We start from the raw sequence: 72089 nt of genomic DNA on the forward strand, positions 1-72089 counted from the left end.
ACATTGCACCATGCAGGCTGGTCTTAAAAGCAGATTTAATTCACACCAGGGCAGGAGGTTAGCGTGTGTCTTTAGCCATTTGCTATGTCAAGAATTAGATATCACCAATAATATAGGAAAGAAGAGATAGGAGTCTCATGTTAGGAAGGAGAATTCACTGTTTAGGATTTTCTTCTTTAAAAGAACAACTCATTCCAAGGAGATAGCGTAGCTGAATTTCTTTCTTCTTTTCTTTTCTAATGCCTTTTTAAAAGAGCTATTTTTATTTTGGATATTTGACTTCTAAGCCGAGATGACTGAAACTGCCTTCTTTGAGCATCAACCTTTAAGAACGACTTTTTTCCCTTCCTTCAGGGCTATTTGTCTCTCTTGATGGCATTGTCTACATTCTTCACCAAAAGGCAAGCATTTGTCCTTGCACTAAATGCTGAGGTTTTCTGATAAGAGGGAAGCTGAAAAAGACAAGAATTGGAGGTCAATGTGTTTATTTTGCTCTCAAGTGCATTGATGGTGTGTGTGTGTGTGTACTGGGAAAGGGGAGTGGGTTTGGGGGATGGTTAAATGTTTTATGATGTGGTCCACTTAACGATCTTATAAAGTTTAGAGCTGCATCAAGACAAGTATTACCATTAGCTTGAAGAGGAAAGTAGAATCCAATTGCAAAAGCTTCTATCTAGGCATTCAGGGCAGTAAGTAATGATACATATTATTGCATTCACTTCTTCTGCCTCCCTTGTTCAAGCTAATTGGAAATTTTAATCCATTTCAGAACATCAACACAAACGTCAGTCATTTTCTATAGCACAAATCTTGTGGAAGGAAGAAAATGGAATATACTTAGCAACAGAGCTCAAGTAATAGCCAGCATGTCTTTGATTTATATCTGATCACTAGCTGGCTTGCAGCCAATAGGCAGTTCACAGATTTGCTGCACTTTAGGGTCAACTGGGGAACTTTGAAAAATCCCCCGGCCCAGCCCCCCACCCAGCCCTAATAAATCAGAATCTCAGAAGGTGAGACTCAGAGACCAGAGTTGTTTAAATCTCTTCTGATAATTCAAATGAGCAGTAAGGTTAGAGAACCACTTAAACAGGAAAACATTTGTTTCACACACGTGAAGTAGGAAAAACTTATGTGGCCAAAGAATATACAGTCAGCTGTCCATGTCTACATGTGCCCCATCTATGGATTCTAACTATAAATCAAAAATATTCAGAAAAAATATTGCATCTGTATTCAACATGTACAGATTTTCTTTTCCTTTGTCATCATTCCTTAATAATACTACATAATAACTACTTACACAGTACTTATATTGCATTACGCATTGTAAGTAATTTAGAGGTCAAGAATCTACAAGGATGTACATAGGTGATGTGCAAAGGCCATGCAGTTTTATATAAGGGACTTGTGCTTTCATAGCTTTTGGTATCTGCAGAGTCCTGGAACAAATCCCTCTTGGATACTGAGGGAAGGTTGTATATGCATTTCTTTTTCTTCTCTTCATTTTGTTTGTGTTTCAAATAGACTCTGATGTAAATTTTTATAAAAAGTACAACTAAGGATGAAACTTACACATTTCCCCACCAAATAGTTGATGAGAGTAGAATGGATTTAGTAAGGGCTTCCTCTGTTAGTGTCTTCACATTTCAGGGCCCCTGATGAGTGGCTTTAGAGTACCTGGCCACTCGACAGCATCACCTGTTATTTAGATTCTTGGGCCCTGCCCAGACCAATCAGCAACTCTGGTGGGATCCATATCTTGTGTGGCCCAGCAATCTCTGTCTCAGTACCTCCTCCTGTGGATTTTCACTTGCTCTGAAATCTGAGAACCTCTATTCTGATACAGAGACATGCTGTCCTTAGTAGAGTTCACTATCATGGGGAGAGCAGTGTCACAGCCAAAACACAGGTGTGGCTCAACTGAAGCCTGTGCACTGTTGCTGGCAAACACCTTCCTTCACTGTCAACTCTCTGATGGCAGCAGCTGGAGCATCAAAATTGCTTCACATCTCAACACAGGGAGTCCAGTTTTCTTGGTTGCCCAGCTTAAGCGCCAAAGGGCTTCATTCCTGGGAAATCCATTAACCCTGGGTTAGAAAAGCTTGGGGAATATGAAATTTAGGAGAAACATGATCCAGGTTTTGGGCCCATCATGGTGCTAATTAAAAATAAGCAAGTATGGGCAAAATCTAGACATCCTAATTTATTAGAGGGGCAAGGATAGGTCACGCTGAATAGATGAAAGACCTCATTAATAACAGATCTTTGTAGACTATCCTCTGCATTTTCATTTCAAGTCCCAAATGTTTTTTGTGAGTACATAGAAACACAGTTGACTTCTGCGTTGATCATGTGCCCTACAACTTTGATAAATTAACTATTTTCAGGAATGGTTTGTAGACTCCATAGAATCTTCTCTGTTTAAATAATCACATCTACAAATATAATGTCATTTCTAATTATCCAATCTCTATGTCTTTATTTTTAAAATTAATTATTTATTGTGTTGGCCAGAAAGTTTTGTTAATATTCTGAATAAGAATGATAAGAGCAAATGCATTTTATTTTATTTTTTAAAAATAAGATTTATCTATTTTTTTATGGCAAAATGAGAAAGAGAGAGAGAGAGAGGTCTTCAATAGGCTGATTCACTCCTCAAATGGCTATAACAACCAGCTCTGGGTCAGGCTAAAGTCAAGAACCAGAACTTCATCCTGGTCTCCCACATGGGTGACAGGGGCCTAAATACTTGGGCCATCATCTGCTAACTTCTCAGGTGCATAAGCAGGAAGCTGGATTGGCAGTGGAATACTGGAAATTAAAGTGGCACTCTGATACAGGATGCTGTCACAAAACAGTAGCTTAACTCACTGACCATGACATATTTGATATCTGCCATGTTCCTAGAAAACTTACAGGGAAGGAATTAAATCTTTCACAATTAAGTTACTGCTGGCGAAGGTTTCAAGACCAGTCTGAGTTTGAATAAGTTTATCCTCTATTCCTAGTTTGTTGAGAATATTGCCATAGTTGTTTTCAATCATGAATGGGGTTGAACTTTAACAAATGCTTTTTCTGTAATAATTGATACATTCATATGATTTTATCCTTTATTGATATGGTGAATTACATTTTTTGATTTTGTAAATAGCCAACTTTGTATAACTAGAATAAACCTCACTTGGGCATGTTATGTTATTCTTTTCATACATTTTTTCATTTTTTAGGTTTAATTTGCTAATATTTTGTTAAGGTTTTTTCATCTAAAGTCATGAGAAATAATGAGCTGTTTCTTTTTTTTTTTCCTATACTGCCTTTGTCTGATTTTCTATCAAGATAACATTAGTATCATAAAATGAATTAGGAAGTATTCCTTTTGATTCAACTTCTATTAAAAGATTGTAGAAATTTGGTATTTAAATCTTTTATAAAAGTGAAGCCACCTAGGCCTGAGTATTTAAATTAAAATGTCAATTTTCTTTAATTGTAGGGAAGTTCAGATTGTCTATCACATAGGCTGAGTTTTGGCAGTTTGTGATTTAGATGTATTTGCCCATTTCTTCTGTGTTTTAGAATTTATTATATAGACTTGTTCATAATACTTCCTAATTATCCTGCATTGTTGTGGTATTTGCAATTTATGTCTTCTCCCTTTTTATCTTCTTCAGTATTGTTACAGGTTACTCGATTATTGTTTATTTCAAAGAATCACATTTTGTGTCACAGGTTTTTCTCTATTTTTCTGTTTTCAGTTTTGTTTTCAACTTTATTATTTCCTTTCTTCTGCTTGCTTACATTATGTCCCTCTTTGTCCCTGATAATTTCCTTTGCTTTTCACATTATTATATATTAATATAGCTGCTCCTTTTTCATCTAATGTTCACTTACCTTTTTCATCCGTTCACTTTTGAACTACTAATACTAATAAACTAATACTAATAAATTTGGAACAAATTTCTTACAGAGAGTAAATAGTTTGAATCCTGCTTAGTTTTTTAACATATACTCTTATAGTTGCAATCTTTTAATTGGGATAATTAGAACATTTATATGTAATGTAATTATTGAACTATGTTAAAGATTAAGTCTGCCATTTTATATTCTTATCTTCTGTTTGTTCCCTTTCTAATTCTGTTATTTCTCTTTTGGGGTCACATGAATATTTTAAAAATTCCTTTTATTTATAATCTGTTCAGTATATGGTTTTGTACAGTTTCATAGTAGTTGCTCAAAGATATTACAGTATACATATATAATTTATTACAACCTACTTGAATCAGTGTTTTATTACTTCAAGTGAAGTGTCAAAATATTACTTCCATGGAGGTCTCTTGACCTTTTCCACTTTAAATTTATTGAGGTGGGTATTGTGGCATAGCAGGTCAAGCCACCACTTGGAATGACCAAATCTCATATTGGAATGTCTGAGTTAAAGATCTGCCTCTACTTCTGATTCGGGTTCCTGCTAATGTACTTGGGAGACAGTAGATTATAGTCCAAGTAATTTGGTCCTTGCCATTGATGTGGAGACTCAAATGGAGTTTCTAGCTCTTGGCTTCGGCGTGGTCCAGCTCTGGCTATGGTGAGCATTTAGAGAGTGAACCAGTAGATAGAAAAATCTCTCTCTTTTTCTCTCTCTCCCTCTTTCTCTGCTTTAAAATACTTTTAAAAAATCTATGATTTTCTTCAGTATTTTTCTGCAAGCATTTAGATTCACGTCAGGTGCTTGAACACCTGTTTTTACTCATTTCATTGTTCCACTTTCTTTTCTGAAATCTGCATTCTTCTCCCATTATTTTCTTTCTGTTTGCAAAGTATGAATCCCAGGTTGTGCTCTCTGGACTAGCCAGTACAGAATCTGGATTGTTATTGCTGCTAGGTGAAAGGTGGATGTGTTGGACTGCATTGGCAAAAGCTGGTATCAGCAGGTTAGTCCTGGCAGTGCCAACGAGAGTGGGGCAGAATATGGGTCTCCATTCAAATTGTTCTGCTCCACAGTGGATGTAGGGCTGAGATCCACTGCTGCTGTCAGTGCTTTGTATTAGGCCATTATTGTGGTGTGAGACTGGGTGTGGTGTGAGATCCTATTGAAGTGAGCAGCCATAGATGCAAAGGATTGGCCGGAGCCACGGCTCACTAGGCTAATCCTCCACCTGCAGCACCAGCACCCCAGGTTCTAGTCCCAGTTGGGGCGCCGGATTCTGTCCCGGTTGTTCCTCTTCCAGTCCAGCTCTCTGCTGTGGCCCAGGAAGGCAGTGGAGGATGGCCCAAATGCTTGGGCCCTGCATCTGCGTGGAAGACCAGGAAGAAGCACCTGGCTTCTGGCTTGAGATCAGCGCAGCACGCTGGCCGTAATGGCCATTTGGGGGGTGAACCAATGGAAGGAAGTCCTTTCTCTCTGTCTCTCTCTCTCTCACTCTCTAACTCTGCCTGTCCAAAAAAAAAAAAAAAAAAAAAGATACAAAAGGATTGACCTCATTTAGAAATGTTCAGATTAGAATAGATAACCTGACTCATGTAGGACTTCTTTGTTAGCTATTGCTGTCTTACTCATCATCATAATTTAATGACTTAAATCAACATAAATATATTATCTTATAGTTCCTTATGTCAGAAGTTTGACTGTAGATCCAAGTAAGATAAAATAAATATGTTGTATGGGTGTATTCCTTTCTAAAGATATTGAGGGTGAGCCTGTTTCTTGGACTTTTCCAGCTTCTGGGGGACATTTGTAGTCTTTGGTTAAAGGCTCACCTTATTCTTCAGGGCCAGAAATCTCTCTCTCTCTCTCTCTCTCTCTCTCTCTCTCTCCCCCTCTTTCTCTCTCTCTCTGTCTCTCATTCTCTCTCATCACTATATATGGCTATGGCAAAAGTTGTCTGATTTTATGAAATCATGATTATATTTGGTCCATGAGATCATTCAGGATAATCTTTATTCAAGTTCTATAACTTTAATATCTGGAAAGTCCCTTTTCCCATATAAGGTAAAATACTCACATCTTCTGTGGATGTTTTTAGAGACCACTATTCTGCTGCTCTCTATAAGTGGCCTGCAGAAAACCATTGAAATTTTCTAGCTATGTTTCCCTCTTTTATAAAAAGGAAAGTGATTCAGTTTGTGTTATGAAAAGAAAATAGCACAGATGGAAGCAACTAGTATAAAAATAAGATTTCTTCTTTTTCCTTAGGACTTGCATTATTCTTGGAGTTTATTCACTTGAAAGTTACTGTTTTAAAAAAAAAAAAACGAATTAAAAAATGTCAGGGTCCAGGTGCTATGAGGTGTTTGAATGATCTGAGTAGCTGTATTCGTCAGCTTTGTATCACTATAAAGAAATACCTGGCGCAGGCTACATATGCTACTTATGAAGATGAAGAGGTTTATTTAGCTTACAGTTTGGAAGATCAAAATCCAAACAGCACAGCACAGGCTTTTATGGCAAGAGCTGCCTCCTAGCTGTTTCATTTAATGGCATGGATAGTAATGGGAACGTGTGTCAGAGCAAGTGAGTACATCTCGAACCAGGAGCAGAGAGAGGATGGTTGGGGCCAAAATTGCTCCTTTTATAACAAACTTCTCCCAAGAACTCAAGGGGTCCCATGAGAACTACTAAGGGGTGACATAAGCACTCCATTCCAAAAGCATGCCCCCAGTGATTCAAGGGCCTACCAAGAGTTCCCGTCTCCCAGAAGTTCCACTACCTTCCAATAGTGCCACCCTGTGGACCAAGCCTTCAAACACAGTGGGCCCCTAAAGGACACTCAATCCACGCTCAAATGGTAACAGTGGCAATTTGACAATCAGGGGTGTTAAGCATTTTATTTCTCCCTACATGGTTTTTATCTTCTCCTCCAGTTTTGCCTGTGAGCTCTTTATAGAGATGTTTACTTCTGTAATGAACTAATCTCCATGAAAGGCATTTTCCTCACTGGTAAATATACTTTAAATATCTCCAGAACTTGATGTCTAATCTCCCAAACAAGAATACCAGTCCTCTAAAGGCAAGGAAGACTATCCTTATTTTATGAACCCTTGTTTGGTTCAAACTAGTAGCTTCAGAGTTGTTTTACTACTTAAACCTTGTTCAATTTAATTTCTCTCAAATCTCTATTATGGGCCTAGAATTAAATACAGTTGTGTTCTTCAGCCCTGGTTGCATATTCTAATTGTCTGGAGAGCTTTCAAAAATTACTGAAGCCCAACTCCTATTTCTTATGGATATTTGGAAAGGGACCTGGGAATGAGAAGCGCCAGTTTGTGGTTTCTGGAGTCAAATCATGGTCTACACTGAGCTACGTCACTTGAGAGATCTTTTCTGAAAAAGAAGTTGTCTGCCATGGTAGCCACTGCTCTTCTTTTGACAATATGCTTGATTTGTGTTTATTTCTATGGAAGCAACAGTGTGACGCCCCTGAATTGCGTCCTTATGAGGCAGAACTAGAGTGACTCTAAACAGATACCTTCTGATGCCCAGCACCTTTCTCCTGCCCTCTATGTGGTACTTACATGATTGGGTGGATTTTCATTGACCACGCCATTCTGCTTCCAACCCTAGCAATTCACATCTCCCATTGAAGAAAATAGATCCTCCATGGGGTAAATCGGTGGTATAGGTCAGTTGCTGACTTATCATATGGCAGGTGGAGCAGATATAAGGGATATTCTATTTTTAGCATATTTCCCAGCTGGTTCTAGAGAGAATACAGGTACAGATGGAATATGAACTAAATGAACTTGAATCTCAAACTAATTAGTGACTTTCTTTGTTTCTTTGTAGTTCCTCATCCTAAGAGATAAACTATAAATATAGTGTTCAAGAAATCACAAATGCTCCATGTAGCATGGTAGAAGGCTGAATTTTATTATACTTCCATTGGCTGTTTGAATTATTCAGTTTGGATTAGAAGGAATGGTTTGTGTTTTGTCTCTTTCCAAAAGATATGTGCGATTTTTTTTCAGAACCGTTATTTCATTCTATTGAAAGGATGATGTAGGATTTCATAATTGGAAAAAGTGAGACAGGCTTGAGTTCACTGAGATCACACTAATGACAACTAGAGTAACTGAAATTAAAACACAAGCTTCCAGATTTTCATGTCCCATGCTCATTTGGGTAGGTCTGCTGTTCTCTTGGGCCAAGCAGTAATCATTTTTGACCTTTACCTCTCCAGGCTATTGTGCAGTCATTTTGGGCTTTGTTAGTCTTCTTATGGGTTTGTGCTAAATTGTGTCCATAAAGCAGGCTGAATTCCTCGGGGAAGTTTGATAGCTGTATTACTGCATTAGTACTTTAAAATGTGTTGGTTACTTTTTTCTCCTATTTTGTCCAGCTCTGTTCTGAATTTAAAGAATATATTATCCCAAATGAAAGGTGTGCATCTGGTGGAAAACACTAATTTGAGGGAAGAAAATGTCTGATGATTGCTTCCGTCAACCCTTAAAACACACTGAGCTTCATTAGTAAATTGACCACCTTCAGATCTTTCCCTGGGAGCAGATCGCATAATCGGCCTTTGTGTTGATTTCTCATTTTGTTCTTCAGAGACAGAACAAATTAGAATAATTGGTTGGTACAGAAAAAGCACAAAGAACTTTCTTACAATTTTGTGATGCATCTCTTAATAGGGGTTGGAAATGAGATCAGAGGCATGAATGTGAAACCCTGAAGGGCAACGGGGCAAGGATGTTGTTTCTTTAAAAATATCCTTTCGTCGTTGGCCCAGAGAAAGGGACTGTAAAAATATGAAACTGAGGAGAATAGAAAATAATAAGATTTTTGTGTTAACGAAGTGAGTGTGAAATTAGTAAGAATCAGAAGCAATCCTTTGCTACCAGGATTCCAAAGCAAATGAAGCAATCAATACTCCCTGCTCTTGGAAACCCTTCTGTACCAGTCATCATAGGAGGGCAAAGGCATTGTGTCAGGGCGTAGGTGTTCAGAGCAAAGGGAAGGAAGGGGAACAAAAGGAGAGAATATTTTTAGAGCTGTCATTCTGAAATTTACCTACTTCTGCTTCAGTGCTGAGTTGCTAGCGTATTGGTCCAGTAGAAACCTCTCAAAGCAGGAGCAGTCATATTTTAAAATAATAGGATTAGAGCAAGCAACTTTAATCAACGTGTCCTTAGTTCAAGTACATGGAGGAGAGTGTGGTAAAAGAGTGAGGCCATAAGATATCGTGCACTTGGCAAGTTTTTCTCAAACCTCACTAACTGAGAGAAATTGACCATTGGATTATGCCCCTTGAAGGAAAGCAAAAATTTTGACAATAGTGTGACAGAGTATGAGGCTTGTTTAGAATACAACCTGTATTATATCGGTCACCTGGTGATGATCATAGCATTGGTGGAAACTTAAGAGTCCTGATGATTTATCATGAAGACATTTCCCTGGGTGACACAGCCAACAAAGACTGGAACTGAATATGTCTGGTTCAGCTTCACACCTTTAGAGCCAAGCACATTATTGGTACAGTAGACTTAAAAGTAGGTGTCTATTGGTCAACTGAACAGATGTGTATGATCCATATCCTATTTGCTAGTCCTATGCCTTGCAGTGAACTCTCAATGTTATGCTGTCAAAGTATTTATGAAGTAGGTTTTCATTTGTATTACTGTGTTTTTTTGTAATTCTTAAACAAAATACCTGAGAAGATTTCTTGGGGAGGAAAATGTTTTCTTTGGCTGACTGCTTGGAGTTTTCTAGTTCATGATCAGGCAGCCTGATTATTCTGCTGTGTGGCACAGGCTTACAGCGGTGGAGCAGGTGTGGAGGAATGATCACATTGTGAATTAGGAAGCAGAGAGAGAAGCTAGGCTGAACGTGGCTGAAATAATCAACCCAGGGCAAGACCCCAGAGACCTAAAGGATTTTTCACCAGAGCCACCTCCTAGCCATCACAATTAGATCAAGTCTTCACCCCAATCCTTCAACCATTAGCATTAACCTATTAACTGTTAATGTAAGATTTTGGAATTTCAACATCTGCATGAATTTGGGTCTCCTAAGTGCTGCTAAGTTGGTAACATTATTGCTCTTTTGTAAATGAAGATTCTAAGTCTTATTATGCTGTATTGAAATCCCAGAGCCTCATGAGAATTTCTTGCCAAACCTCCCCCTGCACACACCAAGGAATATTCTATATAATTTATACTTTATGGGCTGTTTGGTACCCCAGCAGTTTGCCAACTCTTCTGGTGATAACAATGATACCCTAAGATTACTCAGGCATGATCAGGTTGGCTTATAGATTTTGAGCCAAACTACTCTTCAGTATTTGTTCAGCTTTAAAATGAGCCATTGAAAATATAATAGCTTTGGATTCAATAGGACATTTCATGATTCAGCATGAAATCTGAGCAATATGGAGGTTATTTGAAGACTACAGTGATAAATTTCCTTGTGCTATTGAGGTGATTATTTTTAAACAAAAGCTTCTATATCAGTAACACTATTTTTTGCATGATGTTCAGGTTAATTTCCTGTTCTTTCTGAAATAGCAATGAGGTAGTAGATATGAGAGACAGTGTGGTTCCCAAAGGTGAAAGTATGTTTTGTTATAATTTCCTGCTACCGAAGGATGGGAGGGGCCCAGGACATTGTAATCAACATATTATTTAAGGCAGATTATTTGTGGTTTGTTTTTGAATTTTTATAGGCATATTTTCTGTATGAGTTTTTGTGGATAGGTGTATAGTTTTGGAATATTCATATACTACATAATCCATTGTCTTAAAATAGAGATAACCTGGAATATTTCTTGCCACTGTATATACTGTTATGGTAGTAGTCTATGCTTGTTTGCTAATACAACAAAGAAAGGCCTAGTTAAAAATCGTAATGGGTAACAGAATATTACATGATTTACTCTTATAAAATTAACCAATGATAATTATAGAACACTTTAAAAATTCTTAGTTAAAATAAAGATCAACAAAATTTGGGGTGAATTTGATCATGTGAAGTTGCACATAAATATTAATGCTTTAGCATTTTCTAAAACTTCAGTCTTTGCTTTTCTTTTTCACAAAAGATTTATTTATGTATTTATTTGAAAAGAAGAGTCACAGAGAAAGAGAGAGAGAGACACACATACACGGAAGGATCTTCCACTTGTTGATTCATTCCCCAGATGGCCACACAGCTGTGACTGGGAAGGCTGAGGCCAGAGAGCCAGAAACTCCACTTGGATCTCCTAATGGGTGGCAGGAACTCAAGTACTTGAGCCATCACCCACTGCTGCCAGGTCATGAGCAGGGAGCTGGATCAGAAGTGGAGTAACTGTACTTGAACTGGAACCTTGATATGGGATGGTAGCATTGCAAGCTGAGACTTAACCCATTGTGCCACAATGGTTGTCCCTAAACTGTGCTTCTGAAGTCTGTATTCATGATACTTTATATTAATGAAGTGTTCATCATGGGGGCACACACCCTGCCCACATATATTATTTTGTAAAAATAAAAAGATGTACTTATTTTTGGTGGCTCAGACAGCCAATTGGAATAAAAAAATTAGGGAAAAGCTAACAAGCCAAAAATGTTGAGCAGCCTCTCCTTAATTGCTAACATCAACTTTGATGATAATTATATCATTGTGGATGGAGTAATTAGTGGGGAATCTAATTCAAGAAAATGCATGAACTTCAACTTGTCTAGAAACCAAATATTTCCTCCACAAAATGCAGCCTCCATTGCTGCACTTCATTGGAACCTGCCAGGGAGAAGGTTTTGCACACAGCACCAGATCTGACAGGAGGAGGGTGCCTCTCACACTGAGGGTCGTAAGTGACTTCCGAGTTTCTGCTTGTGTATCACAATTCCTTCACAGTACACTTTCCCTAGATGTTAGACTTTAGTTTGTTTTTAGAGCTACAAACTGTCAGATTGCTCTGATAGGATAATTTTTTTTTTCATTTTTTAAGACAATCAAAATAGAATGATCTGGGGCATCATTATAGAGCAGAGAGTAATTGATTCTTTCTTTGGTTCTAGAGTGAAAAGGGAGTTGAAAAGGTCCACACTGGGTGAGTGAGAAGGGAATAGAAAGATATTAGTGAAAACCTATGTTTAAATTCAGATACAAACAAGAGGAAATGATCAACAGTTAGGGTATTAAAAATCATCGAGAATCATATCCATGCTGTGACTTGTTTTGCAATCACTTTAATAGCTCTACCCTTAGAAGCAGTCATTACAACAATCCATGTGGAGTTGTGGGATCACAATTGGTCTGGCTGTGATAATCATTGACTACAAATAGCTTGATGATTCCTTTCCAAGTTCCGTTGTAGCAGTTGTCAGCTCAATGATAGGTTGAAATGCATACTGACCTCCAGAATTAATCATCCACTTAGTAATTTGAAACATGTATTGAAAACTTTCTTTTACCAGATGCTATTCTAGGCACTGGGGACTCATCAACAGACGAGAAAATTCACCAAACAGAGACAGAGATCCTAGAGAATATATCTTAGTGCTAACAGAATGTTGTCTAATAATTACACTGTGTCATCTCTGTAATTCAAGGGTTTCAAGGTAAATTTTGAATACATATGTTTCTCCTTCCTATTCATTTTCACATCTTTCATTTTGTCTTCAAGGGGAGGGAAAAGCAGAGAACAAAAATACCAACTCTAAGCCATTGATTTGTGGAATGATTTTCCAACTCTCAATGGAGACCATGGTTCAGCTGTTAAAGTTTTTGAACATAATAAAGGTATGTTTTGCAAACTGCAGCCAGAATTTCATCCCCAGAAAACAGCTTTGGAAAAAACATGTGATGATGGAAGAGTCAGTTTTCCTTCTCTAAACTTTTCATTGTCTTCGGAGAAGATGCCGAGGAAACAAATTAAGATAATGAAACACGAATGAGCTTTCCCGAGAGGGAACTCTGGCACTTCAATAGAATAGAGATAATTCCTGATATTTCTTAGCATAGAAAGGACCAGTGACCCACTTTTAATGTGGTACTCTGAAACTAAGCAGCATGAATATTTTCTTTTCCTTTTTTTGATTTTGAGAAGTTTTTATTTTTATTGTTTTATTTTTACTTAATTTTATTGAGGTATCATTTACATAAAATAAAATTCATATGCTTTTACTGAATGGTTCAGTGAACTTTAGGCACTGTACACATATTTTCCAAACCCTAGGAATTCTCTTCCTGACTTTTTGGAAAATTTCTCCAACTTCCCATACCAGGGAACTACTAATATATTTTCTATTATTATAGATTTATTTTGCCTATTCTAGAATTTATAAATACAAAATAATCTAGTAGGAGTCCCTTTGTACCCAGATTTACTTATTTAACATATGGTTTCTGAGATTTGTTCCTATTATGATATTTTTAACCAGAATATTAGCCTAAGCAACTGATGTCTGAAATCAGAGCCTCCATCACCCTCAGTGTGCAGGATCTATTCTTGGCTCAGCATGAGCACCTGAAGTGTTTCTGTAGCAGAAGGTTAAAGCAAGGGTGGTTGTTGTCAGTATCAGGGAAGTGAAGTGCATTTTGTCATTTAAGTTTCTCAGCATAAATTCACTTGGTTGGCATCATATTCTTTCTACAAAAACCTTGATGTTACAAAGTTCTAAAGACAGTTGTCCTTGAACTGTTCTGGTTTTCCTTTTTTTGAAAATACTTCTGGGAAATGCAAAGGGTCACAACCTGAAAGGAACTATAACTCACTGAAGGGCTAATTTTCTCACTGCAGTTGTCACCTGACCTTTCAATGCCCTCTGATAGGAAAAGAGAACCTTGCAAAACAATGATTTCTCAGTCTTCTTTGGGCTGCTACAATAAAATACCTTCTCAGTCTTTGGGCTGCTACAATAAAATACCTGAGAAGAGTAACTTATAATGAACAGAAATCTATTGCCCACAGTTCTAGAGGCTGGAAGCCCAAGCTCAGGCCATCTTGGTTCTGTGGTGGAGCTGCACCACCCGGGGAGATGGACTGCTCTGTGCACAGGGAAGAAAGGCTGAAGAGTAAGCCTGAAAGCACCAGACTCTGGGACTCTAACTCTCATGTAAGGACCTTACTCCTGGAAACAAGGAAGCAGCCCTCGTTGCCTAGTCACCTCTTAAAGACCCACCTCTGAATACTTACTGTCACATTGGCAACACCTGAATTTTGGAGGGGGCACATTTCTTTGAAGGGAATGTAAATATGGCAGCTAATCTAAGATGGATGGGTGTATGCAGAAAATTTTTTAAAAAGTTTCTTTGTTGCGTTTACTGTTTTTATTTAAATGTTTGTGCCATGGGCTAACACTTACGGGTAGTCTCAATTAGCAGCGGCTTCACTCTTTACACAAATGTTGGAATAGTCCAGTACTCATGCTCCCTTCGACTGCCTTTTCTCCATCCTCTTCTCTTTTGTTCCCTTCACCATCTCTTTCTCCTTTGCCTTCCTCTCCTTACCATCTTCTCCTTTTCCTTCTCTTTCCATACTCTCTATAACTCACTCTCTTTTTCTTTCAACTTCTTTGAACCCACCACAATTTGTCTTGCTTCTTTGAAGCGGTAGTTAATTAATAATAGGAAGACTGGAACCAGTTTGAAAAGTCGCTAGAAATTTTGCTGTTCAGAACACCTGCTGCCCAGCTTCCATACTGAAGAGAGGTCTGAATTTGCCCATTGTAACCCTTCCTAAATGTCTTTGAATAAAGCCATACAAAGCAAGCCATATTGTTTGTTTATTTATTGAAAGGAAGAGTTACAGAAAGGGGGGAGGGGAGAGAGGAAGGTCTTCCATCTGCTGTTTCACTCCCCAAACGGCTGCAATGGTCAGAGCTGGGCTGATCCAAAGCCAGGAGTTTGGAGCTTCTTCTGGGTATCCCACATGGATACACAGGCCTAAGTCCTTGGGCCATCTTCCACTGCTTTCCCAGGCCATAGCAGAGAGCTGGATCAGAATTGGAGCAGCTGGGACTCGAACCAGCAGCCATATGTGATGCAGACCCTGCAGACGGTGACATTACCTCTGCACCATAGGCCAGCCCAACCCATATTGTTCTGACAGGCATGTAGAATTCATAGTAATAGCCCTCAAAGAGCTTACCTGCCAAAGATGCATATGAGTGCACTTAATTGTTGCTTTATTGGCAACAACCCCATCATGTACAGTATGTTTTGTTTTATAACATGATCATTGCCTACTGTTTACCACTCTATACCTTGCCAGTGTTGTGGTTTATATGGCTTGTTAATTTCATGGCTAACTAATATTGTAATTTATTGCATGTTTTACTGTGGAGGACTAAGACTAAGTCTTAGTAAGTTCTTGTGCATTTCCTCTTATCTGGCATGTTAAATAAAGAGTAGGCAAAGTAATGAATTTATTTCAAAAGCACTTGATAGCTAAGCATCAATTAGGACTAATTGGCAATATTTCTCCTTGCAGCACCAGTGACTGTTTTTAAAGATTAATTCACTGAATGTAGAGTCACCTAACACATGACTCATTGAGGTCACTTAGAAAAATTAAGGCAGACTTGGGATGGCTATATGTGGCTTATCCCAATGTTGACAATCAACTGTACCTTGAGTGATTTGCTGGGATCATTTAGCATCTTATTAACGCTCTTCCCTCATCACACTGATAAGAGTGGATCATTAGAATATTAACAATGCTTTCATCTTCCATCTCTGCAAAGCTAATACTGAGGGTACTCCTTATCTAATGGAACTCACTATCTTAGAGTAATTGGAGTTTTAATTCCTCCAGAATTCAAGCAAACAAAAGGCAATACTACAAGGAGCCACTCATTTGTAGAGTTTTAGAATGAAGTGTTTAGAATTAAGTGCAGACATATCATGTTATAGTAAAACAAGTAAGACTTGAACTAGAAAGATGGCCACCCAAGCTGAGAAAAGGGGTAGAAGATCAGGTTTCAAGTTGAGAGAGTCACAGAGGACTCAATGGAGCCCTTCAGACACTGAAATGTAAGCCACTAGTTTTTTCAGAGAGCTAGCATCTGGACACCAGCTTGAGATTTCATACTGACAGTGAGCACAGTGGGCCCTGAGCTTCTGTAGTGGACAGAAGGGTCACCAGGTCTTCAGACGTTGTGACCCAGTGCACAGGAATCAGCAATTCATCAGTCAGTCTGAGAAAATGGGCTGATGCAACTGTGAATTTAGATTGACCTCAGATGCTTCTCGAGAAAGAGCTTGCATAGGGGTGAAGTATAGGGTATTTCTTTAAATCCATGCTCTGCATTGAGTAGTAGAGGTAGGTCAACCCTCTAAATGATCCAAACATTTAAATTTTACTCTATGTTTAATTCCAATAGTCTTCTGACCATTTGATAAATGAATAATTAGGGTCAATCACAAAGGCTGTGAAGGTCTTTGTAACATTGGATGGGAGAGCAGATTAGTCTGCAATAGGGTGTTGGGATGAAAATGATCTTGGTAAATAAGAGCAGCAATTAGAAAAGGAAAGAATTCAGTAGGGAGAGAACATCTGACACCCTGACACCCTGTTTAGAAGTTGGGTTCTACTGCTGTTTCTTTCTCTTCTCTCCCAGTCCTTACAACTATTATTATAATTTCTTCTTTGTGAATTTGACTACTTTAGATACTTCATATAAATGAAATCAATATTTATCTTCTTATGATTGACTTATTTCACTTAGCAAAATGTCCTCAAGGTTCAAATACAGTGTGGCATATTTTAGAATTTACTACCTTTTAAAGATCGAGTAATATTCCATTGTATACATGACATATTGAAAACCTATTCATCTGTGCATGGGCTCCTGTGTTACTCTGAGGTTTTAGCTATTATGAATAATGCTGCTATGAACATGGACATACAAATATCTATTCAAGACTCTGCTTCCAAATCTTTTGTGTATATGTTCAGAAGTGGAATGTGAATCGTGGGATAATTCTATTTTTAATTTTTTGAGGCTCCACTCCATTGTTTCCCACAGCATCTGTAGCATTTTGTATTTTCACCAACAGTAAACAAGGATTCTTATTTCTCTACATCCTTATCATATTATTCTGTGTGTGTGTGTGTGTGTGTGTTTTATAGTAATCAACCTAATAGGTATGAGGTGATATCTCATAATGGTTTTGGTTTGCATTTCCCTGATAATTAGTGATGTGCAGAATCATTATGTGCTTCTTGGGCATGTGTATATCTTCTTTGGAGAAGTGACTCTTCAAGTGATTTGCTATTTGTTTGTTGTTACCGTGTTTTCAGAAGTTTTTAAAAATATATTTATATATTAATCTCATTAAATATGTGCTCCAAAAATAATCTTTCCCGTTCAATAGAATAGATTTTCACTCTGTGGGTCATGCCTTTTGATATGCTGAATTTTTAAATTTTCATGAAGTATAATTTGTCTATTATTTTTATTATTGTGTGTTCTTTTGATGTCATCCAAGAAGTCATTGCAGAGTCCAATATTGTGAAACTTTTGCCTGGTTTTCTCCTAAGAGTTTCATAGTTCTAGTGTTATTTTCAGGTCTTTTATTCAGCATCAGTAAATTTTAGATTGGTGTTTGTTAAAGAAACAATTTCATCATTTTCCATGTGAATAGCCAATTTTCCCAACATTAATTATTAAAAAGATTGTCCTTTCACTTTTGAATGCTTTTGCACCTTTGTTGAAATTCACTTGCATGTATTTCATTTTATTTTATTTGTCTATGTATCTGGTTTTTATTTTTTATATCAATACCACACTGTCTTGATTACTGTAGCTTTGGAGTAAGTTTTGAGTCAGGAAGTGGGGTTCCTTCAACTTTGTTATTCTTTTTTCAAGACTGCTTTGGTCATTCAGGGATCCCTTGAGATTCCACACGAATTTTAGGAAAGAGTTAGTTCTTTTTTTTTTTTTTCCAAAATATATCATTGGAATTTTGATAGGAATTACATCCAACCTGTGGATTGCTTTGGTAACACTGACATATTATATAAAGTCAGTTTTGTCTGATGTTAGTAGTTACCCTTGCTGTCTTTTGGTTCCTGTTTGCCTTAAATATCTTTTCCATCCTTTCATTTTATTTATTTCTCACATACTTGAATATAAATTGAGTCTATTTTAAACAACACATAGTTGGATTATTCTAGTGCATTCTGCCAATATCTATATTTTTGTTTGGAGGATCACGTGTCCATTTACCTTTAAACTAATTTCTGATAGGAGGAACTTTTTTCATATTGTCATTTGTTCTCTTTATGGCTTACAGCATCTTTGTTCCTTTTTTGTTCCCACATTCTTGCCTTTTTAAATTGATTTTCTTGCAGTGAGATCTTTTTTATTCTCTTCACATTTCCTTTTGTGTATAATCTATAATTTTTGTGATTACCATGAGTATTACATTTAATATTCTAAAGTTATAGTACCCTGATTCACACCAGTTTAACCTCAGTAACCAACAAAAACTCTGTCTCTAACTCTTTTATTTGTTGATATGACAAATGACATTTTATATGTTCAAAAATATAATTCAATAATCATTTGTAATGCATGCCTCTAAACAAAATGCTGTTACAATGAAAATTACAATAACCTCAGATTTTAGAATAACTTTAAAAATCAAGCAGAAAACAAAACATGGAGTTGCAGACCAATAGCACTAGTTTTGGTCAGTATGTCTTCAAATAATGTTTCCCTCTTTTGAGACTCTACAGTGTACTAACTGATTATTGGATGGTGTCCTATGGGTCTTTTAGGTTTATTTTTCTTCAATCAGTTTTATTTTTGTTCCTCAGACTTGATAACTTAAATTGCCCTATCTTTATACTTGCTCAAATATTCTAGTAAATTTTTCATTCCAGCTATTGTACTTTTCAGCTCTAGAATTGGTCCCCCTTTAGGTTTTCTATCTCCTTGTTCACATATCACTTTGTTCACCATTTCCATGTCTTCTTTCAGGGTTTTGAATGTCTTTAAGACAGCTATTTTATTTTTTTTTTCTAGTAAGTCTGGCATCTTCTCTTTCTCAGAGACAATTTCTGTGTGTTCTTTTCCTTTCCTCTTCCCCTGTATTTTTATAATTCTTTGTTCTTATTGAAAACTGGACATTTGAATCTGGTAATGTCGTAACACTGGCAATTTTCCCCCCTTCCTCAGGGTTTTCTTATTTTTATTGCTTATTTGTTTGGGTTTGAGTTTGAAGTTCACTGGGCAGTCTTTGTAGCACAGATCTGTTTGAGGTGTAAACAAGGTCTCCACAGACTCAGAGAGTCCGCACATTTTGCTGGACATGGATGGTGATTTTCTGATTTCTCCCATATCTGCAGTTGATTTTGGATATCATAGTCTTTAATTTCTGGCTCCTTAAAGGGGGGAAAAAAGAAAAGTAAAGGGGGATGAATTGTTGACTCTTTAAATTCTCTGTAGTTGCTTTAACCTAAGTAGGAGGGACTTGCAACAATGGGGTTCAACAGTGGCTGCCCATCTCTGTCTGTACCTCCATGATGAGAAGCGCAGACAACTTCATTCAATAGCTCAAAAAATAGACTTCTGACATTGGGGAGACAGGGATACTAGTGCCCACCCTGGCTCTCACATACAGTATTCAAACTGCTCCAAGGACGTGGGCACAGATTTGCGGCATGGATAAGAAGTGGAGGATGAGTAAGTCCTGCCTCGCCAACAGCTACAATTAATTTCAATTTGCCATTCAAGCCTTTCCCTGGGAGTTTCATGCCTTTGACAAATTCCAGAGTTCCAAAATAGTCACATTAGACAGATTCTGCCAGTACAATTGTTCTCTAGTCGTGCAAACAGATTCCCGGTACTTCCAATTCAACCATTGTCCCAGGATCCTCTTTTCTAATTCTATTTTAGTAGACTGCAGTATGATGAATTATATATTGCTGCAACACTATTTACCTCATGGACATATTGTTAAATTTTTGTGAGAGTGAGCCAGAAATAGAATTTGCTTTGCAAGCTTTAAACTGTTTCTGGAACATTTTGGGGCATAAGAGAAGGAAAGGAAGAAGAAAATGAAGGAGGAAATAGCGACATTGGAGTCTCACATCTGTATTTGTGTTATCTATTTTTGAAACTAAACACAGAAAATCAGAATTTTATACTTAGTGATTACTCTTAATTATGTTTTGACTTTTTCTCTTCCATCAGTTATCCCTGCCAACATCATGTCATCTTTAATTTTAATAAGCATGCCTGTCTTGTTTCCACCTACATTCTTAATACAAGCGTTGATTGAACTGATGACCTCAACTTATCAAAGAAATGTTAAATATGCAGTTTTGGTAGAACTGTTGCCTACAGTAACTTACTTATCTAAGAAGCTTGTAGATCTATAACAGAGATTAAAAGAATAGAATCTTAGCAGCATTATTTGGTTCCTGTTGACAAAGCAGCAAGAGGAGAGATATGCTCAAAAGGGAACTGGGCTTCTTGCATGCAGGCATAAGGAATCTAGAGAGCCTGTGGAAAGCACTGGATTTGCAGTGCTAACAGAAGCAACTGTTTTTCATGCCTATCTCATCGTAGATAAAGTTGAGAACTGTTTGGGGTGACAGAAGCCAAATCAAATTCATCTTTGCTGGGGTGGTTAGCCAATCATCCTGGTTTGCCCATGGATAGTATCTTAAGTTTAGAATGACTTACTAACATTATGGGTAAGAACTTCCTCCTTAAATTTGAAGGTTTTTTTTTTTTTAATTCTCCTAACATCGTACCCCATTCTCTCACAATGCTAGATAAATGAGCAAGTGAATGCATGTCTGTGTGTGCAATGTTCTGCAGGTATGATTGTACTGAGGATAACAATCCAGTTTACTGACCACATCCTGTCTCCAATAAAGCTGTAGTTTCTATTGTAACTCAGTCTGGATCCCATTAGAGTTGAATTTCTGAAACTCCACTTTCATGTATACTGACTTTGAATAATTGATCCAAGCTGACCAGTCCAAATGATTATCTTTACTCCTAATATAATCCCTCAGGTATAATTTCAAAATCCTGGATAAGGAGGTATTTAAAAATAAGTTAAAGATATGCCTGTTATAAATACAACAGTAATCGTTATAGAGATAAGGTTTTACACTACCTATGTTTTTAATTTTTTGGTGCATGAAAAAGATATGCTTTTGATTTGTGACTGATTTTTTAGGATGTTTATGACCATAAGAAAAAGTTACAAATTCTTCTCCTATATTAAAGTTTGATCTGAATTAGCAATGGATCTTGTGATATACATGGAGGCTATGATAGTAATAAAGTTTCTAACTTCAAAGAAAACATAACACATAACAGACACATGTGTAGGTTTCATGTCAACTTCATTTGTCTACAAAATGAAATATTACTGAAATGAATAAAGTAGTATCAAAGTCTCGAACAAGCAAATCAGGTTCAAAAATAGATGCACTTTCTAAAGATTAGTTTTTAAAGGCCAACTCTCATTTTTATATACACACATAGAAAATAACATAGTATAGAAAATACATGAGTTTTACTTTAAGTAATTCTGCATTTTAACATTCTGCATCTTCCTGTAATTAAATTAATTCCAAAAGGAGGTTTCCTTTCATGATTTCTTGAAATGATCCTTGTTCATACACAGTATTTTCCATAATCTTGAAGGTAGCGGTGAGGGCAGGAAACTCCATTAGTGTTACAGTTGCATAAAACAAAGGAAACGTAAAGAATATACTGTTCCAAAGCTGATGAAAGTCTTGCAAAAATAATTTGAAATGAAGCACACCAATCTTTTTTTTTTGTCAAAAGGCAAATGTTTTTAGCTTAATGAATAATAGAACAGAATATCCTTAGAAATCCAGATACATACTTCAAATGTAAGAGACACTAACCACAGGAGGTTATTTATTTAACAGAATTTAAAAGTAAAATTAAAACTTCAGTGCCTCAGTCACAAGAGCCACATTTCAACCATTCATTACTAACATGTGACTAGCGAATATGGTATTCAACCATACAGATAGAGAAAATTTCCATTTATCACAGAGAGTTCTTCTTCTTCTTCTTCTTTTTTTTTTTTTTTTTTTTTTTTTTTGACAGGCAGAGTGGACAGGGAGAGAGAGAGAGACAGAGAAAAGTCTTCCTTTTTCCGTTGGTTCACCCTGCAATGGCCGCTGCGGCCAGCACACCGTGCTGATCCGAAGCCAGGAGCCAGGTGCTTCTCCTGGTCTCCCATGCGGGTTCAGGGCCCAAGGACTTGGGCCATCCTCCACTGCACTCCTGGACCACGGCAGAGAGCTGGCCTGGAAGAGGGGCAACCAGGACAGAATCCGGCGCCCTGACTGGGACTAGAACCCGGTTTGCCAGCGCCCCAGGTGGAGGATTAACCTATTGAGCCGTGGCGCCGGCCCCATTTATCACAGTTCTAACGGGCACCACTAGAGATACACTCAGAGAGAAGGAAACTGAGGCTGGAGGACAAAATGTGGCTTTCCCAAGGGCATCCTGGTAGATTATTCTAGAAACCCAGAATGACACAAAGGGAGTAATAGCAGAGGGATGAAAGAAACACAACAGTTTCTGGAACTGCCAAATAGGGTTTTACAAAACAACAGGACTGAAACTCCAGGGGTTTGGTGTGAACTACCTGATTGAATTTGGGTATTTAACATTTTATACCACCAATTTAGTAGCAGACTACAATTCAAAAAACTGCTTTCAGCTGCATACTTTTAGCCAATGCCATGCCCCTCGTTGTTTATCAAGTTTTTGCACAGGGCATCACTCTGAAATGTGATGGTGCATCCAGCCCCAGAGAAATCAAGCCATCTTGCAGGGGTTATGACTATATATTAAAAGGTTGATTTCCAAATGCATTGTGCAGACTGGCCTGGTTTTTTAAATGCTTCCTGCCCTCACGCAATCAAAATGTGAAATCTTTTCTCACCTTGCAAAAGTCAAAGACAGCCCCTGCATTTTCATTATTTCGTTGAAATCCAAATATTATTTTTCCATTCTCTAACTTGTTTTCATCACAGTGTGATCAACTATTGCCAGAGAGGAAAAGGTTAGATTTATCAATCAAAGTTTGCTATAGGCCTTCTAAATAATTGAACCCTCAGGAGGAACAATTTTCATGTCTTCTTCTGTTGTTTCAATATCTTCATAAAAAGTCATTTTCATATGTCTGGTCCTATAGCAGAAGTTCCATCAGGTGCTTATTGTTCTCACAGTCCAGAAAGCCTGGGAATCGGTGGACAAGGCTGGGTGAGGGGAGAATGAGAAAGGCTCACTGCTGAGGATATTGTAGTGCTCGGAAGCCTCTTGGAGTTTGGGAGGCCACAAATACCCCAGGACCACGCCAAAAAAAGTTTGTGCAATCACGGAGACGAATACCATCAAGTCACGGGATCAACTTCCTTCTGCAAATTAAGAAATTGCACTTTTTAATCTCTTCCTACTAACTCAGAGAAGGGCCAGCGGAATTCAGGACCAGGTGGATTATTGCAGAAATGGAAGCAAAGGTAGCTTGAAGAGACCAGTCTGGAACTGGCAGGAAAAGACAGACTTTTTGCCTAGATCCTCTTAACAAGTCCAGTTCCGGTGGTACTGAACAGCAGGTCAGAGAGCACTCATAGGATCCCTGCAGGCCCTCAAAGAGGAGGGAAGGTGAGGCAGAGAGGAAAGGGTCATGGAAGATGTAATAGCAACACAGCAGGACTTAACGCCTGAAAGATCAGCCCTGGCTTCCATCAGCTGGTTTGCTTCCCGTCCTGCTGGTTCCTAGAGAGCAGCTCTATCAGGTGGGGCCCTGTTTGCAACCATTCTGCCTCCTCTGGGCACTAGAGAAACTCAGGAAACTTGAGGGACTCCAATGGTTCACTATGCAGTCTTGGTAAGGAGACCATGCTGTGAACTATGGATATGCTCACCTTCCCCACCAGGTGCTTGTTCCCAGCCAGCAGTGTGAGGACATTGGAAGCTCACCCTTGGTGACTGCTCCTGTGCTCTCTGCTGGTCTCTGTTAGAAAGCGATCATCAGCCCTCGCCTTCTACAGCTCTTAGGTCTGCGCTTCCTCAGCTTCACCAGGGAAAGAAGCTGCCACTGGGTGGCGCTCTAATTGGATGCTGCTTTACGTTGGCTGTTATCCTCTTGCATTGTAATTCCTGGCTGCTAGCCACCTTGATATATTAGGCATAGAGATGTTTCTCTGCTCTGTCAGAGCCCATTTGGCACAAATATCAAAACCCTTGACTCTCACTAGGAACAGGAATGACAATCAGTGACTCAATGGCAGGGGTCCACCCTTTATCATATAAACATGGACCATGGACGGGGTCCCAGACTGCTTAGAGAATGTCCTAATATTTCTCTGAATTTAATGATGAAGTTTTTGATTGTCATAAGTTTATTTATATAAGTTTGTAATGATTTGTTATATAAATCACAGGGATCAAAATGTTGCATTAGTTATCTTTTGCTGCATCATGCATTGCTTTAAGATTTAGTAGCTTAGAGCCTTATGATTATCTCTCAAAATTTTCTGAGTTGACAGAGCTCAGCAGGTAGCCAATGCAGGTGGTATCTCTGACTTTTGCAGTCCCACGTCCACTGGAGCTGAAGGCATTTGAAAACTCACTGTGGCCAGAGGTCCGAGAAGGCCCCTCCCAGAGCACACAGTTGATGCTGCCCATCTTGTGGAAATTCAGCGAGGGATGTGGACCGGGGTGTCTAGGCATGACTTTCACACTTCACAGAGGCTTCTGACAGCATCACAGTTGAATTCCGAGGGTGAGCGTTCCAGGAAATCAAGGGGGGCCATCAAGGCTCCTTATGGCCTAGCCTCAGAACTCCACTTCGAGAACCTTATATTGGTCAAGGAAGTCTTTGGTCCTAGCTTAGCTGCTGACAGTAGGTGAGAATTTGTGCTCATCTCTTCACGTGAGGGTAGCAGGAGCCTAGATGGGAGGGATGGAACTGCTGCTGGTCTCCTTGGTAGATTCTCTGTGTCAGTTGCCTTCTCCAGGCTTTTCCCTGGACAGATCCATGTTCATCTTAGTTGTGAATTCAGCTTCCCAGTATTATTTTCTCTTCTATTATTATTTTTTTGATGAACTTGTATATAACACACAACATGAACTATGAGAATATTAAAATCCAATCAAAAGACTATATAATTAAGATAAAGACTCCTGCATTAAGATGAAACTTCAGATCTCCTTCTCCAAGGCTATCATAAGCACATACACTTCCCTTTAGCTCTTGGTACCTTACATGCCTATGTTCATATGTACAGAAGCCAGCTTGCAGTGTTATTTTAAAATATTTTATTCCATAACATGGATGTGCCATTATTTAATGGGTGATAAATTTTTATACCAAGTAGAACCCCTTCCAAGTCCCCAAGGTCCCCCATGCATCAGTTCCACTCTTGTTTGTCTTTTGTCAGTACTGAGGTTGTTGTTTAATTTAACTTGATGATGAAAAAAAATAAAATAAAAAAATAAAATAAATAATTTAACTTGATGATTATTATGCCCAAATAGTCCTGGAGTGGGCTCACCTGAGAATGGGACATCACAAAATTCTCAAGTCTGATCTGGTGCAGACTCTGTCTTATGCCATTCCTCCAAATAAACTATTAATGCATTATAGTATACTTACAGAAAAGTGCACAGCTCGTATGTGTATACCGGTTAGTAATTTTTCTTGAAGGGAACAAATCTGGATAAGTACACCTGGATCACAAAACAAAACTTTAATGGATTTGCACAGCTCCTCTGGTCTCTGCAAGTCATTGTCTACACCAGTCCCTACCAAGGTAATCACTAACCCAACCTCTATCACCATCTAATAATCTGGACTGGTTTTGAACTTTATTAATGGAGTCAGTTATGGTTGTGAGGAGTATTCATGTGGTTGTACTTATAGTTTATTTGTTCTTCATGTTGTAAGATTTTCCATTATCTTAATCAACTTTATAAAGTTTATCTGTTCTGCTGTTTAAGGATATTTGGCTTGTTTTTAGATTTTTTCTTAGTATGAAGAGTGTTATTATGAAAAATTTTGTACATAAATTTGGTGAACATATCTAGGCATCTTTATAAGATGAATCCTGAAGAGTAGGTTTGCTGGATCATGTGTAATTATGTATTGCCAAACAGGTTGTGGAGTACAGATCCCAAATACATCCAGCAGCAGTTTGTGAGTCCCAGGTGTTCCACATCTTCACTAATGCTTGGTATCTTATGAATTACTTTAATATTAGACATTTTGAGATTAATTAAGGATCTCTGATTATTTTATATTTTTTATTGCTATTTTAAATTTTCTTTCTTTGACGACCACTGGGACCTTTTTACATTCCTGTAGGCTATTTGGAAATCCCCTGTTGAGGAAGTAACTTTCCAGTTCTTTCATCCATTTTATTGTTTTTATTCCTGATTAATTTGTAGAAATTAATAATATAATTGGTTATACTCAGCATTTATGAGTTATATGTCTTGCAAATAACTTCTTCCACACCGTGCCTTGCTCTGTTACTCTCTTAATGCTTCTTAATTTTATTGTAACACAATTGGGCTACCTTTTCTGTTGAATGCTTTTGTGTCCTACATAAGAAAGTATTGTTCTTATAGAAGCTTTATTAGGCTATCTTTCACATTTAATTTTTTCTTAATTTATTTGAGATGCATGGGAGGAGAGCGTGAGAACGAGAGCAAGCAAGTTCCTATATACTGATTCACTCACTAAATACCTGCAATACTACAGGGGCCAAATCTGAGAGCTGGGAAATGCAATCTAGAACTCCTACATTGGTGTTGGCTACTTGAGACAACACCTGCTGCCTCCCAGACTCTGTACTGGCAAAAAGATGCAATCAAGAGCAAAGTGAGGAATAGAATCCAGGTACTCCGATATGGGACAGAGATGTCCTGGTCAGTGACTAAATCACTTAGCCAAACATCCATCTAACCTTTCATATTTATATCTATAATTCACCTAGATTGATTTTTATGTATTGAGGTAGAAGATCAAGTTTCATTTTTTTTTTGTCTACATGGAATATAATTGTCCAAGCACTTTTGATTGCAAAGATAACCTTTCCCCACTGTACTGGACGTACCCCTTATAAACCAAATAACCATACATTTTTCGGTATGCAGGCAAGCACTCTATTTTGTTCTGTTGATATATTTGTCTATTTTTGTATTCAAAGTTCATTATCTTAATTATAGAAGCATTAATTTTTCTCAATAGTAGGTTGCACTTCTCTTCAATAAGATATTGTGATTTTTTTATTGATTTGTTTATTTGTAGTAGATTACTTGGAATTCTATTATATTATATCCTTACATTTTTATTTCTAATTACTTATTTATTTTACAGAGATCTACACATGATTTTTTTACTATATTTTTATTTTGTAAACTTGCAAACTTATCTTATAAAATCTTAGCTTCTGTATTTTTTTATTTTCTATGTTCAAATTTGGCATCAGTAAATAACATTTTCCCTTAATTGTTATGCTTTTGTTTCTTTTTTAGGTATTGTCCCTATAAGACCCCCAATATAATAGAAGACATGATACTGCTTATAATTTTATTCTTAACAAAGCTTAAATAATTTTAACCATGAAATTTTGCTGTGCGATTTTTTTGCCACAAGAATATGTAGAATTTGTATTAAGAAAGGTCTCTGATTTTTCAGTTTCCTGTGGAATTTGAAAATAATCTTTTGTATTGATTTATGTCCAATACATTTTCTGCATTCTCACAGAAGAAAACATAGGGTAATAGCTCCTTGATATTGGCTGTGGCACTGATTTTTTTATAAAACACCAAAATCTCAGGCAACAAAACCAAAAATAAGCAAGTGGAATTGTTTGAATCTAAAAATCTTCTGTGCTGCAAAGGAAAAAATTAACAAAATGAAAAAGCGATCTATATATTGAGAAAATACTTCTACAGACCACATATCTGATAAGGGGTTAGTAACCGAAATATATAAGACATTCACAAACTCAATATGAAAACTAAAAAGTAATTAAAAATGGGCAAAGACCTGGATAGACATTCCCTCCCCCCCCCCCAAAAAAAAAAAACCCATAAAGTTGACTAACAGGCTATGAAAAATCTAGAACATCACTAATCACCAGTGAAGGGCAAACCAAAACCATGAGATATTTTTGTGGACAGCAAGTTGGACCACAATTTGCATGCTGGCATTCATATTGGGCAAGTATTTGAGTCCTGGTGATACTCTTCTGATTTGGTTTCCTATTAATATACCTGGGGAAGCAAAGGCTGAAGGCCCAGGTACTTGGGACCTTGCCATCCATGTGGGAAACCTGGATGAAGTCCCAGGCTCAAAATTTCAAACTTGCTGTTGCAGCCATTTGGGGGAGTGACTACCAGATAAAAGATCTCTCTCTCTCTCTCTCTCTCTCTCTCTTCCCACTCCCCATCTCTCTCAATCTGCATTTCAAATAAATTTTAAAAACCCAGAAGATATCATCTCACATCTGCTTGGATGGCTATAAGCAAAAGGACAAGAGATAACAATAAGTGTTGGGTAGAATGTGGAGGAAAGGGGATCCTTGTACACTACTGCTGAGATGTAAATTAGTACAGCCATTATAAAAAGAGTATAGGTATACCTAAAAAATTAAAAATAAAAAAACCTTGTGATTCAGAAATTCCTTTGCTGGGTATAGACCCAAAGGAATGAAACCAGCACCTCATAGAGGTAGTTGTGCTTCTGTGTCAACTATATCATTGTTCACAATGGGCGAGATACAGAACCAACCACGAAGTTCATCAGTGGTTGAATAGACACAGGACTGTGGTATAAGCTTTCAAAAAGAAAGAAATCCTGTCTTCTGAGACAATGAGGATGGATCTAGAGAATGTTATACTAAGTTAAATAAGTCTGACACAGGAGGAAAAACACTGTATGCTCTTAATTTTATGTGGAATCTAAAAGATATTGAATTTCTAGAATTCTCAAGAGTAAGACAGGGATTATAACTACATACAGCTGTTATATATGGTAGTAACTACATATATAGGAGTACTTCAAAATATTTTTAGAAAAATGACTGAAAAGATAAATTTATTTTGGTGCAAAAACTTTAGAAATCCATACTTAATTTTTTCAGAATATGTATTTTCCATGAAGACCTTTCATAGGTATGGATTTGAATTATTTTACACTAAAAATATCTTTTCATTCCATTTTCCACAAACTTTTCAAAGTGTCCTCGTACATCAAAGCATCATGTTCTATACCTCTAATATATTCAATGGAAAAGAAAAAAGAAAATCATGTGCAGAACACCAGCATCACTTCACTGACTTTACTTCTCTCCTACTTTTACATTTTTTAGATTTAATGTTTGCTATCAAATGTAACATAATTTACCTACTTTTCCTAATACATTCTTCCAGAGCAAGCTGAAGTCCTTATCCACCATTTTAAAAATTCTGTTTTGTCTTTCTCTGAATTCTGATTACTTTGTCCCATCATTCCTAGACTTTTCCTGCTTAAAAATTCACCATTCCCGGCCGGTGTTGTGGCGCAGTGGGTTAATGCCCTGACCTGAGGCGCCGGCATCCCATTTGGGCGCTGGTTCTAGTCCCAGCTGTGCCTCTTCTGATCCAGCTCTCTGCTATGGCCTAGGAAAACAGTGGAAGATGGCCCAAGTCTTTGGGCCCCTGCACCCACGTGGGAGACCAGGAAGAAGCTCCTGTCTCCTGGCTTTGCATTGGCGCAGCTCTGGCCATTGTGGTCATCTGGGGAGTGAACCAGCGGATGGAAGACCTCTCTCTATGTCTCTACTTCTCTATGTAACTCTGTCTTTCAAATAAATAAAATAAATCTTTTAAAAAATGCACTATTCTCAGATTGATTGCTGTAAGATTCAATATAATAATTGTCAATGTGTTAATTTTAAAAGGATTTAATTTAGCCTTGAACAATAACATAAATTGTTTAATGGAATATGGGAATCTCTAAAAGATCTTTTTTTATTTTCTGAGTAGTACACAACTATATTTGCCAAGAAAAATTTGTCAACCATGGAAAAAGATGACCTATAAAATCATCATCGTTGAGTAACGCTGAGGAATAAGACAACTGCTTCTTTTTCCTATCTATGCCACTGATTCTCAAATGTTCAATAAGAACACAAAGCTATGGGATAAGAAATGGCAAAATGGCCTGTCATAGTGCCTATGCACATTGGCAGAATACATACATAAATAAAAAGCATCTTGCATGACCATATTTGAAATATTTGTGTTAGAAAAACTTCTAGAATTAAAAGTTTAATGTAACACCTACTGTTATGTGATTAACTTATTGAATTTGGCCTCATACATTTTTTTACTATTATGCAATTCTCAGATTCATTCAAAATTGTTGTTGTCTGGACTTCAAAAATCTTATTTTAAAAATTTATTTTAATGTAAAATAACTATACGAAGTGATGATTTGATCCATTTATCTATTACAGAAAGAGTCCATCAGGTTAACTACATATCCATCACCTCACCAATTTATCTTTTCTTGTGGTAAGAATTGAAAATCTATTTTAGCGTTATGATGAACTATAGTCATCATGATCACGGAAGTTTATTCCTCCAGACTAACTGAAACTCTCTGTCCCCTGACCAGCATTTTCTCTTTTCCACTCCTTCATCCCACTCCTGTCTTTGGTAACCAAGTTTCTACTCTCTGTTTCTATCAAGTTTCTGCTTATTTTTTTATCATGTGTCAATGTTCCTACCTTTTTGAAACTCAAGTCAAGGCATGTGACAAAACAGCTGAAGTTGGAACAATCCGTGACAACTTATGGTATATGATTTAAATATCTACAGAAGGCAATATTATATTTCTCTCTGGTTCTGTGGTAAACTTTTTCTTACCTGCCAATTCAATTTGACTAATGTATTGTTTCTACAGTGCATTAATGGAAATTAAATGGTAAATTCAGTCAAATAGTCTTCCATACATCAAAAAGAAAAATCAGTCAACACAACTGTCGGACTGAAATGAATGAAGAAAACAATTCAAGGCAAACAAATGTCCCAGTAGACTTGTATAAATATAGTGGTGGTGTCATGTGCAGAATTAATCTTTCCTTACTCTTAACTGAACAATGCTCTGCCAGCCAATTCAGTCACTCAAATAATCCTGAATTTTAATATTCCAGTTTCATTTACTCTAAGTTAATGGTGACTGCCCTTCCTTCTCCTTCATCTGTCAATCAATGGAGAATGTCAGAGCAGGAGAATAGTAATATTGGTATATTGTAATGTACTGACCTGAATTCTACAGCTTCGAAATTCTCAGACTAACTCAATGATGATCTTAAAGAGTGTGGTGCAGAAAGAATATGTGAACTGAATCACAGACCACAGGCAGTCACTTCCAGAACTAGTATCCTATCTCTCTCACTGTAATATATCTAAAAATATCAGAAAGAATATTTTTTTAAGTTGTCAGCAGAAATATGTTCCTAAATCAGGCACATTCCGAAGGAACATCATCACTGTGACTCACCTTAAAATGGACTTGTCTTTCACTTGTAAACTCTGATTCTTCCTGCTAAACATTACAGACAGTTGGGAAAGTGTGCTTGATTCCTTTGATTTTTTGTTTTTTAAAGTTATTTATTTATTTATTTGAGAGGTAGCATTACAGACAAAGAGTGACAGGAAGAGACACAGAGAGAGATCTTTCATCTGCTGGTTTACTCTCCAAATGGTTGCAAAGGCCAGAGCTGGGCTGGTTCAAAGCCAGGAGCCAGGAGTTTCTTCTGGGTCTCCCAAATGTGTCTAGGTGCCCAAGCAGTTGGGCCATCTTCCACTGCTTTCCCAGGCAGCAAGGAGCTGAATTGGAAGCGGAGCATCCAGGACTGGAACTGGTGCCCATATGAGATGCCAGTGTCAGGCGGTGGCTTTACCCATTGTATCACAGCACTGCCCTCCCTTTGATATTTTTAATGCTTAAAGTTTTTAAAATTGCCTATAAATAATTCAAGGGTTATTAGACTCCTATAAGGCTTATTTGTATGTTTTGAAACATTTACTTGATAGGCAAACACACACACACACGAGATAGACACAGAGAGAGAGAGAGAGAGCACTTCCATCCTGTTTCACTCCCCAAATGTCTGAAACAGCCCGAGCTGAGCTGGACCAAAGCAAGGAACTGAGAATTCAATTCAGGTCTTCCACATTAATAGCAGGAACCCCATACAGGAATCATCACCATTGCCTCTCAAGGTCTGCATTAGGAGGAAGTTGGAATCAGGAATCAGAGCTGGGAATTGAATCCAGAAACTCTGATATGGCACATGAGCTTCTTCACAAAAAAGCAAAAATAGATAGTTTTTCTGTTTTGAAAGAATTTTCCTTTTTTAGGTGAGCAACATAACTCATTCCTCATGAAAATATGTCAGGAAGGCAAGAAAGGTGGTTTCGTTGGTATACTTTGTGATAACAAAGAAAACTCTAAGAATATCTTTGTAAAGAGAATCTAAACCAAAAGTAAAAGTAACTTTAAGAAGGATAAAACCAAGTTTTGGCTGATATATCCTCATACTATAGTAGGATTTTATGGTTATGATCATAAAAAGAGAATATGGCCAAGGAATAACAGTAATATTGACATGTTGCATCAAACACAAGAATTACACGTGGGATGATAAAGCATTGGACAAAGACAAGCAGCTCTTAATTATTCAGCAGAGTTTCATTCAATCTGTAGAGTGATTTTGTTCTGTTGCCTCCTTTTTCCTGCCTTTTGACCATTTCATATTTCCCAGCATATCTAAAAGAAGACAAAGCAAAAAGATGGGTTAATTGTCAAGTGAAATTTTCTATTCTGTACTATCTCTGACAATATGTGTATTGATACAGTGCAGAGAGACATACCTCCAAAATAATTATAAAAAGTAAACTTTATACTATATTTTGTAAATTCAAAAGTATTTTTAAAAAATCTCAATGAATTTTCTGTCTGTAATTTTGTATACATAAACAATTGCTTGAGCTTCCTTTGGGGGATTTAATTTGTCAAGCATGTAAACTATGATGTGTTAAATGTGAAAGTTTATGATTATACAGTTAGAAGCTGCCTTGAAATTATTCTCCATTACTTCCAATGTTGGAAATGTTTTACAAAACCAGCTCACTAAAATAATCATTGTAATTTCTGACCATGATGAGAAAACTTTTAGTGCTGCAAACACAAAGAAAATATATTCCAGCTTTAAAAAGACTAACCCAATTATGTTTGTATAAAAATTATGTCTATCATATGCAGCAGAGAGGTGCTGAGGTCAACAAGACCAAGGTTAAGGAGACCAGTCAATGTGTTAGATAGGCATGTCTAGAGAAACGGAATAGGATGGGTGCACATTGAGACAGATTTAGTGTAAGGAACTGGCTCACATGATTCTGGAAGCAGACAAGCCACCACATTTGCAGGATGAGTCAGCAAGTTGGAGACTCAGGAGACAAGATATTGCTACTTCCATTCTTGGTCCAAGGATCTTAGAACTCAGTTTCAGTGGTGTTCTAGTTGGAAGGCCAGCAGGCTCCTGACCCAGGCAGACCCAATATTTCCATTTGATTCCCAAAGTGAGAAAAAAAAAATGTGATATCTCAGTTTGAAGGCCACTGGTCATAGAATTCCTTCTTTTTCTGAGAAAGGTCAGTTTTACTTTGTACTCAAACTTCAATTGATTCTACAAAGGGATCTGCTTTATTGTCTGCCATTTAAATGCTAGTCATGCAAAACTAGACAAATGGGACTATATCAACTAAGAATCTCCTACACATTAAAGGAAACAATAAACAGACAAAAAGACATCTTACAGAATGGGAAAATATTTACAAGCTATCTATCTGACAAAGGATTAATATCCAGAATATATCAGTAACTCAAAAAGCCAACAAGACTATAACTACTTCAGTATCTGAATAGACAGTTCTCAAAAGAAGAAACATAAGTGGACAACAAGTAAATGAAAAAAATACTATTACCACTCAGGGAAATGCAAATCAAAACCACAATGAGATATCACCTCACCCTTGTCATAATGGCTAGAATGGCTATTTAAGACAGAAAGTAGCAAGTGCTGGCGAGGATGTGGAGAAACAGGAACTCTTATACACTGTTGATGGGATTGTAAATTAGTGCAGCCACTGTGGAAAACGGCATGGAGATTCTTCAAAAACTAGAATGGACTAGCCATGTGATACAGCAACCCCACATGAACACATTGTATCAAAGAGATATTTGCACCATCATGTTTGTAGTAGCAATGTTCACAATAGACAGAATATGGAAGCAATCAAGGTGTCCATCATCACATGAATGGATAAAGATGAAGCTTTATATATATATATATATATATATAAAAGTTAATATATATATAATTTCATATATATGAAAAATATATAATATTTTAAAATATTAAAACATACAAATATATAAATATTTATATAAAAATATAAATAATATATATTTAATATATATAAAATGCTCTATTTTGTGTGTGTCTCTCTCTATATATCTTTTATATAGATAATGGAATATTATTCAACTTTAAAAATGAGATGGCAAACACAGAGAAAGATACAGATATCCATGTACAAGAAGGCCAATCAGATTAAATCCAACCAAGTATACTGAAAGCATGCTTTAACCAAGATCTCCATAGTTAAAGAAAGATTCTCAAAACTATAAGAGAAAAGAAACAACTAACACCTGAAGAGAGCTCAATTCACTTGACTGCAGACTTCCCAGCAAATACCTTCTAGGCAGGAGCTAGTGGAATGAGACTTTTATGAAGGAAAACACTGAAAGAAAATAAAAGTGACAGGCAAATATATTATATCCAGCGAATCTGTCCTTCAGATATAATGGAGAGATTTAGACATTTCAGAAAAACAAAGCCAGGAGAACTTAATACCACAGGACTTGTGTTACAGAAAATACTAGAGGGAATTATTATTTTTTACTTTAAAAATTTATGTAAAGGGAACAAATTTCATCGTATTTCATATATGCAGTTTTAGCATATTGATACTTCCCACTCTATCTTCTCTCTCTCCCTCACTCCCACCCACCTCTTTGTTTTCTTCTTTTTAATTTTCACAATAACATACTTTCAATTTAAAGGGAATTCTTTAAACTGAAAGAAAGAGATGCTAATAAGTAATAAGAATTTTTCCTAAAGTGGAAAAATCACTGATAAGAGTAATTACACAAATTCAGAAAGCTCTAATTTTGTAAATGCTGGGTGTAAACTGTTTATAGCATTATTGTGAAGGCTAAAAAAATCATAATCACCACATTGAAATGCTGAGACAGGTAATATTAAAAGAAGTAAAATGTAACATCAAAATTCAAAATGCAGAGAGAAATTATAGCAATTAGGCAAGAGAAAGAAATAAAGGGCACCTAAATTGGAAAGGAGGAAGTGAAACTGTCAGCCTGAAGATGACTTGCTCTTATTTGTAGAAAACCCCAAACTACACCAAAAGCTTTCAGAACTAAAAACAAATTCAGTAAGTTTGCAGGATACAAAGTCAAGGTACAAAAATCAAAAATCCTTGTTAAATTCCAATAGTGAGTCATCTGGAAAAGATATCAAGAAAGCAATTCCATTTGAAATAGTTACTAAATAAATAAATAAAATACCTTGAATAAATTTAACCAGAGAAGTGAAAGATATCTAAAACAAAAACTATAAATCACTGATGAAGAAATTGAAGATGACACAAAGAAATGGAAAGATAGCCCATGTTCATGAATTGGAAGAATCAACATTATGAAAATGTGCATACTAACCAAAGCTATTTATATATTCAATTCAATCACTATCAAAGTTCCAACGACATTTTTCACCAGCTAGAAAGAAAATACTGCTAAAATTTGTATGGAACCCCAAAAGACCATGAATAAATAAAGTGATCTTGAGCAAAAAGTACAAAGCAAGAAGAATTATATTACCTAACTTTGAAATATAAAGCTATAGTAATTAAAAAAGTATGCTATTGGCATAAAAATAGATGCATAGAAAAAAGAATAGAGACCTAGTATTGAACCTATGCATCTACAACCAAGTGATCATTGATAAAGCTGCTAAGAACTTGCTTTGGAAAAAGGATAGTCTTTAACAAATGATGCTGGGAAAATCAGATATCCATATGCAGAGTAAAGACACTAAATCCCTACCTCTTATCATGCAAAAAAATCAACTCTAATTGGATTAGTAATCTAAAAGTGAGAACTGAAGTTTTGAGGCTATTAAAAGAAAATATAAAGGAAACATTTCAGTACATTGGGGTAAGCAAAGAGTTTCTAGCTCAGACCCCCAAAGTGTAGGAAATAAAAGGAAAAAAAGACAATCATGATTTCATGAAACTAAAGTGTTTAGTTTTAGTGAAAAGATCACTGAATGAAGATACACGTACAGAATGGAAGAAAATATTTGCAAGCTTTACACCTGAAAACAGGTTAATATCCAGAATACATAAGGAATTCAAACTACTCAGTATCAAAAGCTAACCAATGAAACAAACCCTTACAGTCATACAAAACAGAAGCGAAGTGATGCTATAACTAGTACTGAAACAGTATTTTTATACTTTGCGTTTCTGTGTGGGCACAAACTGATGAGGTCTTTACTAATTACATACTGAAGTGATCTTCTGTATATAAAGAGAATTGGAAATGAAAAAAAAAACAACCTGGTGTTAAAATGGAAATGGCATAGAAAATTAATTAATTTGAAAAAAAATTATGTAGGATCTCTGTCTTTAATGTGCTGTACATTGCTATTTAATGCTATAATTAGTAATCCAATGTAGTTTTTTCACTTTATGTTGCTATATGGGCAAAATGTTGAAATCTTTACCTAATATATACTAAACTGATCTTCTGTATACAAAGAGAATTGAAAATGAATCTTTACATGAATGGAAGGGGAAAGGGAGCAGGAAAGGGGAGGGTTGCGGGCGGGAGGGAAGTTATGGGAGGGGGGAAGCCATTGTAACTCATAAGCTATACTTTGGAAATTTATATTCATTAAATAAAAGTTTAATAAAAAAAAAGAATCCAGTTACAAAATAGACAGTGGATCTAATCAAACATTTTTCAAAGAAAGACATACAAATGTTCAAGAGATATGTGTAAAAATGCTAAATATCATTAATTATCATGGAAATACAAATCAAGACCACTATGAGACATCACCGCACTCCTCTAAGATTGGCTATTATAAAAAAAAAAAGTAACAAGTTTTGGTAAAGATGTGGAGAAAAGGGAACCCTTGTGCATCATTGATGGGAACACTTGTACATCATTGATGGGAACCCTTGTACATCATTGATGGGAATTTAAAATAGCACAGGCATTGTGGAAAATAACATGGAGTTCCTCAAGAAACTAAAACTAAAAGTACCATATAATCCAGAAATCCCATTCCTAGTACATACCCAAATGAAATAAAATCCTCTATTGAGACACATGCACTTTCTTATTTATTGCAGCACTATTCCCATTAGTCAAGAAATAGAAGCAAGTGCCCATCCACTGATGAGTTGATAAAGAAAATGTGGCAATACACACAGTGGAATATTACTCAGCAATAAAAATAATGGAATCATGTCATTTGCAATGGCAGGAATGGAACTGGACTTCCTTTTGGTAAGTGAAATAAGCCAAGCACAGAAAACCGAATTGCAAATGATCTCTTATATTTAGATTCTAAAAAATACATGATCCCAAAAAAGTTATAAATATACAACTATGGGACTGGGGAAGGAGCCGTGGGGAAAGGTTGATTGATGGGAATGAGGCTATTACTAGATAGGAGTAAGAAGTTCTGGGGTAGAGCAACTAACTATAGATAATGTAATGCAAATACATTTCCCTATTTAAAAAGCTTTAAATACAAATACTTTTTTTTAAAAAAAAAAGTAAAATGAAGGAAATCTAAGTGCAAGAAATTTATCATTAGGAAGAGCTTATAAAAACAAAAGGGGGGGGCAGTGCTGTGGTATAGCAGGTTAAGCTGCCACCTGCAGTGCCAGCATCTCATGTGGGTGCCAGTCCTGGCTGCTCCACTTACGATCCAGCTCCCTGCTAGGCCTGGGAAAGCTGTGGAAAATGGCCCAAGTCCTTGGGCCTCTGCACCCATGTGGGAGACCCAGAAGAAGTCCCTGGCTCCTGGGTTCCGGTTGGCCCAGTTCCAGCTGTTGCAGCCATTAGTAAATGGACTATTTCTCTCTCTCTCTCTCTCGCTCTCGCTCTTTCTCTCTCTCTTTCTCTGACTCTCTCTCTCACTGTAATGCTGCATTTCAAATAGAAAAATAAATCTTAAAAACAAAAACAAAAAAGTGATGGTGAGACAAACCAGAGATTATTAGCAACAGGAAGCCAATACCCTCCTATGCTGGAGGGCCAAAGTGGGTAGGTGAGGTCACCAAAGCCTAGAAACCCACATGACCTGGATGAAGGGCTTTTCAGGCAGCAGCTAGACTGCCAGAATCGACAACAATAGTGTCAGAAATGCCATGGAGAGAGAAACAGATAGACAAATACTTGTCTTTCGCCTGTCCTCTTGCCCCTCAATCTCACTCCAGTGACTCCCACTGGCTAATCCTAATGATGAGCTCCTTAACAGTAGAATATTTGTTATATAGCTTCCAGGATTTAGCAAAGCAAGAATGGGAAAAGGAATAGATGCAAGGTAGAATGAGTGCAAGACTAGCAAATGCAATATAGAAAGTTGTAACTAGATAGATGATAGATATTTAGATAGATGGATGACAGTGATTGATTTTTTCAGTGTCCATTAATGTTAGAATGTATGTGTGTTATCCAAATGAGTATTTTGTCCCTGAATTAGAAGTTCATAAATTTATAATTATTCATACTATTTTTACAGTTGTTATTTAACCTCCTAAATGAATACAAGCTCCTCCAAGTCTCAAGAACCTACTACTCGGGAGTGGTGCTGTGGCATAGTGGATAAAGCTGCCACCTGTAATGCTGGCATACCATATGGGTACTGGTTCAAGTCCCAGCTGCTCCACTTCCAATCCAGCTCTCTGCTATGGCCTGGAAAAGCAGTAAAAGATGGCTCAAGCCCTTGGGCCCCAGCACGAACGTGGGAGACCTAGAAGAAGCTCCTGGCTCCTGGCTTCAGATCAGTCCAGCTCTGGCCGTTGCGGTCATTTGGGGAGTGAACCAGTGGGTGGAAGATCTCTCTTTCTCTGCCTTAGCCTTTCTGTAACTCTGACTTTCAAATAAATAAATAAATATTTTTAAAAAAACCTACTACTGATCCAAGCAACTGATCTCTTTCCGTCTCTTTGTCTCTGTTTCTGTCTCCCCCTCTGTGTGTGTGTGTGTGTGTACGCATGCCTCTCAATTAATAACTTAAAAATTTTTTTAATTAGCTTAGTTTGAAGCAGGGTTAACTTTTGTAAATAAAAAATAAAAGTTCTAAAGTGAAGGGTAACACACCAAAAGTCAGTTCTTCCAAAAGCAAATCTATGGCACAGCCGCAACCACTTGTTTACTTCACATCTGTGTATACCATTTTCCTCAGGTACAAGTGCTGGTGTTAACCAGCTTATTTATGTCACTCACAGGCAATTATCTGAGAGAAATAGGTGTTTTTCTTTTGTTTCTCACTCATCTAAATTTAGCTTACTAATTTGTGTCTTTCTCAACCTCCCTCTGGTATCCAGGACTGAATGACTTCCTCTTCCCAAGTGAAAATCCACTGAACGCAAGAAACTGGTACTCATTTGCTATAAGTATGAATAATTCAAAATAAATGCAAATGTCATTGGGTCCTTAGCTTTAGATTCACTTGCCTTTTAATAAGATTGACATTTTTAGCTAAATAAATGAAGATTAACAGAGGAATTTTGGATGAAATCGTTTTGCACAGTGGGAGTTTTCTGGGTCATTTCAGAGAACTTGCCCAGTTGACTTCACTATCATGTTGGGAGAAGGGTTTGCAGATCAGGAGTGGCCAAGAGGTGATGGCGTTGCTGCTTCCCATGCTTCAGTCATTTCTCATCGTCTGTCCTGCACTGGGTACTGTGCTAGTGATTAAAGTGAAGATGATGCCACCAAGGCCCTGGCAGAACTCATTATCTACTTCTTATACTTAACCTGTGACTGTGCAGTCCCTCACTGATCAGGCAAATAATGAAGACTGCAGGGCCACAATGCTCTACGTTGCACAAGACTCATCTGTAGTCGTTTTTAAACGCTGTTTTAGTCTGAAACACAGCCACTCTCTGTATCTTACTTCTGTTCTGAAATATATTCTCACCCTTTAGGCATCCAACTTGTTTTTAACTCTGAAGAAAAAGGGAACTAAAAAAATTATTGGCATTGAGACAAATGAAAAAGAAATATCAATTTATTTTGATAATCAATACTTGAGTTTATATTTAGTTATAAAAATCTAATTGAAAATAGTTCAACAAAATTTGATGATTTTTACCAATATTTATTTGACCTGAATACCCAGAGCAAGTATTGAACATTGTTTTGTTAATAACACTAAAATGTAAAATCAAATTTAAGTACATAGACCCGAAAAAAATTCTTATATAGAATTTCTTTGGCTTCCTAAATTAATTCACCAAAACTCAAATACTGTCCTTTATAGTGCTGGAAATGAAAGCTTTACTTTCTAATAGGAAATCTGCATTTTAATCTAAAAATAGAATACTTCATTCCTGACCTATACAAACTTTCAGAAGCAGTAGTTTTTGGAGTGCTGAATAGTTAGCATAAAGACATTGAGTTCTGAAAATTCATTTCAAGCATTTTATATTCATATATATATATATATATATATATAGAGAGAGAGAGAGAGAGAGAGAAATATAAAATAACCACCTCCTTGGAGCAAAAGACTGATGAAAACTCTCTAGAGTGATACATTTTGCCTTGTGTTTCCAATCTTAAGTCTACAAGTGAAAAAAAAAAAAAAGACTTAAAATGAGGAATACATGCAATATCCTAACACCTTGTGTAAATATAAAACCTGGTAATGATTGCTCAACTATCATGGGGTGAAACAACTAATTGAATTGGTAAAATAGCATAGCCGATTAATCAAATCTTGTTTTAAATATGACAGAGTATCCAAATGCAAACATCATTACAGTTTTATTTTGTGATGTTTCTCCCGCTTTAATCACTAGTAAAGTACTAGTAAGGTGTAAATGCAGTCGTACTGAACCCCAAGTTTTGTTCTCAATTTGTGATTGGAGATAAGTTATATAGCCTATGTAAAACTTCAACTATGAAAAATAAAGCTTTGATTTCTAAGGTAGTTAAAGATAACATTTAACAATGACTTTCGATAAGTTAAAAGTTACAAAGGTTTAAAATGCCTTGCATAAGGATTTAGCCTGAAGTATTTACATTTGATTATAAATTTAAAAAGTACATTGTAAGCTCAGTTGCCAGTGATATGTGCTTTTTACTGTACCAAAATACCTTTCACTTTAAAGATCCAAAAGTGTAGAGTGTGTTCAATTCAGACTGATATGAGCTGACATCTAGGCATTGAGACTTGGGCATAACAATGTTTGTTCATGAATGTAAGCTATCTCGCAGAACTGGCGAACAAATCCCTGGTATTCAGATTGAGTTTAAAGTCAACTGCTCAGAAGATATGTTCCAGAGAGTTACATGTGTTTGTAGATCAAATGATCTCTGTGTTTCTATGAATTTTGGTGTGAAACGCTCAACTAGCAGAGCCTCAAAAATTGATTTGTGGTTTCTGGAGGAGAACAAAAGGGCCAGGTGGCAGTCACAGCTGAGAGACCTGTAAAGATTCATGCTGTCATGGTGTAGGCGTTTGAGCAGCAGTTACGGCGCTGCTTGGGATGCCCATATCCCAGATCAGAATGTGTGTGTTTCAGTCCCGGCTCCTCTGCTGATTAGAGTTTCCAGCTAATATGCTCCTTGAGAGGCAGTGATGATGGCTCAAGTTCACGGACCCGGATGAAGTTCCCAACTGCTGGCTTCGGTTCAGCCCACTCTTGGCTGCTGTGGGCATTTTCAGAGTCAAAAGCAGATAGAAGTAAGATTTCCATCTGTATCTCTCTGTGCCTCTCCCTCTTTCACTCTGTCTTTCAAAATAAATAAAGTTTTTTTTTTTTTTAAGATAACAATATCTATCATGGGAGTGAAGTCACTGAACTATGAAAGGTTGGTGATCACATTGAAATACCACTTGCTCTTTCTAATCAGATTTGAATTTTTCGTGTTTTTTTTTTTTCCCTGAAATAGCACATGCTGTTTAGTGATTTAGCACAGTGAAGAATGCCATTCTTTGTTTATGGTCTCTCGGTTTGCAATATTCCTGTTTGTGCTTTACAAAACCCTGTGAATTAGTTCAAAGGGGCAAATCCATAAGAATTTTTCCAGAGAGGTTGCGGTTAAGGAAATCCCCCTAGGACACACTACTGCTAAGTGTTACAGTGGCGTGGAAATCAGCAGCCCTGGCACCTGGAGTTGAAGTCAACACATTTCCAAGCCTACTCTGCCTCTCAAAGTCTAGAGTCAGCAGCTCCAATGCATCAAGGAGGATTCAAATGCAGCCGTAAGATATTTACCTCAAAGATCTTACTGAAGTGTTTTATAAGAACAGGAATGTATATACATCATACATGTCTGGCTTGAAACAATTTCACAAAGTGAGCTCACTCATGTTACCAAAAGATCATTGGGCTTTGAATTTGGAGACTGTAGATTTTAAGAACTCTATTTAGGGGCCGGCGCTGTGGCGCAGTGTGTTAACGCCCTGGCCTGAAATGCCGGCATCCCATATGGACGCCAGTTCTAGTCCTGGCTGCTCCACTTCCAATCCAGCTCTCTGCTATGGTCTGGGAAAGCAGTAGAAGATGGCCCAAGTTCTTGGGCCCCTGCACCCGTGTGGGAGACCCAGAAGAAGCTCCTAGCTCCTGGCTTCGGATTGGCGCAGCTCCTGCCGTTGTGGCCATCTGGGGAGTTAACCAGCGGATGGAAGACCTCTCTTTCTCTCTCTGCCTCTCCTCTCTCTGTGTAACTCTGACTTTCAAATAAATAAATAAATCTTAGAAAAAAGAACTCTATTTAAATAGCTTCTCCAAGGCTCAAGTTTATGATCTATATGATGGGGTTATATCCCTGCCTCAAAAATACTCTGTTGTGCCAGTAATAAAAGGAAAGCCCTTTAGAAACCTAAAAGCATTATGCAGCTGTTGGTAATCACTATGGATAAAATAACAAAGCAAATGGATTTTTTTAAAAGATTTCTTTATTTATTTGGAAGGGAGTTACAGAGAGGAAGAGATCAAAAGAGAGAGAGAGAGACAGAGAGAGAGACAGAGAGAAGTCTTCCACCTCTTGGTTCGCTCTCCAGATGGCCACAAGGGCTGGAGCTGTGCCAATCCGAAGCCAGGAGCCAGGAACCAGGAACTTCTTCTGGATCTTATTTTGCACTGCTTTCCCAGGCCATAGCAGAGAGCTGGATTGAAAGTGGACCAGCCAGGACTCGAACCGGCGCCTATATGGCATGCTGGCACTGCAAGCAGTGGCTTCTCTGGATACACCATAGTGCCAGCCCCCCAAATGGATTTTAAGACCAAATATTCATAACAAATAAAACAAATCCAAGGTCAAATCTGTTGGGATTTTCTCTATTTCCTTTCCTTTTCTTGAGGTTGTGTACTTTTAAGTCTGCTTTTTTTGTGCTTGGACAAGAGAGTGAAAGAGAGAGGGAAGAGACACCTATCCAAGAAACACTAGGCTTGAAATTCTTGCCAACAGCTAGACAGCCTCCGTGCAGAGCAAGGCGTTGTGATTACCAACATCCATTTCTCCCTTCTCTCGGGACTCATAAGCTAGCTAGATGTTCGCTGATTTCCACCCAGGACATGAAAGGGCCGAAGTGCAGTGTCTGCACGTGACTATGCCCTCCCCGGGGGATCTACAATTTCAGACACCCACTCTCATTCTCTATCTATAGCAGAAGTGCGCTGCAATCACAGGCAAATATGTAGGTCAATGAGTTGAAAATTGGTTGTCTTTAAGTTTCTGATTTTAAAATACATTTGGTACAAATTGGTTCAAATGGAAAATAGGTTGGGCTGTGAAAAAATGAGAGCAGCACCTTGCATTAATATTCACAATATTGCCCACTTATTTTTAGTTTCTGGATTAATGTAGCACTGACTTGGCTTCTGTCTCTGTCAATAACAAGCGGTAATAAAACGGATAAATGCAAACCAAAGAATTTGTGGGCTGCATGATAAGTGCAGTTTTTCAAGTAAAAAAAAAAATGGTGTTCATCTGGGAACAAACTAACTTGAAGATTTTAAAAGTCAATTTCATCTGGACTGCTCAGGTTTGTTTGAAATCTACCACTGACTGAGGTGTGAAACTTACATTTGATACAGTAAATCTTTTTGACTGTTATTTTAAAGGACTGAAATGTGCTTTTATTGCAAAATTGTCTCAAATAAAAAATACATTTTTACAATCTCAGTCTGCCATAAACTTTCATATCAGGTTTTAGCTCCACAGTACATGCATAGGACGCATCACACAGGAATAGGAAGTTGGCATGCATAATAACTTGTTCTAATTTCCAGAGAGCAGGAGAAGGAGCACATATTCAAAGTGAAATATTCTTATTCCAGTCATGTGATCAAAAAATTAAATATTACATAGTTGACCAGAAATGACCAATAAACATATCTGGAGTCATTAGTCTATGGATTACTCCCATAGAATAGCTTTTGTTTGATATATTATAATGCCATCTATACAAGGAGGTCTATGCAATGTGGTTATAATTTCTTTTCTTTTAGTATATTTTCTGCAAGCATTATTAAAAATATTAACTCCAAATTTCAGAAGAGAAGTCTTCCTAATTTATATTATTCTCCAACAATTGTTCCAAAAATTCAGTTTTATGGAAAACATTTTTAAAAATACTGTTGAAATGAATTAAACTTTTGTTATCTGTTTCTTGTGTTAATATCTCATTTTTTGAATTAATTACACAGATTTCATTTGGTTAAATATAATGTCTATTTCTAAAAAAAAATAATGTCTATTTCTGTGGGTGCATGAACACACAGGGATATAGATTTAAAATGACATCAAATTACTGAAATTCATTAACCCCTGGCATTTATATACCAATGGATCATTGGTAAAATGCAGGTCAATAGATATCAATGAAAGAAAACAACTTGGCAGACAATTCCTGTCTCAATAAGCACTTATTTTTAGAGCATAATTGTTAATTTATTTTTATTGACCTTACACATTTGAATACTGTACAAAGGAAATTAAAGTAATAATTAGACTGTGAAAAAAATGACAAGACATATGATTATCTGTTGCCAAAAAAAAAAAAAAATTCAAGCACACCAGTATGATATGTTTGTCATTTTCAAAAAGACAATCATTAGCACTTAGAATTAGCCATTTAGCAAACACCTCAAACAGCACTCCGGCCTCAGGCCTCAGAATCAACCCTTGGGGCATTCGGATCTGGCTAAAAGGCCCATGAGAGTCTCACAGGCATGGAAAGCCATGACACGGTGGCAAAAACAAACTAAATGAAAGATCCTGGTGAACAAGAACCCAGAGGAAGGAACAGGCCATCAAGGAGGGAGGCGCCTCTCTCTGAAGGGAGGAAGGAACCTCTACTGTGATATGGCCTTGACTAAACAAGTTCAGAGTTGGTGAACTCAAGGGGCTTCCATAGCCTAGATAGCTCATGGCAAGAGCCTCGGGTGATTGCTGACATCATAAATAAGAGTGCCAATTGTCAAATCAACAACGGGTCACTGGGTACATGCTCCCCACATAGAATCTCTGTCCTTAATGTGTTTTACTATGAAACTTGAAGACAACACTACTAGTCGAACAATACCCTATACCTTGTGCGGTTGTGTGAGGGCAGCCTGTTGAAATCCTTGCTTAGTATATACTAAGTTGATCTTCTGTATATGAAGTTAATTGAAAATGAAACTCGATGAAGGGCAGGATGGAGAGGGGAGGGCGGTGGGAGGGAGGGAGGTTGTGGGGGGGAAGCGACAACAATACAAAAGTTGCACTTTGTAAATTCACATTAATTAAATAAAAAAAAGAACAGAATCTCCACACTTGTTGAATTGAATTGCACAATTGCTGTCAAAAATGGTTATTTCAATCATGAACAGAGTGCCCTTTTTAGCCATACCCTTCCCAGTACTGAATTGTCATTCCTTTTTTTCTTTGCAGATCTAGCTAGCAAAAAAAAAAAAATCCCATTTTAATTTTCATTTTTGATTACTACTGAAGCTGAATATTTTTAAAGGCTTACGTATCAGTTATTTGTATTTCTTCTTTCATGGATTTTCTGTTTATGTGCTAGATCTGAGTTTTTCATGTATTTTTAAATTTGTATCTGTTTTTTAAAGGATCTTTTGTTGTTGTTGTTGTTGTTGATTAGTATTGTAAAGGACAAGTACTGTAACCCTTTAGCTGCTGTATCAGTAAATGTTGCAAATACTTTAAAAAAAGAATTAGCCATTTAGGACTTCAGTATATTCATGTAAATGTATATTGGTATAGATATAATGCAGGATGTATATCATGTTCCTCTGTTCACATTGGCACTTCAGTGTGATCTGAGGGAAATTCAAACAGGGTAGGAATGTAAATTGCTTTGGAAGTTAAAATCCCTGACTCTTATGCCAAGTATTGCACTTGATACTTTTTACATGTATGGATCTGTTGTCTCTTAAAAAACCATCTGTAGTTATTTTATCTTGGCCTAAATGTGAATTGTGATGGTTTTCACCTGATTTGCGCATCTTTGGTACCAACTGGTGGAAGAATTAGACCTGGAATCCAGGCTATCATAATGAACTCTCAGCACTTTTCCATTACATAAAAATGTCAAGGAAATGCTATCATTGTGAAGATGTTATATGGTGAATTCTTTGATTGAGAAGCATAAATGTAATTATAGACTCCTGTTGGATAATTAATGAGGTGGTTTTACCAAGGAATTTGTGATAATAAGAGGGATAATATAGGAAAAATAGGCTAAAGAAACTATTAGACTTTAGGAAGAAAAAGAACAAAAAAGGGTAAGAATAGATAAAAATATTCTTATGACTTACCCATATTATTATTTAGGAACATACACTTATTTCTGATGTAAGTAAATGAGTACAAGTTTTGTTTAAATACTTTTGAATTTAACTTGACAAAGCTACTGAGTTATTTCTTTTAGATGTTTTATTAGTATAAAGTATTTCATAGGTACAGTTTAAGATGATAAAACTACTTCCCTCCCTTCTCCTGTTTTTCCCTCTCCTTTCTTCTTTACTTTTTTTCTTTAATTTTTGCAAAGACATAATTTCTTTTTTCTTTTTCTTCTTTTTTTTTTTTTGACAGGCCTAATGGACAGTGAGAGAGAGAGACAGAGACAGAGAGAAAGGTCTTCCTTTACCTTTGGTTCACTCCCCAGTGGCCGCTCAGGCCAGCACGCTGCGATCGGCGCACCGCGCTGATCTGCAGCCAGGACCCAGGTGCTTCTCCTGGTCTCCCATGTGGGTGCAGGGCCCAAGGACTTGGGCCATCATCCACTGCACTCCCGGGCCACAGCAGAGAGCTGGACTGAAAGAGGAGCAACCGGACAGAATCCGGTGCCCTGACCGGGACCAGAACCCTGTGTGCCGGTGCCGCAGACAGAGGATTAGCCTATTGAGCCATGGCGCTGGCCAAGACATAATTTCAATCTCCTCTATAATCACAGGCTTAATTCACCATTCTCCTCCTCTTCTTCTTCTTCTTCTTCTTCTTCTTTTTTTTTTTTTTTGATAGGCAGAGTTAGACAGAGAGACAGAGAGAAAGGTCTTCCTTTCTGTTGGTTCACCCCCCGAATGGCCGCTACAGCCAGAGCTGCACCAGTCCAAAGCCAGGAGCCAGGTGCTTCCTCCTGTTCTCCCATGCAGGTGCAGGGCCCAAGGACCTGGGCCATCCTCCACTGCCTTCCTCGGCCACAGCAGAGAGCTGGACTGGAAAAGGGGCAACCAGGACAGAATCTGGCGTCCCAACTGAGAATAGAACCCGGGGTGCCGGCGCCACAGGCGGAGGATTAGCCAAGTGAGCCATGGTGCTGACCATCACCATTAAACATAATTATTCAACAAGTAAAAAGTACGAAGACCACAATTCCATAAGAGTATAAACAAGGGCAAAAAACAACAGTTATGTCACAAGATTTCCATTTAATTCCTAAACACTTTTGTGTGTTCTATACTAACTGCCAGTATCAGATAAAATATATGATATTTGTCTTTTTGGCAGTGGTTTATTTAACTAAGCATAATGGTTTCCAGTTGCTTCCACTTTGTTGCAAAAGATAGGATTTCATTCTCTTTTTTATGGATGATTGGTATTCCATAGTGTATATATACCACATGTTCTTCATCTAATCATCAATTGAAGGACATCTGGGTTAATTCTATATCCTAGAGTGAATTGAGCTGCAATGAACATGGAAGTACAGATAACTCTTTCATATGCTAATTTCATTTCATTTGGGTAATTTCCTGGGTCATATAATAGATCTATTTTCAGATTTCTGAGGTATCTCCATACTGTCTTACATAATGGTTGTCCTAGTTTACATTCCCACCAACAGTGGATTAGGGTACCTTTTTCCCCCCACATTCTCACAAACATTAATTTTTTTTTTTTTTTAATTTTAGATGATGGCCATTCTGGCTCCAGTGAGGTAAAATCTCATTGTGGTTTTCATTTACATTTCTCTGATAGCTATTGATCCTGAGCAGTTTTTCATTTGTCTGTTGGCCATTTGTATTTCATCCTTGAAAAATGCCTGTCCATGCCCTCTGTCCATTTCTTAACTAGAATGTTTACTTTGTTGTGGTTGAGTTTCTTGAGCTCTTTATAAATCTTAAATATTAATCCTTTTATCAGTGGCATAGTTTATAAATTTTCCTCCCATTCTGTCTGTTGCTTCTTCACTTAGCTGAGTGTTTCTTTTGAAGTGTTAAAGCTTCTCAACTTGATAAAAATCCCATTTATCTATTATTGCTTTGATTGCCTGTGCTTCTAGGGTCTTTTACAAAAAGTCTTTCTCTATGACAATGTCTTAAAGAGTTTCCCTCATCCTGATGTTTTCTTCTAGTAATTTCTGGGGTTTCTATTCTGTTCCATTGGTATACATGTCTATTTTTGTGCCAGTACCAGTCTGTTTTGATTATAAACTCCTGTAGCACATCTTGAAATATGGTATTGTGATGGCTCTGGCTTTGTTTTTGTTGTTTAAGATTTCTTTAGCTATTCTGGGTTTCTTGTGTTCCCATATTAATTTTAACATCGTTTTTTCTACATCCGAGAAGAATGTCATTGGTATTTTGATTGGATCTCATTGAATCTGCAAATTTCTTTGGATAGTATGTACATTTTTACCTGCATGAACAGTAAGAATCTGAATGGACGATTCCAACAGATACGTGGAGAAAATCAGCCCATATGTCACCAGTATTTTAACAAAATTTCTAAGGTGGTTACTAGAAATGCAAGAGCAGGATGATTTCACTTATATTCAATCTGATTCCACAAACATTTACTGAATTGTCACTTAGGTTAAGTTTTCTCTTCAGGGACTGTGGTTGTAGTAGAATAACAGAAGGCAGAAGTTGAGTACATGCAAGAATGAGAGGAAGAGAGGATGAAAAGGGGTTAATTGGTTCTAAAGAGTTAGAAAAACAAGTAATTTTGGAATGGGGATGGTCTCCTCAACTCGCTGTGCACCAGAGTAGCCCTTGTCTTTTCTGTTGAGGAACAGTCTTTTTTCTTCATACTATTTGTTGAATTTTTACTTGGTGTACCATTAACCTTATGAGCACTAAATAAACTGAAAATAGATCTTTGTAAAAATGAAGAGTAAGAATAGGTGAGGGAGGAGGAAGAAGGGTTGGAGCACTGGTGGGAGAGAGGGTAGGGTGGTTAGTATCACTATGTTCCTAAGTCAGCGTATATGGAATACATGAAACCTGTAGAACTTAAATAAAATTTTTAAAATATTAAAAGGAAAGCAATTACTGAACCCAGTTCTTTAACTGCTCTTTTCTGGAAGCACGTCTGAGGCACTACTCTGACTGGAATAGCTATGGCACCCCGGTAGGAATGGTGTGGTACTCTGGTCTGTGCTGGCTGCTACCAAAGCAATCTCACAATAGTTTTTGTCCCAATTTCAAATGAGGTTTGACGGAAGTCTCAGTCTGCAGTAAGTCAAGGTGAGGCATACTGGAGTGTTCACATTCCGTTGCTAGTTGGCTCCGTATCTACTGGGTGGAGTCAACGTCCTGGGCTTTATCCCAGAGGCATTCATTTTTCTGTTGATTTTCAAAATGATAGATGTAGAAAGATGCTATCAGACTCCATGACTTCAATTATCAGTTCAGGTCTGACATTGTACCTCCTCATACGTGACCACTTGGGTGGATGTTGATTGGTTAGTTTGTTGGTGTTCTGAAAAAAAAATGCATTGTTTCACAATTGGGATAAAATAATATTGAAAACTATATAAAATTTTCTGTAAAGGTCTTCAAAAATGTAGTGGGATATAGCCCTTCCAACCACAGTGAATTTTTTACTTTAGATTTGTTTAAGCATTATTTAATCATAGAATTAGGTTAAGTGCTAGGTCCTTTTTACTTTTCTCAATTCAACTGAATTTCTATGATGACATATATTTTGGGTTTTTAACTGTAGATGAATTTCCACATTCTTGAATAAGAATTCATGTTTATCAATATGAAAAAGTAATAAACCAGGAGTAATGAGTAAGAACTAGCGAACCAGTGGTAACAGTAAAGGAAGAAAGCTTGAACATTCAAAGAACCAAAAACTCAACAGCATAAGCTTTGATTCCATCTCCTTCTTTCTAGAATTTTTCATACTTTTTTGAATTTTATTCTCCTATCAGCAATTGGACTAATGTTATTTGAACATACAGGTAAGGAAAATATCAAATAAGTGTTTGTGTCTAAAAGAGACATGTGGTGTTGGGTACTCTGAGAGGAGAAACAATACCAATGAGAGGGAGAAAAAACAAAAACTAAGCAGAGGAAAAAGGGCCTACTGTAACTGGCACAATGCAGGCAAGAAGGAAATGTCTAAAATATGTGTGTGTGATTTTGTCAGTGACATGAGAGTATCTGTACCTTTAAACAAGACTAGATTTCTTCAAAAACGGATATTCAGAAAACAGGAAGAGATTTTGAAAATTTAAAAATATTACATGTGAAATGTAAAATTCAATAGAAATATTTAAAGATAAAATCAAAGTAATGCTTTTAGAACATTGAATTAAAATTGAAAATATTAAAACAATAAGTGAGAAAAGTTAAGGAGTATTACTCTAGAAGTTTTGCCTAAAAGCAGCTCAAGCAAGGGCAAATAGAAATTTAAAAAGCCAGAAATTATCAAAGAAAAATGATCAGAAAATGTCCGGAGCTAATGAGCAAGCATCCCCTCATTTGCAAAGCTCACTGAGTGCTAAACAAATGAATAAAACAAAAACAATAACAAAAATACCCAACCTCTATCAGGAAATCCCAAAACCAATATGGAATTGAGGTATTCCTAGAAGGTTCTGAATTGAAAAAAACAACCATGCAAATAACAAAAGTCAATCAAATTTATCAAAATAGAATTCAACTGCCATCAGGTATCCTGGTGAAAATATTGGATATTACACAATAGGGAAAATTTTCCTTTAAATTCTAAGGGAAAGTATTTTTAATCCAGAGTACTATACTGAGGCAAATTATCAATCATGTGTGAGTTGAAAATAAACTCATTTTTGGGTAGACAAGTTCTTAAAATGTTCTCTCCTGACCATCCTCTCAGAAGCTACTGTAGGACGTACTTCGGCAAACCCGGGAAGGAAACTAATACCAGAAGGAAGGACCTGAGATCCAGCCAAAGGAGGAGCCAGGGCATACAGTAGCGGTGTTTCCGTGTCACCACCGCCCAGAATGCTAAGGAAGCAGTCAAGCAGCTCTCAGCAGAGGATGGGGAGCTCCAAGTGAAGTCCTCTGTTCAATAGTCCCAGACACACACACACACACACACAGGAATTCTGTCTGGCCAACTGGAAAATACACTAGCTGGCAAACTAGTAAGTTTACTAAAACATCTAGCAAATTTGAAAAATGTAATAATGACTCTCAGTGTTTTTTTATTTCTTATTCTTTGTTAAATTATTTATCCAGTGCAGGGTTAAGCATGACTATAAAATAAACTTAAGGTATGACATTGTAAATATATAAAAAAAGAAAACTGGGAAAATAGGGGAAAAAGCAATTAAGAGTTCCTTAAGGAAAATATAAGATAAAGAAATGCATTTGGGGGCCGGCGCCATGGCTCACTGGGATAATCCTCTGCCTGTGGCTCTGGCATCCCATATGGGCACCCGGTTCTAATCCCGGTTGCTCCTCTTGCAGTCCAGCTCTCTGCTGTGGCCCAGGAGTGCAGTGGAGGATGGCCCAAGTGCTTGGGCCCTGCACCCGCATGGGAGACCGGGAGGAAGCACCTGGATCCTTGCTCCAGATCGGGGCAGCGCAGGCCGTGGAGGCCATTTGGGGAGTGAATCAGTGGAAGGAAGACCTTTCTCTCTGTCTCTCGCTCTCACTATCTATCTGTTAAAAAAAAAAAGAAATGCATTCATGGTTATATATTACAAAGTCACAGTAGATAATGTAAACTTACTGCCCTTATTTTCTTGAAATTATAATGCTGTAACTATTTGGGAGGAATAAGGAAAATGAAGAGTTTAGTGTATGGTTGTGTATGTGTGTGCCCATGGGTATGTGTGTGTGTGTCTGTCTGTGCTGGACTAACACCAGGGTGGATTTAATAATGATAGCAAATATAAACTTAAATTTTGCAACTTATAATTGAAGAAACACTAATGCAAGACAATTATTTTAAAATATTGAGATAAAGATAAAAAAAAATCCAAAAGATCCAGAGTCTCTTGGATTGGATAATAGAAAAATACATGTCTTAAAACTATGCTTATTGATTATTTAAATAAAATAAAAATAATTCAAAAACAAGTATACATAAACTACTCCCAGGAATAATATTTTCATCTAATATAAGTGAGTATCATTTTAAGCTACTCATCATTTTATGACAAAAAATTAATGTTAAGAAATTAATTTTGTTTCATACCTTTTTCTTTTGTTTCATACCTTTGTTTCTTGTAAGTGAAACTTTAGAATTTTGTTAAATTCCTAGTAATTGAGCAAAGAATGCAGTACAGGGTTCGAATGTATGTCATCCATCCAGAGGGTTATATATTGTCCAGATTTTAAAGAATTCACTTAAGGCGTTAATTGAATTGCTAAATAATCTTAACTAAATTGATTTTAAACTAAGGATTCTTGTGTTTTAATTTATAATTTCAAACTAGCTCTGAGAGTAATGTGTGTGTGCGTGTGAGTGTGTGTGTGCATGTGTGTGTGCGTGTGTGTGCATGTTGGGGAAGGGCAGACAATGTAATAAGCATCACATTGCTTCTCTGTTCCCCAAGGAGTATCACTGATGCTTTATTTAAAAAAAGATATTTATTTATTTATTTGAAAGGCACAGTTAGAGAGCGGCAGACGCAGAGAGAGAAGTCTTCCATCTGCTGGTTCAGTTCCCTGATGGCTGCAATGGCTGGGCTGCGCTGATCCACAGCCAGGAGCCGGGAGCTTCTTCTGGGTCTCCCAAGCAGGTGCAAGGCCCAAGGGCCTAGTCTATCTTCTACTGCTTTCCCAGGCCATAGCAGAGAGCTGGATCAGAAGTGGGACAGCGGAGACTCCAACCAGTGCCCATGAGGGATGCCGGCACTGCAGGAGACTGCTTTACCTGTTGTGCCACAGCACAGACCCTCATTGATGCTTTTTTTAAAATCTTTAGAGCTTAGAGACAAATTGTGTTCCACCCTACAGCGTTGTTTACTTGGCAGTAGTGCGGTATCAGAAGAAATACTTTCTTTGTGTCATTATGTTGGTCTAATGCTCCTCTCTTTTGAGGCTTTATCAGTTACACCCACAGCATTTCTGCATGTTTCTTACCCTAAGGGATATATGGTTTGCTTAGATTCCCTGCAGCCTATTTTCAGCACATTGTTCAGAGCAGCAGCCATAGAGGCAAGAACCTCCCACATCAGTACACAAAGAGCCTAATTCAAGTCTCTCTCCTGATACAGAGGGCCAGCTTTGAATCCACCTCTTAATCATGACACAGACCACTTCATCCTCCTGACATGATTTCTTCTTATTTCTTTTGTAAGGTACTTTTAGTTATTTTCATTGTTAATATTCCTGTTTGTTTGATAATGCTTTAAGCTTGCAATTATGATTTTTTTAAATATATTACATGCTATGGCACCAAGAAAAGTGTCAAGTGCTCTGGAAATATTTAGAGGTCAATGGCTCTCTACAATACAGCTCCCTAATGTTGATTTGCAAGATAAAAATGCTTTTAGAACAAAGTCTCCCTGGGCTGGTGCTGTGGCATGGCTGATAAAGCTGCCACATGCAGTGCCAGCATCCCATATGGGCGCCGATTCGAGTCCCGGTTGCTAAAATTCCAACCCAGCTCTCTGCTATGGCCTGGGAAAGCAGTGGAAGATGGCCAAACCCTTTGGGGCCCTGCACCTGCTTGGGAGACCTGGAAGAAGCTCCTGGCTCCTGGCTTCAGATTGACTCAGCTATGGTTGCTGTAGCCACCTCGGGAGTGAACCAACAGATGGAAGACCCCTCTCTCTTTCTCTCTCTCTCTTACTTTGCCTCTCTATAGCTCTGTCTTTCAAATGAATAAATAAATCTTTCAAAGAAAGAAAGTCTCCCTAGGTGTAGATTACTTTATGTTAGGAAAAGAGAAGATTCTCAACTGGTCAGAATGGCTGCAGAATAGGTACCCAGCTCCCTTTGAGGATGAGGGGGAATGTGGAGTCAGTTCAATATCTTCTTTAATTAAAATATATCACCGGGGTGGGAGCTGTGGCAGACTGGGTTAAATCATGACCTGCAGTGCCAGTATTCTATATGGGCACCGGTTTGAGTCCTGGCTGCTCCACTGCCCATCCAGCTCCCTGCTAATGAGTCTGGGAAAACAGCAGGAGATGGCCCATGTGTATGGGCCCCTGCACCCATGTGGAGACCCAGAAGAAGCTCCTGGCTCCTGGCTTCAGACTGGCTCAGCCCCAGCTGTTGCAGCCATACTGGGGAGTAAAACAGCGGGTGGAAGATCTCTCTCTTCCTCTCTGTCTCTCCTTTCTCTCTCTCTGTAACGCTAGCTTTCAAATAAATAAATAAATAAATAAATATTTTTTAAAAAACCCTTATCTGTAGGATAAGTAGTCATGGAAAACACAGTGTCTTTGTTTCATGTACTAAAAGCCCCTACTTCTTTCTGAGTGATTTGGTAGTTCCATTTACCATTAACTTAATTCAACTCAATCCAGTTCACTAAGTAATGATGCATCAACTATATTGTCCCAAGTATAATGCTTGCGATGCAGACCGACAATTCAGATGCTGTCCTGTAGAAGTCATAGTCTAGCAGAAGCAATAAACACGTGATAAATTAATTATTACAGGTTGCAACAGATACAGGAAAGGAAACACTAAGTTGTCCACAGGGACAACTTCCTACACTTTGAGTCAAGGTGTTAGCAAAGGTTAAAGTTCTTGTTTTGAAATGACTGTTTTAACTCATGCATCCCTTTTCTCTGTTTTTTAGTGATTTTGGATTCTTTAGTTCACTGAGTCAGTGTAAGTAGAAATGGAAATGGGAGTATTAATTTTTGTGAATGCATTTTCTAGACTAAAACCTGCTGTGACAAGTGGCTAGGTCTCCACTCAGGAGTTTTCTGTAACCCCTAAACAGTGAACTTCAATATCTAATCCTGGATATCCTATTCTTCCAGAGCTGTCTTTGTCCAGAAAAACATCATCACTGTTGAATTTTCTTCTTGAACATAAGCATTGGCAAGAGTAGCCTATAATGCAATTATGTTGCTCCCCGAATACCGACGAGTAAACCTTTTCAAAGCCATTTAAATTAATCAAGAAGGCAAAATGTTAATAAGTCAATATTCTGAATAAGCAGGGGAAATCTGTACGCTGAGCTTCACCCTGTCTATAAAATTGGCTCTAATAAGTGGAACAACAATATGAAATGTGGCTTAGTTTGAAAGCAACGTTGGATGTCACACTTGGTCTGATCAAGTCAGCAATTATGCATAATCAAAAGAAAGAATTGTTTAAAAACATTTCTCTGCTGAATTTTGGTGGAACACCATTCTACAGAGAACATTCAAAATGAAGCTTATGTGGATTTAGCTTAATTAAATATTTAATCAAATGTCATCTACTTATTACTTCACTCTACAATTTTTTATAACACTCAGAAGAGTTAGCTAATTTTTAACATTTCTGTTGACTTTCTTGAAATTGAACACTATTGTTTTACGCTTCTATCTACCTGCAAGTTGTCACAAAATGTCTCCCTCCCTCATCACCTTCAGCTTCACAGGGAAAACCGTTTGGAATTAGTAATCACTCACAACTGACTGGAATTAGCATTTAGAAGCTCAGCTAACCTGAATTAAAAGCTGAGGACACATCCACGTCGAAAACTGAAATTGCTATCCTTGTGATCTTCACATTTCTCTACCTCACTCCCTGAAACCACTTATTCTTAATCAGAAAGAAAATGTGAACAGGTACATTAGGTAAGACAGAGGAATAGGGACCAGACGCTAGGTAGAGGCCATTTAATTAAAAAGTGAAAGATAAATACTCTGTAAAATTGTGTGTGTCCTATACAAAAATACAGGCAGAGATAAGTGATGAGTTAGTTTAACACATGTGTTTCCAAAGGAGAAAAAACAATTGGATTATATTAGATCTGTTTCTACATATCTATAGATTTAAGATTACTGAGTACATTTTTTTAACAATAAAGAAACAAGAACAAAGGTAGAAATGAGAGGGAGTGAGAAAGAAATAAGTAATATGAGTAAATGATGACAGATTGTAATCAATGAATATTATTCTGGTTGATTTATATAATATTAAATGCATACCAGCATATTTTTGAATAATTTGTCAAAACTTCTTTCAATAGCAATTAGCAGCAAGAAATATCTTGTCTGAGACTGAAAATAGTTTGAACTGGATTTATAACAAAGAAGCAATGCTGTTGAGAGGAGTGTGCTGTGCTTGCTAGGGGGCACTATGAGGCCATTTGTTCCTTTGAGTTGTTCGCAGTTGGTCCATTTAATTATCCATGGTACTATGAAACATGAAGTAGTACATTGTTAATTACGGAGTTTTCAGCTTCATAATGGATTTTATCTAATGACTTTTGACTGCATATTTCCGGTGCCCTTCAAATTCTGTTTTCTGGTGATTTTGGGTAAACTGAAAACACTAGATTACAAAGGAGATTTAATCTAGGAAATAACTGAATCCAGCCTTCACTGTGAGGCGTAAATTTTGTTTTCTTCTAAAATAGTGAGGTCTGATGACACCACAGAGTTTGGCATCGAGTCTGTGTCTTGGGATTTCCTGACTGAGAAGTTTGCCTTCTATCTAGAAGTAAACATGAGAGACTTTCAGAAGCAAGGTGTCACTCTCCCTCATCACCAGCAAGGCTTCTATCATCTGTGCTCATTGTATGAACAAATAATAATAATAATTTTGAACAATTCCTGGGGACAAGACAGCCCCATCAGTCTTGGATCAGAAATTTTAATTTTCTAGAGGGGAAGGGGTAGTATTCAAGCTACCACAGATTGTACCTCAGAATAGCAAAATCAAGCCAATTTGTGCTTCCTCTGATGCCACTCATCCATGGAAGAATTCTCTTGACCAAATTGCATTAGATATTTTCATGGTCCAGATAAAACCACTCAACAGTTAAATTATTTCATCCAAATTCACAGACATTAAGAGAACAACTTCATTGTAAATGCCATGACAAGAGGCAGACAGATAACATTCACAGGGTCAGCAGAGAAATGGAGAATCCCCAGCACTAAATATCTCTAGTGATTCCAGACATGTGTATCCTCAGCTCCAGTTATGGGGAGATAACTTAATGATCTGCTTGCAAATGAGGCAGCAGTCAGTAACATCAGGAAGAAGGGCCACCCAGATGGTGTGTTTTGTTAAGAATTAGAACAATCCTTCCAAAATTTTTATAACTAAAACTCACTTCATTTCTGGATGTCCTAATTTTTTGGTTGACCATTCTGTGATGACCAATGGACATGTCTGCAAGGCATGATGGAGCCCAACTCTAGCCACCAGTCATATTCAGATTATTATTTGGGTGGGTAAGTATTACACCCTCAGTATTTCCTACACCCTCACTAACACAATCTCAGTTATATTGGGTGTATCCATCATCCAGCTAAAAATTGCTTTCTTCAATTTTCCTTGTAGCTAAACTTTCCCTTGTGAAACAATTCTAACTAATAACCTTAAGAGAAAATTTTTGGTTGGTTGCTATGGTTTTGAATATGGTTTGTCCTCTTTGAAACTCATGTTGGAATTTCATTGTTATTGTGGCAATGTTGAGAGATGAGGCCTCTTAAAATTTGAATAGCTGGTTAAGAGGGGTTATGCCTTTCTCATGGGAGTGAGTTTTCACTTTTCTGGGACTGGCCTGATTACCATGATGGTGGGTTACTAAAAGGCAAGAGTCCCCCCTCTTGTTTTGCCATTTTTTCCCATGATTTCTCATCCTTTCATCTCCCACCATGTTTGATGTTCATGCCAGATGTCACTGCCACGAACTTGAACTTTCCAGTTTCCAGAACCCTGAGCCAAAACAGTCCTCTGTACTTTATAAATCACCCGGTATCATGTATTCTGTTACAGCAAGAGAAATCTGATTGAAACAGAAAATTGGTACAGATAAGTGGAGGTTTGCTATACCAATGCCTGTAAATGTAGAAATGGCTTCGAAACAGGGTAAATGGGTGAGGACTAGAACCATCATGAAGGACATGCTGAAAACTCCTTCACTTTCATGGAGTGAGAGGGTGATTCTGGTGAGCACTCAGAAGACAAGAGGACCAGGAAGAGTCGGGAACTTCATTGAGACTATGTAAATGAGAATAACCAGAATGCTAAGAAACAGACAGAAAGGGCCATTCTGATTAGGTTGCAGATGAAAATGAGGAAACGCTTACCCGGACCTGGAATAAGGCCCATCCTTTTTACACATTTGCAAAGAACTTTGCTGTGCTGTGTTCATGTCTTAGGACTTTGTAAAAAGCAAAACTTAAGCATGATGAACAAAATTGTTTTGAAAAGTATTTATTTGAAAGGTAGAGTGACAGAAAACAGAGTGAGTAAAAGTGAAAGTGAGAAGAATGAGGGAGAGAGAGATGTTCTACTCTTTCACTCCCCAGATGGCTACAACAATCAAGTCTGGTTAGACTGAAGCGGATGGCCAGGAATTCCATCTGGGTCTCCCATGTGGGTAGCAGAGACCCAAGAACATCCTTCCTTCACTATTTCCCAAGCACATTGGCAGGGAGCTGGAGTGGGAGCAGAATAGCCAGGACTTGAACCCACACTCTGGTAGGGGATGTAGGTATCCCACAATGTAGCTTAACCACACAACACACCTTGAGCTACGATTTTGGCATAAGAGATCTCTAAACAAATTATAGAAGCAACAGCATACAGTGAGATGTGGGAACAAAAAGAATGATTTAAACATATAATTCATAATTATAAGGGAAGCAGCATGGAAAGATGTGGAAAATTTGCAGCTTGGCCTTGTAAAGACTGATATATTTCTTTATCTCCTTTGAAAAAGAGCTTGAAATGGATAGAGGGAGGTTGGTGCTGATCATCATGACAACAGGAAGACTGAATTGCCATTTCTATGATCTTTGAGGCTACTCTTCCCATCAGACACCCGGGAGCCTAGGAGTGCAGTGTGGTTTATGGGAACAGGCCAAGCATTTACGCCATGGATTCATGACACACATTCATCTCAAGACACTCCTCCTCTGAGGACAATGGTCTTGTGGCTGCCACAGCTCACTGAAATGGGTCCAGGTGCATCTTGTTCTGCCACTCCAGAGGTCACCAGCTGTAGATCTCGGTAGCACCACTCCTTAGCCTAATCAGGTGCAGCTACAGTTCTTGCCATCCTCCTGGAGGGAGTAAACAGTAAGCCTTGTTGGATTCCACCTCGCATTGTCTAGTGGAATGCAGAATTCGAGAGTTAGGAGGACCCATGTTCTTCCACCTAGAATTAAAGGATGTGTCAAACTTCCTGGGAATCCAGGCATAAACTAGCCACCAGAGTGAAGTTGCCACCAAGAGCCACCACCAGGGCAGTGCTTAGAGGAGTAATGGGAACAGGGCAGCTGCCTGAACATGCGGTGCCTAAATGAGAAAGATGCAGGCACCCGTGTACACCTGTAGTCCAAAAGAGCTGCAGTGTGGATCAAGCCCAGCAAACCACAGTACGGGACTGATCCACAGCACACACCCAAATGGTATGTCCAAAAGCTGGCACACAGGGTAGGGTGAGAGATTATTCAGGAGTTATAAGATTTACTATCTGCCTTGTTTGATTTCACAGTTGTTTGGGTCCAGATACTATTTTCATTTACCCATCTCTCTGTTGGATTTTGTATAATTATTGTTTTTTTATTATTGTTTTTTATTATTGTTTTTTATTTTGTATAATTATTGTTTTTTAATTTTTTAAAATTTTTTAAATTTATTCCTTTCTTTTGCTTGAAAGGCAGAGAGACAGGTGCACACACACACATACACACAGAATTTTCATCCATTGTTTTACTCCCCAGATGCCAATGGCCAATTTTAAAGCCAGGAGCCAGGAACTCCATTTGGGTGGCAAGGACCTAAGTACTTGCACATTTGGATGCTGCTTCCCTGGATATGAATTAGCAGAGAGGTGGATAAGAAGAAGAGGAAATGGGATGAAGATGAGGCATTGTTATCCAGATATGGGATGCAGCTATAAAAACTGGCAGCTTGGAGCTGGCGCTATGGCGCAGTGGGCTAACTCTCTGCCTGTGGCGCCGGCATCCCATATGGGCACTGGTTCTAGTCCCGGTTGCTTCTCTTCCAGTCCAGCTCTTTGCTATGGCCTGGAAGGCAGCAGAAGATGGCCCAGGTGCTTGGGCTCCTGTGCCTACTTGGGAGACCTAGAGGAATCTCCTGGCTCCCGGCTCCTGGCTTCTGGCCATTGAAGCCATTTAGGGAGAGAACCAGCAGATGGAAGACCTTTTTCTCTGTCTCTCCCTCTCACTGTCTGTAACTCTCTTTCTCAAATAAATAAATAAAATCTTTAAAAAAACAAACAAAAAACCTGGCAACTCAAAGGCTGTACCAAATGCTCATCACTGTAAAAATTATTGTTAATAATTTTTAATAATTATTTTAAAAATGAAAGTTAAAAAATATTTAAAATGTTCCTTGGGAAGGACTGTGGTGCAGTGGGTTAACTAGCTGCTTTCAATACTTGGATCACATACCGGAGTGCCTGAGATTGAATCTCTCCTCTGTCTTCAATCATTAATTTCTTATTAACACATCCTGGGAGGCAGAACATAAAGGCCCAAGTACTTGAGTTCCTGCCATGTACAAGGGAAACCCAGGCAGAGGTTCTGCCACCTGACTTCTGCATGGCCCAGCACGGACAGCCGTGGGTATTTAGTGAGTGAACCAAATACCTCTCAGTGTCTCTGTGTCTGGCCCTCCCTCTCTGTCACTCTGTCTTTTAAATAAATAAAATAAAGCACACTTTAAAACGCTCCACTTTTTCACTCTGTGTATAATTTTCCTCCAACATCTGCACACACACATATACACATAAACACACTCACACTTGTATGTAGAAATTTCACTTGGTTCTATCATTGAGTCTTCTGTGTTTTCTACAAAATTTTTTAAAAGTTAAAGACTTACCCATTGCACTTTTTTGATCCGTCTCTTTCTCCACTCCTCCCACACCCACAAGAACACAAATCCCATCATGACAAGCACAACACTTCTTTCATGAAGCAGCAATGATTCGAGCAACTGCTAACGCCAGTCAAAGTGCTGGCATTTAATGAGTTCCTGTTGAGTGAAAGAGTGAAAGCTAAAATAAAGGAATAAATGTTGATCCTTGTAGATGTAGAAAGTAACTTTATACTACAGAAAAAATGTAAGACAGGAATGAGACACCTTAATTCGAAGTGCTCCATAGCCGGTATCTATATTGATGGAGTACACTATATCAATCAAACTTGTATTAAGAGCTAGGAACAATTCAGAGTCCAATGTTGAAGCACAGTGGATTAAGCTGCCTCTTGTGACATTGGCATCCCAAATTGGAATTCTGGCACAATGTGTCCTGGCTGCTATACTTCTGATCCAATTTCCTGCTAATGTACCTGGGAAGGCAGCAGGTAGTGACTCTAGTGTTTGGGGCCCTGCCACCCACATGGGAGACCAGAATGCAGTTTCTGGCTCCCAGCTTTGCCCTGGGCCAGACCTGGCTTTTGTGGCTATTTACAGAGTGAACCAGCTGATGGAAGATCTCTGTCTGTCGGTCTGCCTCTCTCTCTCTGTCTCTGCCTTTGTCACTCTGCATTTCAAGTAAATCAATCTTCTTTTAAAAGAGTTGGGAACAATATAAATTTTTATAAAAACTAAAATGAAGGGTGATTTTAGAGATATCCTTTGAGCTCACAAACTTTAGAATTGATCATAAAAATCTATAAAGACCTGAACAGCTTAAATGTCTTTGCAAGAATTTCTTGATTATCAAATAGATGGAAAATTCCATTTGTGGAGTTTACAAGTCACCTGCATGCCGGCACCATGGCTTAACAGGCTAATCCTCTGCCTTGTGGCGCCAGCACACTGGGTTCTAGTCCTGGTTGGGGCGCCGGACTCTATCCAGGTTGCCCCTCTTCTAGGCCAGCTCTCTGCTATGGCACGGGAAGGCAGTGGAGGATGGCCCAAGTTCTTGGGCCCTGCACCCGCAAGGGAGACCAGGAGAAGCACCTGGCTCCTGGCTTCGGATCAGCGAGATGCGCTGGCCGCAGCGGCCATTGGAAGGTGAACCAACGGCAAAAAGGAAGACCTTCCTCTCTGTCTCTCTCTCACTATCCACTCTGCCTGTCAAAAAAAAAAAAAAAAAAAAAAGTCACCTGCTGCCAAAATACTGCTATTGGCTGGGTTTCAGATCCACATAAACATAACGTATAACTTATTTACAAAGAAAAATAATCTAGAATGTTCCATAAATGAAGAAGTACCATGTTTTGACTCTGATATAGATTTTATATTATAGAAAATAAGAACAAAAAGGGCTATTGGAACCAAGCATGAAAGAATATTTAGAAAATGTTAAAAGCCATTTGACAATGAATTTATATAGTGTCTGATAAGTAACAGAATTGCCACCTGGAAAATATATTAATTCTATATTCAATGGAGCTGCTGAAATAGAAATGGACTTTTGATTAAATACCCCTTTCTGATTAATAGGTGATTTAGAGACCATCAAGTTTAATTAAAAATGGCACTGGCTTGAAAGTCAAGAGCTCTGACTGCAATCACAGCTCAATCTTAAACAAGAGAATTTAAGAAAGATACTGTGTCTGGGTTTTGATTATTCAACGGAAACTGAAGATAATGACATCTAAACTGTAGGGGTGCAATGAAGGTTGAATTGCATAAGATATATAAAGTTTGCTAGCAGAGATGTAGCTTATAGGAAAGGTTTCAAAAGTACTTCTTTTCTTTAAATTTTTTATTTGAAAGTCAGAGTCAGAGAAAGAGAGACAGGGAGAGGTTTTTCATCCACTGATTCACTCTTCAGAAGATGGTTGCAATGGCTGGGGCTGGGCCAGGCTGAAGCCAAGAGTCAGGAGCTCCTTCCAGGACTCCCTTATGGGTGCAGGGGCCTAAGCCCTTGGATCATCTTCCACTGCTCTCCCAGGCCATTAACAGGGAGCTGGATTGGAAGTGGTGCAGCCAGAACATGAACCAGTGCCCATAAGGGATTCCAGCATCACAGGTGGTGGCTCTAACCACTACGACACAACACTGGCCCCAATTTATTTCTTGATTTGTGAAGAATGGTGTGCATGACAGAGCCTAATGTAATGAATTTAGTGTATAATATACTGGATGAGCAGAATCGAAGGGCTTTCGAAGAGTTCCCAATACCGCCTTCAAAAGGGAAAAGAGAGGTAGGGCAATTGTGAAGTCTGACTACAAAGGATGAATGATTCACTGCTACAGATGCTGTGAAAATGTCATGATAAATTCAGACTTCATTCGGGCAAGTGTTTATGTATTTACAAGAGTCTCATCAAGTGAACGAGGCTGGGTAGCCAGTAATTTTCAGCAGTAATCAAGGTTAAGGACTACTAGGAATATGGCTCCATGTTATCAATGCTTTCAGAAGAGACCTTGACTGTGACCAATAGCTGGGGAAAATATTGAACAGACTTGTAAGATGAGGAAGATATCACAAAAGGGCAAATTTCCCATAGGGCAAAGAGATCTGTCAATCTCAAATTTAGAATTTTTGCATCAAAGTATTTATAGATTTATAATTTTTATAGATTCTATCAACTTTACCACCTTTGTAAATTTTTGAATTCCTGTTTTGTCACTGTATGAGATTGTCATTTTTGCCTTAAACTTTCAAAATCAATACAACATGTTCTCAAATTTATTGATTTTTGCTGATGTGATAGTATAAGCTCATGTCTTGTTTCCTCAGCCAAAGTGGATAATAATTTGGGTACCAGTTTCTCCCACTTTTCATATCCCAACCAGACACATCCAGGAATTATTGAGAAACATTAGCTCAACATCACTCTGGGAGGACAATTGGCCATAAAAAGAAATCATGAATTCTGAACCCAAAGAAACCTGACTTTAAAACCCTTGCACACAATTCAGTTACATAGCCATGAGTCCTTGTCAGTTTATTTGGCTTCTTTGAGTGATAGTTTCCTCTTCTGTAAATTAAACTTTGGAACAAATCATTTAGTTTGCATGTAAGACCAACTGCAATAATTAGTTTATAGTGACCGAGCGGCTTTCCTGCCAGTGCTATGCTACCTGTGGCTACTCCTAACTGCATGCTTTGTTCCACCTGGTTCCTGGTCTGCTGTCTGCTTGATATGGACCCAACTTATGTTTCCAGACTTCTTTCTTCCCTAAATAAAGCCCCCACTATTCTGTATATTTCTCTCTCTAAAAATATGCTAAAAAAACTTAAAAAATAAACAAAGTGATTATGCAGGTGTACATGCTTGCATGCAAGTGTGTTTTATGTTGAAATGCATCTTATTCCATTTGTATTCTTTAGGATTTATGATATATAAATTCCTTAATACAGAACTGGCTATGTCCTAGGTATTCTAGGTAACCAAATGGAAGGATATTTACTATTAATGTGTAGTAAAACTAATCAGTTACATGTTATACCAATAACTTGTGTTTCAGAATAGACACTCATGCAATTTTCTTTTAAAATAACTTTTTTGGAAATGACGCATGGAAATAGAAATTATACAGTTAATAACTTTACGTGGTCTCAATTCTTCATTGCAAGCCTAAGGCATCATTGGAGTCAAGATTGATGAAATACGTCTCTTTACCATTACCTGTGATTTTCCACTATCCAAGACAATTGAAAAGTCACTTTTGCTTTCATTTTCCCCCTCAACTCCCAGGAAAAGTGAACATTGCACATTCCCAACTTGCTTGGAAATTTAGCCTAATTTTGCTGTCAGCGTAGCTCCCATCTTGATTTTATATCTGGCCTTCCACAAAACTCCCAGTGTTCTCTAAGTCTGCTATGAGACTCTTTCATCACATTCTCTTACTTCACAGTACTTTCCACAAACTGCAATTTCATATTTATATGTATTTTTCTGTTTGAAAAAATGCCTTTCACCACTGGAATACATGTCACATGCAGTTAGAAAACAGGGTTGTTTTATCCACTGCCATACATCAATTCCATGTATAGTAGTTACTAAAAATATTCATTGAATGAATAAAAGCATTGCTGTTTGATATCTTTATGCCTTTCTAAGAAACATATCACTTATTGTATCATGAATGGTTTCTATACAGTCTTTCTACATATTCTCTGTTTATTTTTTGATCTGTTTAAAATATCTTTTTAAAAATTAGTAACCTTTCCCCCTCTGGGCTAAATTTATTTCCTCAGTCATGTTATTCCATCTTAGGTAATTTTCATATTAATTAGAAACAATGAAACTATATTTTAATCCTTAGAGCTTAGAAATATATTTTCATTCTTTTACCTTAGCTTTTGGTAAAAATATAAAGCAATGTTTTAGTTCAATAGGTTTCTCTGACTGCCTGATAAATGGGGTTATTATTTTTTGGTACTTTGAGATATAAAAAAGGAATACAGTATAAATGCGTATCATTAGAAACTCATGGTCAATAGGGTATAAATCTAAGGGATGTGACAACTGTCAATTCCCAAAAAGACCAACTGAGAAGTCACTTAATTTAGCAAAGCTAAGTGTATTAGACTCTCTGTAGTAAGGGAAAATGCAGTTTTGATACAATAGTATCCAGAGGGGAAACTTGGTGTATGGATATTGGTATGATTTTAGAGTCTGAGAAGAGTAATCTTCAGTGGGCCTTTTGCAGGGAAGGAGCCTGGTTCAGGCTGGTCAGTTTACAGCGTAATTATTTTGGATTCACTGCAGAAAGAAGCGAGGGTTTTTTTTGTTTGTTTGTTTTGTTTTTTTTTTGTTGTTTTTTTTTTTTTTTTTTTTTTTTTGACAGGCAGAGTGGACAGTGAGAGAGAGAGACCGAGAGAAAGGTCTTCCTTTGCCGTTGGTTCACCCACCAATGGCCGCCGCGGCTGGCGCGCTGCGGCCTGCGCACCGCGCTGATCCAATGGCAGGAGCCAGGTGCTTCTCCTGGTCTCCCATGGGGTGCAGGGCCCAAGTATTTGGGCCATCCTCCACTGCACTCCCTGGCCACAGCAGAGAGCTGGCCTGGAAGAGGGGCAACCGGGACAGAATCCGGCGCCCCAACTGGGACTAGAACCTGGGGGGTGCTGGCGCCGCAAGGCGGAGGATTAGCCTAGTGAGCCGCGGCGCCGGCCAGAAGCGAGGGTCTTTAAGTGAAGCGTGAGAACAAGCTTGCTGGTAATGGTAAGAATGCTATGAGCGTCCATGAAGTTCACACTGTTTTCCCCACCAAATTAACTCATCTTCTAACTCCATTTTTCATGAACTTTTTGAAATGCCCTCATACTTCTGTTGTTGTTCACAGTCTTATCTTCCAGGAGCAAGTACCTAGGTTTACTTTTTAATTCTCGGTATTGTTTTAAGCAGGGAGAGGGTGCACTTCCATTCGGTGTCTAGTTTCAGACTCTTCTTTTCCTTCATTCATCAGTTCTAGCTGAAGAAAAACTGTTACCACCTGAACACACGACAGACCCAAATCTACATCCATGTTTGATATCTTTGGTATGGTTGTATATAAAAATTTCTAAGTTTCTCATAATGACTTCGAGTTCTTTACATTTTAGAATTTCTTCCATTTTTCATGGAAGATTAACTTTGTATATTTTTCTGATGGGGCAGATGTGAAACAGCAATTAAAACTCTGGAGATTACTCTTTGAGCACTATAACACAAGTGCTCATTATTATCAGAATTGTCGCCCACTTCAAATACAGCAATATGGCAGCCTCAAAATAGGTGCAATATCCTAACAAAAAGGGCCTCATGAGGCAATTAATCAAGTTACCTAAGTTCATAAATCCTTCATTTCTCAAATATTTTGAGTAATATTTAAGATGCAAGAATGATCTCTGAGATATAAGACAACACTCTTCTTCTACATATTCCCCTGAGACTGGTATTTTTTACAAAGAGGGTCTACTTTGAACCACACTTGTTCAATATCAAGAAACTCTCAACACCCTTCCTCTTCTGGTCTCAGGCCCTTAAGAAATGGTATTGAGGAATGTTGACCAAGAGATAATCCTTCAACGAAGTGGATCCCAAGTTCCAGGAGAACTTAAGTTTTGCCAAGGAGCACAAGAAGTCCTGAGAAAGATGTAAGGCCACATGGCCGAGGCTGCGTGTGTGGTGCTGAGGTTTTGAGGGTCTTGGCAAAGCCCAAAGAGGTTAAGCCCATTTCCCCAGAGGTTGTTAGCCACAAATCCAATCAACTTGCCTGTATGAGCCTCCCTAGGAGCAGGAAGTGTGCTATTGCCTACCAGCCAAAGGCCAAGGCTCAAACCAAGACCAGGGTGTGGGTTTAGCTGAAAATACAGCACGGGCTTTAGCTTCAGTTCCAGTGCAGGCTTCCACAGCCGGCTGGGTCTCCATGAAGGAGACCTCTCTCTGTTGCCAATGTGAGGACTGAAGGACTGAGATGAGTATTGTCATCTTCATGGAACTGATGTTCCCCTGCGCTGTTCGTGCAAGTAAGCCTGGAGCAGGAAGATGAAACAAAACAAAATCTTTCAACAAAGTGTTCTTAGCATCTTCTGTCTAGTTTTCCTGATGTTTCCTGAACCATAGCATGTAGCCTCCTCCCTATCTGTCTGCCCCATGTAAAGGTAGACATGAAAAGCTTTGGGGATAAAAGTACAGTTGTGTAAGTGTTTGCATTCACATCAGGGCTTTGTTTTTCTCACCCTTAAATTAAATACCCCAAGATCTCTTTTTCTAGAAAGGGGGAAACAATAGGGCAATATGCGATGAATGATATTGGAGGCTTTCCTGAAGGCACGTATCAGTCCAGTTTGTAGTTAGGAGCCATAGGCTCTTTGCAAAACAAATATGATAACAATCACATGCTGCTACTCAGACACCGTGGTGCCAAAGGCTTACTGAACAGTGTAGTATCGTTTGGCACCACCAAGTAAGAGTGTCCCGAAACCATGTGATGAAACATGCAGCTTTGGTATATTCAAACAGAGCTTAAGTCAAATACCTGCTTGATTTGAGTCTAAAGAGCATGCCTAGAAATGAGATAACTTTTTCATGTACACCATTATTTTCTTACTATTGTCCAAAATCTATTTCTATGAAAATTGTTTTTTTTTTTTTTTTTTTTTGGACAGGCAGAGTGGATAGTGAGAGAGCGAGACAGAGAGAAAGGTCTTCCTTTTTGCTGTTGGTTCACCCTCCAATGGCCGCTGCGGCCAGCGCATCACGCTGATCCGAAGCCAGGAGCCAGATGCTTCCCCTGGTCTCCCTTGCGGGTGCAGGGCCCAAGCACTTGGGCCATCCTCCACTGCCTTCCCGGGCCATAGCAGAGAGCTGGCCTGGAAGAGGGGCAACCGGGATAGAATCGGGCGCCCCATCCGAGACTAGAACCCAGTGTGCTGGCGCCGCAAGGTGGAGGATTAGCCTGTTAAGCCATGGCGCCGGCCGAAAATTGTTTAAACTATAATCTCCAGGACAGGAATGTGGTGCAGCAGTTAAGTTGCTGCCTAAAGATACCTGCATCCCAAATAGCCCCATCTATTTGAATTCTGACCCAGCTTCCTGCTAATGTTCACCGCGGGAAGCAGCAGGTGGTGACTCAAGTACTTGAGTCCATGTCAGCCATGTGGGAGTTCTGGACTCTTGGATTTTGCCTGGCTCAGCCCTGGCTATTACAGGCATTTGGGGGAAGAAATCGGTGAATGGAATACCTTCTCTCTCTCTCTCTCTCTCTCTCTCTCTCTGTGTGTGTGTGTTTCAAATAAAAAAAAAAATTTAGAAAACATTATCTCCTATGTGAGGGTCCTAAGTGTTGAGTTTTGGATAAAAGATTCTCATTTTCTAATTACTAAAGGTACTTAGATTTCTTTCCTTCTTTTTTTCCAGATTTATTTATTAATTTGAAAGGCAGAGTTAGAGTAGTGGAGGCAGTGGGAAAGAGAAAGAAGTCTTCCATCTGCTGGTTCACTGCCCAAATGGCTGCAATGGCTGGAGCTGGGCTGACCCTAAGGCAGGAGCCAGGAGCTTCTTCTGGGTCTCCCACATGGATACAGGGTCCCAAGTAGTTAGACTAGCCTCTATTGCTTTCCCAGACCATAGCTAAGAGCTGGATTGGAAGAGGAGCAGCTGCGACTCGAACCATCCATATGGGATGCTGGCACTAAAGGCAGTGATTTTAACTACTACACCACAGCACTGGCCTCTGGACTTAGGTTTCTGACTGTCCAGTTGTATTTATCATCTAAATAGTTTTTGAGCAGTTGAGTTCAACTATCCAGGAAATTAACTGACTTTTATCACAGGACAGTACCCAGAAAGCAATGAGACGACCTGCACAGTCAGTGTGCATCCATATTTTAACCATATTTGAACAAATCTTAGTCAACTGTTGACAGACACCAAGATGTAACCTTTGGATGCAATATCAATATTAAGGGTATAAAATAGATGCAAAAACCATACACAAAAGGTAAGATAAAAATCTAATAATAATTTAGAAACTTAAGTCACAAAAAAAAAAAAAAGAGAGAGAAAACAAATAAGCAGGGTAATGTGGCTGACAACTGAACGTCCCTCAAAGATGTAGACTGCATGGCCCTAGAATCTGTGAAGTATGTTATTCATGTGCTGCAGGATGCTGCTAACATGTCAGTCAAACGGACTGCTCACTATCACTCATCTGGGTGCTGCTTGGGTCTCTGGGAGAAGTTCCGCTTGGTGCTTCTGTATAACTTTCATCTGCTCCTTGATTTTATTTGTTGTTGTTTTGTAGAGAATTTTTGTGGCTTTTTTCAAAAGAGATTTTTGGTCTATAGTTTATTTTTCTTGTATCTCCCAGCCTGATTTTGACATCTGGGTAAAATGGGAATATCAGAATGCATTAAGAATTATTCTCTCCTCTTTCATTTTTTGAAGAGTTTGAAAGTAACATAGTTTTTCTTTATGCATTTGGCAAAACTCTTTAATAAAACCAATTTAGACTGGGATTTTCTTTGCGGAACTTTGTTCTTTGGGCCACTAATTTTTTTTTTTTAACTTGTTGTGTACCTAGTCTTATTTTCTGTTTCTTCTTCAGCCAGTAACTTGGGTCTCTGTTTAGAAATCTGTCCATTTGTTCTACTGTTTAATGTATCAGTATACTGTTGTTTATATTTCTACTTTTTAACCATTTTTTTTTAATTTCCAGTAGGTTATAAGTGATTTACTCTTCTAGTAATCAGAAATTTGCATCTTGCTTTTTCTCTTGGTCAATCTAGATAAACACTTGTCAATTTTGTTGATGATTTCAAAGAACCACCTTTTGGTTTCACGGATTTTTTAAAATGATTTTTCTGATTTATTTGAAAGACACAAAGAGAGAGAGAGAGAGAGAGAGAGAGAGAGAGAGAGAGAGAGACAGCACACTTCCTTCGCTGGTTTTCTCCCACAGATGTTTACACTAGCCAAGGCTGGCCTATACCAAACCAGCAGTCATGAACTCAGCTGAGGGCTCCCATGTGGGGACACAGGCACACCTGTTTGTGCCAGCTCTTCTGCATCCCAGGGTCTGCAGTAGCATGCAACTGGAATCAGGGACAGAGCTGGGACTGGAACACAAGCACTCTGAAATGGAATATGGGCATCCCACGCAGCATCTTGACCTCTGTGCCAGAGAGCCACTCCTCTAGAACTCTTTTTTTAAAGACGTAAATCTTTGTGTATGTTCTAACTATTCAGGCATATTTAATTCACCAGTTATTTTGAATCCTTTATTTTTACATTTATCACTTTTCTCTTCACGAATAATAAAGTGTTTACTGCTGGGGCATATTCACTTACAATTATTATATCTTCCAGACAGATTGACTTCCTTACACCTTTGAAGCATCCTTCTTTGTTTTTAATAATACTAGTTATTTTGTAGTGTATTTCGTGTGTTATTAGCATAGCCAGTCAAGCTCTCTTAAGGCTCTATTTTTATACTGTATGATTTTCTGTCTTTTTAATTTTGAC

This window comes from Lepus europaeus, chromosome 12, assembly GCF_033115175.1.
Source record: "Lepus europaeus isolate LE1 chromosome 12, mLepTim1.pri, whole genome shotgun sequence".
Lineage (NCBI taxonomy): Eukaryota > Metazoa > Chordata > Mammalia > Lagomorpha > Leporidae > Lepus > Lepus europaeus.